Raw genomic sequence first — 72,089 nt, 5'->3', positions numbered from 1 at the left:
TGTCCTCCAGACTATACAGATTGAGTTCATGAAGTCTTTCCTGATACGTTTTATGCTTAAGACCTTCCACCATTCTTGTAGCCCGTCTTTGGACCCGTTCAATTTTGTCAATATCTTTTTGTAGGTGAGGTCTCCAGAACTGAACACAGTATAGTGATCCCCCGGTTATTGCGTCCCCGACCATTGCGAACAGGCTAATTTGCGATTTTTCAACCCGGAAGTCAAAACACCATCTGCGCATGCGTGCCCTTTTTTCTATGGGCACGCATGCGTAGATGGCGCCGGGCAGATCAGCTGCTGGGCGGCTTCCCTAGGTCTTCCCCCTCTTGGCGGGCATCAGCGAGGAGTTTCCCCACCGCCCACGCAAACTCCTCGCTGCTGCCGCTTCGCTCGGCCGCTTCCCAGCTGAGTACTCAGCTGGGAAGCGGCCCGAGCGAACGGCTTGTCCGCAGCCTGCCCACGCCGTTCGCTCCCCCTCTTGCTGGCGGGAGGGCGAGAAGCCCTCCCCAGCACCCGCTCGCCCGCCCTTCGCCGCTCGCCTGCCCTTCGCCCGGCCACCCGCCGTTCGCTCGCTGCTCGCCCAGCCACCCGGGTTCGGGGGGGTGCTGGCAAGCCGCCCATGCCGGCGGCGACGTTTTAAAACAGCCGCGCCGCTTTCCAATGAGTCCCGAAGACAAACGCGGAAGTTTGACGTTTGTCTTCGGGACTCATTGGAAAGCGGCGCGGCTGTTTTAAAACGTCGCCGCCGGCATGGGCGGCTTCCTAGCAGCCCCCCAAACCCGGGTTGGGGGTCCGGGGGGGTGCTGGCAAGCCGCCCATGCCGGCGGCGACGTTTTAAAACAGGAACCCCAATCTTCGGCTCCTCGCTAGCGCTGCGGGAGTAAAAACACCATCTGCGCATGCTCAGATGGTGTTTTTACTTCCGCAGCGCTACTTCGCGAAAACCCGCTCGTTGCGGGGGGTCCTGGAACGGAACCCCCGCAATGATCGGGGGATCACTGTACTCCAAATGTGGTCTCACCAGTGCTCTATACAGCGGGAGCATAATCTCCCTCTTCCTGCTTGTTATACCTCTAGCTATGCAGCCAAGCATTCTACTGCCCGACCACACTGCTCACCCATTTTGAGACTGTCAGAAATCACTACCCCTAAATCCTAGATCTCCACAACTGGACACAGTATAAGAAAGATAGAAACTGTTCAGAATTAATAGCAATAGCCTTTACAGTAGACTTATATACCACTTCATAGTGATCTTACAGCCCTCTCTAAGCGGCTTACAGAATCAGCATATTGCATATTGTTTCTTAAAGGCCACTTTGCTTTGCAGGACCAACTACTAGGAGGATGGATAGTTAGGAAGCAGCATAGAAACGAAACCGACACCATGTACGAGTTTCCTGCTCAGTTCCTTCTTCAGGCTGGTCATGTAGTAATTGTGAGTGTCGATTTTAACAGTCCTCTTACTTTCTTGGGGAAGGGGAGAGGAACTTAAAATGGTTTTTATTTTGCTTCTTATTGTTAAGCTTGCTTATCAAAGTAAATACACATTCACTTTATTTATTGCTTGCTTGCTTGCTTGCTTGCTTGCTTGCTTGCTTGCTTGCTTGCTTGCTTGCTTGCTTGCTTGCTTGCTTGCTTGCTTGCTTGCTTGCTTGATTGATTGATTGATTGATTGATTGATTGTTAGAATTGAAAGGGACCATGCAGGTCATCAAGTCCAACCCCCTGCCTGAGCAGGAATCCTAAAGCACCCCAGCCAAGTGACATTCCAATCTCCTCTTGAAAGTGTCTTTATGACTTTCATGTGTCATAAACAGCATTGGGTTTGTTTGTTTGTTTGTTTGTTTGTTTACTTACTTACTTACTTACTTACTTACTTACTTACTTACTTACTTACTTACTTACTTACTTACTTACTTACTTACTTACTTACTTAATTTGTATGCCGCCCCTCTCCATAGACTCAGGGCGGCTCACAACAGTAATAGAAAAAACAATGTAGAATACAAATCTAATAATTAAAACTAAAAACCCATAATTTAAAAAACATGCACACAACATACCATACATAAACACTATAGGCCTTTATCTATCTATCTGTCTGTCTGTCTGTCTGTCTGTCTGTCTGTTTGTTTGTTTGATTTTTTTTAATGCCACCCTTCTCCTTAGACTCAGGGCAGCTTACAACATGTTTGCAATAGCACTTTTTAACAGAGCCAGCCTATTGCCCCCCACAATCCGGGTCCTCATTTGACCCACCTCGGAAGGATGGAAGGCTGAGTCAACCTTGAGCCGGTGATGAGATTTGAACCGCTGACCTGCAGATCTAGCAGCAGCTTTAGTGGCCTGCAGTACTGCACTCTACCGGCTGTGCCACCTTGGCTCATATAATTGCTTCGGTTTTGGCCCGGTTCTAAGAACTGCTAGTGGCAGAATACCCAGGATGTTCTACCCACCTACCCACACATGCGCAAACCGGTAGTAAGGGGTTTTTAAACCCACTACGGATCATAAATCATTGAAAATTGGATTTAACTTTTGTAATCATTATTTCTTTTCAGATCTGGGAAAAAAATCTGGGTTTAAACCCCAGTCCTAGCAACCTGGTTTGGGAATCCCAAAATTCACATGGACTTGGAGAGAACACCAGTATTGTCCTCCTCAACCATGATGGGATTGTAAGTACCAAGTTGACTTTACCTATTAATTTACTTATTGGATTTGAATGCCACCCCTCTCCGAGGACTAGGGGCAGCTCACAACATATCAAAGCAATATACATATCTAAAATATCAAATTAATATAGCTAAACAACCTTGTTTATTACTATTAAAATTGGTTTATTACTCAGAAAGCTAGTTTGGTTTGATGGTTTTAAGGCAGGAGTCACCAAACTTGGCAACTCTAAGAAAAAAACTTGTTTATTATTATTAAAATTTGTTTCTTAATTTAAAAAGGACATTGATAAACTAGAGTAAGTTCAAAGGAGAGTTATAAGGTGTTGTGATTCAGCCTGAGGCTCCTCAGGGACCGGCTGGATCTCTGCCGGATCCATGCCCAGAGGAGGAGGACAGTGAACAGAAGGGGGAGGACCAGGCAGACGGGGAGAGGAACGTCAGGAAGAGGAGGAGGGAGAGCAGCCTGAGACCCCCGGGGGGGGGGCTCTCCCCAGCTAGTAGCCTGGATTCATTGGATGAAGACGCACAGGCTATAATAGACATGAGGCAGCGACGTGCAGCTCAAAGACGGGGCCAATTAGAAAGATATTTCCATCCCTGAATTGGCAACAGCTGGGTTTGGGTGTGGTTCTCCTCAGCAGGGTTGAAAAGGCAGGCCCGCCCTTACAGTCTTGTGGAGAGTTATCAACTGAGAGTCCTGTGACCTTGCTTCGATTCTTGGCATCTCTGATCTTGGCTTGTGGCCTAGAAGTCTGAAGACTTGGGGGAGGCGTGGGTTTTATTATCTCCAGCGTTGTTTTTGCCAGCAAGAATCCTGTTTTATTGCCTGGCCTTCGTGAAACCTCTGTGAAGCTTCATAGTGTTCCTGTCTGTAAGAACAGTTTTTGTTACCTGCGTTTGCTTTCCAGTATATAAACTGCCTTTGCTTTTTACCAGTGTGTCTGGCTACTCTTTTTGATTGGTGTTGGCGTCTGGGGGGACCCAGACAGAACGTAAGGAGGGTGAGTGATCTGGAAACCATGTCCTATGAGGATTGGTTAAAGGATCTAGGGAGGCTTAGTCTGCAAAGGAGAAGACTGAGAGGGGACTTGATAGCTGTCTCCAAATATCTGAAGGGCTGTTACAGAGCAGAGGGGTCAGCATTGTTCTCATTAGCACATGGAAGGACTAGAAACAATGGAATGAAACTGCAAGGGAGTAGATTTAGATTAGATATCAGGAAAAAATTTCTAACGGTAAGGTGATGCGCCTTCTACTTTCAGGAGATGGCAGAAGGACTTATCACGTGTCCAGAAAGAGGAGAAAGTGATGGAGAAGTGGAAGATGTTGACAAAGAAACCACGGTACGGATTCATAACCAGATACATTTAATTGAACAGCTGAATGTTGACGATGAGAATGAGATCTGTGGATTCTTATTGGGTTGATGGCAGGGGGTGGGCAGCAGGCAGGACGGGGTGGAACGCAGTTCCACCATTGGAAATGAAGATGCGTGCACAGCTCCAGCTGATCGGCGGCTGTCACTTCCTGGATTACTAGTCTCTCCTTTTTCCCCCTGCTGCTGCTGCATCTGTGTCCCCTCCCTGCACCCCCAGTATTCCTCAACCAGGTTGTAAACGTGGCTTAGCATTACTTGTGTCCTGAAATAATTGTGCAAATCCACATGACCCTCCAAGCTGGAGATCATCCGTTTCTTCCCGCAGAAGAACGAGACTTGCAGCTGTCCCGTAATGTAACCAGATGTTGGTGCCTGACTTTGATAAGCTTGAAACGAGGATGCCCAGAATTTAAAATTGGCTCCGCTTGGAGAGTTTATGCAGTAACTGTCTTTGGAACACCATCTTTCGGCTGTGGCGAGGGGGGCGTTTGCCCAGGTCTGCCTGGTGCACCAGTTGCGGCCCTATTTGGACAGGAAGTCACTGCTCACAGTCGCTCATGCCCTTACCACCTCGAGGTTCGATTACTGCAACGCTCTCTACACGGGGCTACCGTTGAAAAGTGTTGGGAAACTTCAGATCGTGCAGAATGCAGCCGCGAGAGCTATCGTGGGGCTTCCTAAATTCACCCACGTTTCTACAACACTCCGTGGCCTGCACTGGCTGCCGATCAGTTTCCGGTCACAATTCAAAGTGTTGGTAATGACCTTTAAAGCCCTACATGGCATTGGACCAGAGTACCTCCGGAACCGCCTTCTACCGCATGAATCCCAGCGGCCGATAAGGTCCCACAGAGTTGGCCTTCTCCGGGTCCCGTCGACTAAACAATGTCATCTGGCGGACCCCAGGGGAAGAGCCTTCTCTGTGGCGGCCCCGGCCATATGGAATCAACTCCCCCCCCCAGAGATCAGAACGGCCCCCACCCTCCTTGTCTTTCACAAATTACTCAAGACCCAGCTACATTGCCAGGCATGGCGCATGCGCGCCCCTTTTTCCATGGCCGCGCATGCGCAGATGGTGTTTTTACTTCCGCACCTGGGAAGACCCAGCAGCTGAGGAGCCGCCTGCCTGCCCGCTTGTCCGCCGCTTTTCTGCTTGTCTGCCGCTTGTCCGCTTGTCCGGCCGCCGCCTTTCCGCCCGCCGCTTGTCTGCCGCTTTTCCGCTTGTCCACCGCTTTTCCGCTTTTCCACCCGCCGCTTTTCCGCCCGCCCCCTTGTCCGCCGCTTTTCCGCTTGTCCGCTGCTTGTCCGCTTGTCCGCCCGCCGCTTTTCCGCCCGCCGCTTGTCCGCCGCTTTTCCGCCCGCCGCTTGTCCGCTTGTCCGGCCGCTGCTTTCCCGCCGCTTGTCCGCCCGCCGCTTGTCCGCCGCTTTTCCGCTTGTCCGCCCGCTGCTTGTCCGCCCGCCGCTTGTCCGCCGCTTTTCCGCTTGTCCGCTGCTTGTCCGCTTGTCCGGCCGCCACTTTTCCGCCCGCCCACTTGTCTGCCGCTTTTCCGCTTGTCCGCCGCTTGTCCGCTTGTCCGCCCGCCGCTTGTCCGCCGCTTTTCCGCTTGTCCGCCGCTTGTCCGCCCGCCGCTTTTCCGCCGCTTGTCCGCCCGCCGCTTGTCCGCCGCTTGTCCGCCCGCCGCTTGCCTGCCGCTTTTCCGCTTGTCCGGCCGCTGCTTTTCTTGTCCGCCCGCCGCTTGTCCGCTCGCCGCTTGTCCGCCGCTCTGGGAGTTGAAGACCCAGGGAAGGTTCCTTCGGCCGCCCAGCAGCTGATCTGCTCGGCAGCGCAGTAGCAGTGAGGAGCTGAAGATGGGGTTTCCCCGTTGCCCACGCAAAGGGGAAACCCCATCTTCGGCTCCTCGCTGCTACTGCGCTGCCGAGCAGATCAGCTGCTGGGCGGCCGAAGGAACCTTCCCTGGGTGCCGCCCGCCGCTCGAGAGCAAGAGGGGGAGAGATAGAGAAAGAGAGAGAAGGAAAGAAAGAGATGAGAGAGGGAGGAAGAGAGTGTGAGAGAGGAAGAAGCAAGATAGAGAAAGAGAGAGAGAAAGAATGAGAAAGGAAGGGAGTGACGTCATCGGGTGAAAAAATCGCGATATAGCGTTTCGCAAAGATCGAGATCGCGAAACTCGAGGGATCACTGTATATGTTTTTTTATGTCGGATCACCCTGGTATATTGAAGGAATGTCACAGCTCCTTTTTGCCTCTAGGCCCAACCCAGGACCATTTCCAGGCAGTTAATTTATTCATAGCCGACAACTACATTCTGTATGTATCAAATGTTTTTAGCTAAAAACATTTGATACATATATATATATATATATATTCTTTTAACATTAGATTTGTTTTACTAATATGTGCTTTTACTATTGTTGTGAGCCGCCCCGAGTCTTCGGAGAGGGGCGGCATACAAATCTAATAAATAATAAATAATTTCCTTCCTTCTTGACTTCAAGGACAAGATAGCTGGCGACTCCTTTGCGGCCAACTCGTGAAAAAGACTTATACGTAAGGATCCAAGCTGAGGACACCACCTTGATTACGACTACCTCGAAGTTGCCTCCATGAACCTGAAGAGTCCTTCTGGGCTTATTTTTCTGGTCTGCTATGAGCCCGCGAGAACCTTACCTTGCTAAATTTGGAGAGTAAAATGCACTGTGTTATTTAATGAAGTTGCCGGGTCCTTGGTGAACTGTTGCTTATTTTGCACAAAGCGTGCCCTTTTTGCAAAGTCATTTCTCTGGTCTTCCCCATATATATTTCCAAATAAAACCCCGACTTTGTACTGAGGTTGCAATTCTAGTTTTCTTCCATAGCTCGGGAGGTGTTTATTTTTATGGTGTGACGGTCTTGGTATATTCGGGGTTCTTCCCGTGTAGGATTTGGAAATTTCTGGCGACGTTTCGATGAGGTCCCACTCATCATCTTCAGGCTGGTGTTTCTGTCCTTGTTCTAAGGCGAACACTGCGAGACCTGAGCTGCCTTCCTTCTATAAATACTGGTGGCTGGGTGTGGTTTGATGGCTCAGCAATTGCCTGCTGTGTAGAAACTTCCTGGTGAGTCAGTGGGGTAACATCTGGGGTCGTTGATGTAGCTGAAGTGTGCTGATTAGTTAATGGTTGTTGATTAGGCGTGATATCCTGAGTAGTTGGAGCTTGCAGGCTACTTGATTGTTTTGCAATATGTGTTCTGAGTGTAGTTTCTGTTTTTATGGCTGGGTTACGTTTGAGGGCTGGTTTCCAGATGTCTGGTAGGCGGGAGGTATCATCCTTAGAACAAAGACAGAAACACCAGCCTGAAGATGATGAGTGGGACCTCATCGAAACGTCGCCAGAAATTTCAAAATCCTACACCGGAAGAAACCCGAATATACCAAGACCGTAATACCTGTACCCATGAAAATCTACGAAAACACACACACACACATATATATACATACATACACACACATAGTAAAATACATGATGAAGGTTATAGAGGAGATACTCATAGTAAAATATATCTAAGAAATAATAGAAAAGAAGATATAGTAATAGAACATATCATTGAAAGAATAGAAGAAGAGATATAAGAATAGAAGAAAGGTATAGGAGATATAGGAGAGCAATAGGACAGGGGACGGAAGGCACTCTAGTGCACTTGTACTCGCCCCTTACTGACCTCTTAGGAATCTGGATAGGTCAACCGTAGATAATCTAAGGGTAAAATGTTAGGGGTTTGGGGATGACACTATGGAGTCCGGTAATGAGTTCCACGCTTCGACAACTCGGTTACTGAAGTCATATTTTTTACAGTCAGGTTTGGAGCGGTTAATATTAAGTTTAAATCTGTTGTGTGCTCTTGTGTTGTTGTGGTTGAAGCTTTGTGTTCCAACAAAGAGGCCACCTTTCGCTCCAATGGTACATAGTCGTTACACACTACCGGCTTCCACTCTTTTTAGCCAAAATGGACATATCGGAGCATGCTAGTGATTTGTCTAGAAACAGTGTTGGTCAGGAGTAGGCAAAGATGGCTCTTCTATGACTTGTGGACTTCAACTCCCAGAATTCCTGAGCCAATCATGCTAGCTCAGGAATTCTGGGAGTTGAAGTCCACATGTGATAGAAGAGCCCACTTTGCCTACCCCTGGTGTTGGCGAACCTTTTGGGGATCGAGTGCCGAAACGCGAGTGTGCATGCGTCAAAATCTGGAAGAGCAGCTGCCCCGCGTTCATGCGAACGCGAGGTAGATGATCTTCTGGTTTCCACTACACAAATGTGCACTGGCCGGCTGGTCTTTGTGCATAGATACATGCCAGAAACTGGAAGACCAGGTGGTTGGTGAATATGCACTGTCTTCCGGTTTCTAGCGCTCTGTCTGGTTTCTAGCACTTCCGCTTCTAGTGCTCTAGCGCAGTGGTCCCCAACGTTTTTTCCACCAGGGACCAGTTTCAGCAAGACAATTTTTCTATGGCCCAGTGGGGGCGGAAAGGGGCATGGTTGGGGGCGGGATTAAGCATGGGGGTGCTGGTCCTGCCCGCCCCTCTTTCCCGCCATCGTCCTGTGGCCGGCAGAACCTGCCTCCCAAGCCCTCTTGCCCAGCGGGAGCTAAGCGCTGGAGAGAGGGGGTCAGGCTGGCCCTCCTGCCTCCCCCCAGCCAAAAACGCAAAAGCGCCCCGCGGCAGAAGCCAAAAGAGGCTTGCCAGGGCCGCCGATAGGGGGGTACTACGGGGACTGGCGTCAGGGCCCCGGCCAAATTGACAAATAGGGGGGGCCCGGATGGTTTTGCCGGCCCCCTGGCGCCCGCAGTAATTTGTGCCCAGTAAGCAGCTCCAGCTCCTCGGCGCGTGGCGAAGGTAGGAGCCCCTTGGGGTGGCGGCGTTGGGGAACGAGGCTTGGGCGGCTGGGGCGTTCCCTGTAGCTGTAGTCGCATCCCCCGCTAAACGCGTATACACACAAACACACACGCGCGCACACACACCACACACACTCAGGCGCGCGCTGCTGCTGCTGCACGGGGTTGTAAAGTGTGACGCACGCCGCGGAGCCGAGGCATGGCTTTCACTTTACTTAGGGGAGGCCCCCTTCTCGCGGCCAAAAATAGGACCACCTCTTGCTTGGCTGGTGGCGGCGGTTGCGTGGCGGGCGGTGCGGGGGCTCCGTGGGAGGAGGAGGAGTAGAAGGAGGGAAGCAGGCAAGGAGGAGGAGGAGGATCTCTCTCTCCACCCGCGCCAATGTTCCCTTGAGGGGAAGGAATTGGGCTTTGCATCTGCCAGGCGACAACCGAAGAAAGCCGGCTTGGCGTTGAGGAAAGAAAGCGAGGGAAAACATCCAAAAAGGCGGCGTGGAAGCACGCGCGTTTGTGTGTGGAGGTATATTTTAATAAAAATACACGGTTGGCGTAGGTGTGCGTGTGTGGTCTGTGATTTCATTGCACACGCTGGCGGGGAGCAAGCTGCAAAAACAAACGGACGCCGCGGATACAAACGCGCAGCTTCTTATTTTATTGATCAACCGAGCGTTATCTGCAAGCGGCCACATTCAAACAAACCCCAAGCCGGCGAAATGCAAACGTTTCTCGTCTTCTTTCCCGTCCTTAGCGCACCCCAAAACGCCCCCCGGCCCCGCACACCCTTTTCGCCAGCGTCCGGAGAACGAGAGAGAGTGAGAGCGACAGAGCAAGATAGAGAGAAAGAGAGAGAGAGAAAGAGGGGGGAGAGAAAGAGATAGCAAGAGAGAGGCAACGAGAGAGAGAAAGAAAACAAGAGAAAGAGAAAAAAGAGAGAGAAAGAGGGGGAGAGAGAAAGGGGGGAGAGAGAAAGAGAAAGAAAGAAGAGAGAGAGGAAGGAAGCAAGATAGAGAAAGAGAGAGAAAGAAAGAGTGAGAGATGAGAGAGGAAGGAAGAGAGTGAGAGAGAGGAAGAAAGCAAGATAGAGAAAGAGAAAGAAAGATGAGAGATGAGAGGAAGGGAGTGAGAGAGGAAGAAAGAGATGAGAGAGGAAGGAAGAGAGTGAGAGAGGAAGAAAGAAAGAGAAAGAAAGAGAGATGAGAGGAAGGAAGAGAGAGAGAGGAAGAAAGAGAGAAGAGTGGAAGGAAGAGAGAGAGAGAAATGATAGAATAAAGGGCAGAAAAAAGAGAAATGAGAAAATGATTGAGGCAGAGAATGACAGGAAAGAGAGAGGTGACTCTTGATTTAAAGCATATGGTAAAAGCACTTAAATAATAACAGAAATCCCCCCCAACCCTCACCTGTTTTTATTAATAGTTTTGCTGGTTGTTTTAGTTTTAATAGTAATGGATTTTGGCTTTTTTAATTATTAATTTATTTTAATAAAAAAGAAGGGATTTATTTATTTATATATTTATATATATATGCCGCCCAGTCCCAAGTTTTTCCTTATTTCCAGATTGCATTTCCTCTTGGTGAGGTTGCTTCTTGTACTACCTTCAGGTGGCATGGAGAATAAATAGATGCCATCTGCTCTGTGGCAGCCCTTTAAAGATTGGGAAACTACTATTATATTCCCCTCAGTTTTCTATTTGTTGAGCTAAACATACTCATTCTTTTAGCCCTTGTTCATAGGATTTAGCCTCTAGGCCAGGGGTGTCAAACTCAATTTCATTGAGGGCCACATCAGGGCTGTGTTTGACCTCAGAGCGCCGGGGGAGGGCTTGCCCAGGGTGTGTGGCCATGGTGGGCATGGCACGGGATTTGGGGGCAGTAGTTTTAAAATGGCGGGGGGGGGGCAGACACTTAGGCTGTATGGGGCCCCAAAATTCCTGATGGCGGCCCTGCTTGAGCCTCTCGGTCCTTCCCGCCCCTCTGTCCCATCCATCGTCCTGTGGCCGGCAGAACCTGCCTCCCGAGGCCTCTTGCCCGGCGGGAGGCGAAGCGCTGGAGGGAGGGGGTGGCGACATGAGGGCCGGCAGCTGCTGACTCCACGGACCGGTGCAACATGCCCCGCGGCCCGGTGGTTGGGGGACCCCTGCTCTAGCGCATATGCACCATCTTCTGGTTTCTAGCGCTCCCATGCCCATGAAGACCAGCTGGCCGGAACCTGGAAAAGCAATAGGTGATGGCTCACATGCCTGGAGAGATGGGTCAGTGATGGCTCTTTCTTTACTGAAAGAGTAGTAGATGCTTGGAACAAACCTCCAGCAGACATGGTTGGTAAATCCAGAGTCACTGAATTTAAACATGCCTGGGATAAACATATATCCATCCTAAGATAAAATACAGGATATAGCATAAGGGCAGACTAGATGGACCATGAGGTCTTTTTCTGCCGTCAGTCTTCTATGTTTCTATGCTGCTTCTGGCACGCGTGCCATTGGTTTGCCATAACTGCTCTAGAAGTTGCCTAACGCCAGTGCTGATTTACAATAGGAGAATGAGCGCGGGGAAATCTCCCCTTAAACTGTCCCTCTTTCAGAATGGACCCGAAGCAGGGGTTCTCAAAAACTCGGCAAGTTTTAAGACTTGTGGACTATGCTGGCTGGAGAATTCTGGGAGTTGAAGTCCACGAGCCTCTGGGGGGATGGGGGAGGACGTTTTTACCCTCCCCCCAGCTCTAGGGAAGCCTTTGGAGCCTGGGGAGGTTGAAACACAAGCCTACTGGGCCCACCAGAACTTGGAAAACAGGCCATTTCCAACCTCCAGGGGGCGCAAGAAGTTGTTTTCGCCCTACCCGGGCATTGAATTTTGAATATGGGCACTCGTGCATGGGCGATAGCATGTGCACATACTCTTTCAGCACCCAAGGAAAAAAGAAAGCTTGCCATCACTGGTATAGCGGATGGTGTGAAGCCATTATCCAAAGAATGACATCCCTTGTAAGATGCTACGGAAACACATTTCCCACAAGAGTGATTTATTATATCTGGTCAGTGAAGAGTTAAGCGTTGGAGGGTAAACGTTGACTTAATACAGGGAATATCAAGGAAGCAATCATTTTTTCTCTAGTCAAAAAGTACAAGTTAAGTAGCGGGCTTTCCGCAGTTAAGTCCAACGTAACAGGTAGTGGCCCAAGGATGACCCAACTTAAAAGAGTAGCTGTAAAATAGTAGCCACAAATAAAATTCATCCCTCGACGAACGGTTTCTCGTTGCGATGATGGGTGTAAATATAGCTTGGCTTCCCGGAGATTTTCAAGGCACAAAAAGCAAAGGGTCCTCTTTACTTGTAACCCAAAGAAAGGCCTTCATCCTTTATGATACAAAATAAATATGTTTCTTAAAAGACGCGTACCAAAAGAGTCAGTTAAGTTGGTCAGAAGAAGCACGGTTTTTTCAGAGCGCGCGTGAAAACACCGCTTTGGGCACAAAGACAATGTTTCGTTCGCATCGGCAGCAGGAAAAAGACACGTTCACTGCGGTAAGGCGACGATGACTTCAACATAACTGATGGGGAAGAAGCCGGCTTCCCCTCTTAAGATGCCTTCGTACCAGTTCTCGTCGATCTGATTGGTCAGCGTGATGACGTCTCCTTCCTTGAAGCCAAGCTCCCCTTCGTTTTCAGGTTCAAAGTCATACAGGGCTTGGCAGCAAGGTTGGTCCATGTGCGTCGAAGAACCTGGCCAGAACGAGCAATTGAGATGTTCAGGTTGCTTCCCGACAAAACGTTGTCTCAAATTAAATTTGCAATGAACATTATAGCAAGAGATATAGACTTGCATTAGACTTATGCCACTTCACAGTGCTTTAGAGCTCTCCCTAAATGGTTTACAAAGTTGGTATCTTGTCCTCAACAATCTGGGTCCTCATTTTAGCCACCTTGGAAGGATGGGAAGTTGAGTCAACCTTGAGGCTGGTGACTGCTAAATTGCAGGCAGCTGGCAATCAGCAGAAATAGCCTGCAGTACCATATATTGCCCCCACTATCCGGGTCCTCATTTTACCCACTCTATCTATCTATCTATCTATCTATCTATCTATCTATCTATCTATCTATCTATCTATCTATCTATCTATCTATCTATCTATCTATCTTATCTATCTATCTATCTATCTATCTATCTTATCTAATCTATCTATCTATCTATCTATCTTATCTAATATATATATATATATATATATATATATATATATATATATATATATATATATATATATATGTTTTTCTTAAGTCGGGGTGTGGCTAGCTGATGAGGCCTAATAAGGCCGAAATGGGACCATCCTAGTCTCCCTTAATTTTAATTTTAAAATTCCAGCTGAAAACATTTTAACATATATATATATATATATATATATATATATATATATATATATATATATATATATATATATATATATATCTTGTCTAATCTATCTATCTATCTATCTATCTATCTATCTATCTATCTTATCTAATCTATCTATCTATCTATCTATCTATCTACCTACCTACCTATCTAATCTATCTATCTATCTATCTGTCTATCTATCTATCTATCTATCTATCTCTATCTATCTATCTATCTATCTAATCTATCTATCTATCTATCTATCTATCTATCTATCTATCTATCTATCTACCTACCTATCTAATCTATCTATCTATCTATCTATCTATCTAATGTATCTATCTATCTATCTATCTATCTATCTATCTATCTATCTATCTATCTATCTATCTATCTATCTATCTATCTATCTATCTGTTTGTTTGATTTTTTTTAATGCCACCCTTCTCCTTAGACTCAGGGCAGCTTACATGTTAGCAATAGCACTTTTTAAGAGCCAGCCTGTTGCCTCCCACAATCTGGGTCCTTATTTTACTCATCTTGGAAGGATGGAAGGCTGAGCCAACCTTGAGCTGGTGATGAGATTTGAACCGCTGACCTGCAGATCTACAGTCCACTTTAGTGGCCTGCAGTACTGCACTCTACCTGCTGCGCCACCTCGGCTCAAATAAAGAGTAGACTGCACAAAGTTAATGTGGGTAGGCTTTGACTTAACAATGGAACACTTACCAACTGTTTGAGGTTACAACAGACTGAAAATTACGACCCAACCCCGAAGTTAGAACTGTAATAATAATATTAATAATAATAATAATAATAATGATGATGATGATGATGATAATAATAATAATAATAATAATTATTATTATTATTATTAGATTTGTATACCGCCCCTCTCTGAAGACTCAATTGCATTTTGGGTGCTTGGTAACTGCCTTGCATTTAAAATATCTAGTAGCCATGTGATTATGTTTTGAGATATTTTTTTTGCCATGTTCGGGCAAAAAATACTCATTGGTTAAGTTGGCTTTGGACTCATGGCAATGAGATTTGCTCACTTAGCCGTTGCTGTAAAAATGGTTGTAAAATTTAGTTTGGTCATATGGTGACTTGACTTACGATCAAAATTCTGGGGTCAAATGCAAGTTGAAAGTCCCAGGATTACCTGTAGTTAAGCCCTAGTGCCTACTACATCTTTGAATTATTTGCTTTTCCTTCTTTCTGACCAACCCTTCTGCACTCTCAGTTCACCCTGTGCTTGTCTGCTCTGCGTACCTCTACCCAAGAACGCCTCTACTCACAAGCTGTTCTAGATAAGAACCGGATGTTCAAGATTTTTTTGCCTCTTCTCAAGAACCATTTTCCACTTACAAACCTGAGCCTCCGAAACTGAAACCGGAAAAGGCAGGGAGAAGCCTCCACCGGTCCTCTCTAGGAATCTCCTGGGAGGAAACAGGGCCGGAAAAGGCAGGGGAAAGGCTCCATGGGGCCTCTCTAGGAATCTCCTGGGAGGAAACAGGGCCGGAAAAGGCAGGGGAAAGGCTCCATGGGTCCTCTCTAGGAATCTCCTGGGAGGAAACAGGGCCGGAAAAGGCAGGGAGAAGCCTCCGTGGGGCCTCTCTAGGAATCTCCTGGGAGGAAACAGGGCTGGAAAAGGCAGGGAGAAGCCTCCGTGGGGCCTCTCTAGGAATCTCCTGGGAGGAAACAGGGCTGGAAAAGGCGGGGAGAAGCCTCCGTGGGGCCTCTCTAGGAATCTCCTGGGAGGAAACAGGGCCGGAAAAGGCGGGGAGAAGCCTCCGTGGGGCCTCTCTAGGAATCTCCTGGGAGGAAACAGGGCTGGAAAAGGCGGGGAGAAGCCTCCGTGAGGCCTCTCTAGGAATCTCCTGGGAGGAAACAGGGCCAGAAAAGACGGGGAGAAGCCTCCATGGGGCCTCTCTAGGAATCTCCTGGGAGGAAAACAGGGCCTCCACCCTCCCTGTGGTTTCCCCAATCGCACGCATGATTTGCTTTTACATTGATTCCTGTGGGAAAAAATGGCTTCTTCTTACAAACGTTTCTACTTAAGAGCCTGTGTCATGGAACGAACTAAGTAGAGGCACCACTGTATTTATAATTCTCCAGATATTTGCACTGGGTTAATTATTTCATCACCCCCTTCAAAAATGGGGCTCCCTTGAAGATAATTGCTTGCTGAAATTGTGCATGAAAGATGAGAAGTGAAAGGCCTTCCTGGAAAACCAAAGTCCAGCGGCCTTTTGAAACTTTGGGACAACCATGACCCGGATGATTGAGAAGCTCCACCAATCCCAGTCGTTACACACCTGATGATTTCATTGATGGGCTGAAGGCAATTCCATTGTGTGGTTGACCGTTGCTTATTTCCAGATGGGTCCGTCTGATTGGTTTGGGCTTAAATTCACGTTTAGGGCGACTTGAAGCTGCGTTTATCCTGAAAGTAGGATGGAAATGAAACGAGTTGAAGTCCAAATATCTTCAAGTTGCCAAGGTTGGGGAACACTGTTCCAGAGGACCAGCCCTATGGCAGCACTTCTTCGAACTTCTAAAGAGCTTCCTCAGATTGAAATGTAACCAACCCCTGATGATGCTTACCGATTTTGTAGCTTGCTCTGCAGATCCTCCAAAATTTCCGCAGACTGTTTATGGTAATCCAGTGCAGCTTCTACTAAGACTAACAGCTGGCTCACTTGCTCTATCTATAAAAAGAGAATCCAAAAAGAAGAGAATTTTTGTGATGTATTTTTCCAAGCAAGCTGGAGGAAACGGGGACTCCAAAGGAAGAATAGGACTTACGTCAAGATTCCCCCATCAGATGCATACCGTAAAACCTGAATTTGGAGTTTTGATTGGCAGGTCGCCTCCTGGAGGCAGAGGACCCCCATTCTAAGCGCTCAGTGACTGATTCACATTTGTGACCATTTGCAGCATTCCTGTGGTCAATGCCACCACGAATTCCCACTTTTCTTTTTATTTACTGGCGTCAGCAAAAATGAAGAGTCAAGATTGTTGAGAGCAATATGGTGACTCTGTAAACCACTTAGAAAAGCCTGTAAAGCACTGTGAAGCAATATATAAGTCTTAAATGCTATTGATATTACTGTATAAGACGCTTTGGACTATAAGACGCACCTCCCTTTTTTGGGGTGGGGGGAGGAAAACAAGAAAAAAAATTCTGCCTCTGCCTGCCAGCAATTTGCCCCCTCGCAGCAAACAGAAAACAGCTTGTTTCAGTTCCAGCACATCCTGATTAGCACAAGCAGCTAATTGTTGGTTGGATCAACCTCCCAACGGACAGCTGTTTCGGGCTGCAAGGAATGTCATAGCCAGTTATCAGAGTTTGTTGCAGAAAAATCAATTTCCAGAAGCACACACAGATGACTGATTCAGCTGGATTTATTAACTTCTTTATAAAGATAGATAGATGGATGGATAGATAGATAGATAGATAGATAGATAGATAGATAGATAGATAGATAAGATAGATAGATAGATAAGATAGATAGATAGATAAGATAGATAGATAGATAAGATAGATAGAGATAGATAGATAGATATATAGATAGTAGATAGTAGATAGTAGATAGATAGATAGATAGATAGATAGATAGATAGATAGATAGATAGATAGATAGATAGATAGATAGATATACACACACACAAGTAGATTATTTCTTCACATAAACACAAGCAGGAGAGTTAGTTTCATTTCAGAAGAGCAGACAAGCACAGAGTGAGCTGGGTTTGCAGAGCGAACCTGGAGCCACGCCCAGCCTTAAGTTTTCAATTTTGATTCCCTGCACAGACTCAGGAGTGTTTCGCTCTCATTGGCTGACTTAGTTGCTATGCCTATTCATTGGCTGACCTTGTTAACACGGCTTTTCCAGTTCATGAATATTCTAACACCAATTGCCGCCTCTAAGCGGCCCATTTTTGGCAGGTGCGTGTGTGCATTTTATACTCTAAAAAATACGGTACTTCCATTTTGCAGCAAAAAAGTGCCCATTGGGTGTGCAATGGATTCACTTAACTACTGCTATGTTCACTTAGTGGTCATTGCAAAAAATATTGTAAAATCCTTTAAACATAACTCACTTAATAACAAGGTGATAAGACAACTCCGGAACCGCCTGCTACCGCACGAATCCCAGCAACTGATAAGGTCCCAAAGAGTTGGCCTTCTCCGGGTCCCGTCGACTAAACAATGTCGTTTGACGGGCCCCAGGGGAAGAGCCTTCTCTGTGGCGGCCTCGGCCCTCTGGAACCAACTCCCCCCGGAGATTAGAATTGCCCCCACTCTCCCTGTCTTTCGTAAACTACTCAAGACTCACTTATGCCGCCAGGGTCTTTAGTTGTTTTATTAATTGGATTGTTACATGCTGTTTTTATCATTGTTGTTAGCCGCCCCGAGTCTACGGAGAGGGGCAGCATACAAATCCAATAAAATAATAATAATAATAATAATAATAATAATAATAATAATAATAAATAATAATAAAAATAATAACTGTCCTTCTGAGTTCAAGTAATAGTTATAAACCAAAAATTACCTGCACAAAGTTTCAAATTTTTAAAGTGACTATTATCACTAGAGGGCAGTAATTCACAAAGCAATATTAAGTTAAGTAAAACTGGGCACAATTTCACCTCTTCAAAAGCTCAAAGCTACTTAAAACCCACCTCTGCCGTCAGGCATGGGGGAATTGAGATGCTCTTTCCCCCTAGGCCTTTACAATTCTATGCATGGTGTGTATGTATGTATGTCTGGTTTTTATATTAATGGATTTTTAATTGTTTTTAGTATTAGATTACTATTGTACACTGTTTTATTGTTGCTGTTAGCCGCTCCGAGTCTCCGGAGAGGGGCGGCATACAAATCCAATCAATCAATCAATCAATCATCAATCAATCAATCAATCAATAAATATAAATAAATATAAATAAATATAAATAAATATAAATAAATATAAATAAATATAAATAAATATAAATAAATATAAATAAATATAAATATAAATAAATATAAATAAATATAAATAAATATAAATATAAATAAATATAAATATAAATAAATAAATAAATAAATAAATAAATATGCAGAATGAGTTAGCAATAGCATTTAGATTTATACAGTGATCCCCCGATCATTGCGAGGGTTCCGTTCCAGGACCCCTAGCAATGATCGGGGTTTCGCGAAGTAGCGCTGCGGAAGTAAAAACACCATCTGCGCATGCGCAGATGGTGTTTTTACTTCCGCAGCGCTAGCGAGGAGCCGAAGATTGGGGTTCCTGGGAAGGGGACTTAGCTGGGAAGCGGCGAGCGAACGGCGTGGGCGGGCGAAGGGCGGGCGAGCGGCAGTGAGGAGTTTGCGTGGGCGGTCGGGAAACTCCTCGCTGATGCCCGCCGCTCGCCCTCCCGCCAGCAAGAGGGGGAAGACCCAGGGAAGCCGCCCAGCAGCTGATCTGCCCGGCGCCATCTATGCATGCGTGCCCATAGAAAAAAAGGGCGCGCATGCGCAGATGGTGTTTTGACTTCCGGGTTGAAAAATCGCGATTTAGCCCGTTCGCAATGATCGGGATCGTGATACCCGGGGGTTCACTGTATACCTCTTCACCGTGCTTTACAGCCCTCTCCAAGCAGTTTACAGACTCAGCCTATTTCCCCCAACAATCTGGGTCTTCACTTTACCCACCTTGGAGTGGGTAAATTGTGTCAACCATGGCTGAGTCAACCATGAGCCAGTCAGGATCAAACTATTGGCAGTAGGCAGAGTTAGCTTGCAATTGCAACATAGCACTTAGCCTTATATACCACTTCACCGTGCTCTATATATAGCAATAACACTTAGACATATACCGCTCTACAGCCCTCTCAAAGCGGTTTACAGAATCAGCTGATTGCCCCTAACAATCTGGGTCCTCATTTTACCGACCTCAGAAGGATCAAAGCCCAATATTAAATATTTATTTTTATTTTATTTATTTATTTTGTCCAGTACACAATGAGAGTTTTAGTGGGTATATATCAATATACACATAGTAAAATACATGATGAAGGTTATAGAGGAGATACTCATAGTAAAATATATCTAAGAAATAATAGAAAAGAAGGTATAGTAATAGAACATATCAGTGAAAGAGTAGAAGAAGAGATGTAGGAATAGAAGAAAGGTATAGGAGATATAGGAGAGCACTAGGACAGGGGACGGAAGGCACTCTAGTGCACTTGTACTCGCCCCTTACTGACCTCTTAGGAATCTGGATAGGTCAACCGTAGATAATCTAAGGGTAAAGTGTTGGGGGTTTGGGGATGACACTACGGAGTCCGGTAATGAGTATCACGCTTCGACAACTCGGTTACTGAAGTCATATTTTTTACAGTCAAGTTTGGAGCGGTTAATATTAAGTTTAAATCTGTTGTGTGCTCTTGTGTTGTTGTGGTTGAAGCTGAAGTAGTTGCCGATAGGCAGGACGTTGCAGCATATGATCTTGTGGGCAATACTTAGAGCTTGTTTAAGGCGTCTTAGTTCTAAACTTTCTAGGCCCAGGATTGAAAGTCTAGTCTCGTAGGGTATTCCATTTCGAGTGGAGGAGTGATTAAGTTATTAAGTTAATAATAATCTAAAAAATTAATAATCTAAATTAATAATCTAAAAAACCTATTTAAAAACCATACACTCACACTTCAGAATTGGTACTGGTACATGGTGGACCACATCCACTTCGAAATTATGGAAATAAGATTAAATAACTTTGATGAAAATAAATTGGAGAAGCTGATGGCACAATGGAATAAGGTGAAAATTATATCTTAAGTAGAATTTATGACGACAATGTGAAAAATAAATTACAATCACTTTTTGTATGTAAAGAAATGTAAACCGGAGCCAAGGAAGAAATTGAAACTTATTGAAAATAATTTAACCCCCTAAATCAGTGATTTTCAACCTTTTTTGAGCCATGGCACATTTTTTACATTTACAAAATCCTGGGGCGCATTGAGTTGGGGAAGGGGGGCGGCTAAAAAAAGTTTGGACATTTTTTTTCCTCTCTCTTCCTCCCTTCTGCTCTTTTTCTCTCTCCCTCCCTCTTTCTCTCTCTTCTTTTTTCTCTCTCTCTCCATCCCTTTCTCTCTTCCTTCCTTCCTCTCTTTTTTGCTCTCTTTCTCCCTCCCTCCCTATCTCCCTCTATGTCTTTCTCTCTCCCACCTTTCCCTCCTCTCTTTCTCTCTCTTGCTTTCTTTCTCTCTCTTGTTCTCTTTCTCTCTCTCTTTCTTTCTTTCTTTCTCTCTCTCTCTCTTGCTTTCCTTCTCTCTCTTTCTTCCTTTCTTTCTCTCGTTTTCTTTCTCTCTTTCTTTCTCTCTCTCTCTTTCTTTCTTTCTCTCTCTTTCTTTCTCTCGCTCTTGTTTTCTTTCTCTCTCTGAGCTTCGCGGCACACCTGACCATGTCTCACGGCACACTAGTGTGCCACGGCACACTGGTTGAAAAACACTGCCCTAAATGGTGGTGGGGTTTATTGGTGTTGGGCAGTTTTTCTTTAAGTAATTTTTATTTTTGTTTGTTGTAATAAAAATTTAATTAAAATATATTTAAAAAAAACAAAAAAAACCCCACTTCCACTCACACTCATTCATACTCCAAATCAACTTCCGGAGCAAAATGTTAAAGCTCAATAGCCCCAGGCCCAGCTAATGCAAAACAGAGACGATAAAGACACCGAGGTAAGAATTTCTTGCGATCTGGAAGAAAGCAGAACTTAAAAAAACTATTTTAGGGATGACAGTAGGTTTGTTTTCCATTTCCTACTTTTTAAAATAGCAAGGAGAGGCATCACCGAGCTACAGGGGAGACAGATAACAGGTCTCGAGGGGTGCAGACTGCCAGCTACTCCACTTAAAAAAACCTTTTCTCAACCACTTCTAGGAAGAGAAGCCCAAATTGCAGGAAGAGGGAATTATACAACCGTTCATAAATTTCATCTCCTCGTCTTAATTCAGAAAAGAAGTAGGCAGCGCTCAGAATTCTGACAACCTGTTCATCTTCCCAATTGCTAGTTACACCACGTCGTAGAGGCCACAAACACCCACGCAGAGACTATATGTCTCGAACCCAAGCTGTAAAGGAGGGCTTACGTCATTTTCCAACAAGTTGAACATGCTCCGTTCCGCCAGCTCTTTGGACTCTTCAAACTTCTCGATGGCTTGCTTCACTTCCTCGTCGGGAATCTTCCCGAGACGCTTCCGTTTGTAATCGTAATCCAGGCGCCGGCCTTCTAATTTTTTCAGATGGTGCTATTTTATTTTATTTAAAAAGGAAAGAAGAGAACAGTGTGCTTAGAGAAAGAAGAAGAAGCCCTTGTATATATAGTGGGATTATGATCCCACTATATAGAATGCTGGTGAGACCACATTTGGAATACTGTGTTCAGTTCTGGAGACCTCACCTACAAAAAGATATTGACAAAATTGAACGGGTCCAAAGACCGGCTACAAGAATGGTGGAAGGTCTTAAGCATAAAACGTATCAGGAAAGACTTCATGAACTCCATCTGTATAGTCTGGAGGACAGAAGGAAAAGGGGGGACATGATCGAAACATTTAAATATATTAAAGGGTTAAATAAGGTCCAGGAGGGAAGTGTTTTTAATAGGAAAGTGAACACAAGAACAAGGGGACACAATCTGAAGTTAGTTGGGGGAAAGATCAAAAGCAACATGAGAAAATATTATTTTACTGAAAGAGTAGTAGATCCTTGGAACAAACTTCCAGCAGACGTGGTTGGTAAATCCACAGTAACTGAATTTAAACATGCCTGGGATAAACATATATCCATCCTAAGATAAAATACAGAAAATAGTATAAGGGCAGACTAGATGGACCATGAGGTCTTTTTCTGCCGTCAGACTTCTATGTTTCTATGTTTCTATGTTGTATATAGGGGCAGAATTAATTTAATAATAATAATTTATTAGATTTGTATGCCGCTCCTCTCCGGAGACTCGGGGCCGCTCACAACAACAATAAAAACAATATAGGTACAAATCTAATAGTTAAAACTATGACTAAAATCCATTATCTTAAAAAACAATTGATATCACACAATCAAACAATCGATATTAACAATCATAACCACACATAACTTTTAATGGTCAAAAAGGGGGGGGGCATATTCTGGCCCAAAGCCCTACATGGCATTGGGCCAGAATACATCCGGAACCGCCTTCTACCGCACGAAACCCAGTGGCCAATAAGGTCCCACAGAGTTGGCCTTCTCCGGGTCCCGTCGACCAAACAATGTCATTTGGTGGGCTCCAGGGGAAGAGCCTTCTCTGTGGCGGCCCCGGCCCTTTGGAATCAACTCCCCCCAGAGATTAGAACGGCCCCCACCCTCCTTGTCTTTCGCAAATTACTCAAGATCCACCTGTCACCAGGCATGGGGAAGTTAGGATATTACTTCCCCTAGGCCATTACAAGTTATGTATGGTACGTTTGTGTGTAGGTTTGGTTTTTATAATAAGGGTTTTTAGTTGTTTTATTAAATTGGATTGTTACATGTTGTTTTTTATCACTGCTGTTAGCCGCTCCGAGTCTGCGGAGAGGGGCGGCATACAAATCCAATACATAATAATAATGTGCTAGTTGCCCCATGCCTGGCAACATAGCTAGGTCTTAAGGTTCTTGCAGAAAGCGAGGAGGGTGGGGGCAGTTCGAATCTCTGGAGGGAGCTGATTCCAAAGGGCCGGGGCCACCACAGAGAAGGCTCTTCCCCTAGGCCCTGCCAGATGGCATTGTCTAGTCGACAGGACCTGGAGAAGGCCAACTCTGTGGGAAATATGGTTTTTAGAAATATGTTTTTTAGTCGTGGAGACTGGCTAAAATAATAGTTCTCAACTTGGGGTCAAGACTCCTTTGGGGGTTGAACGACCATGGGAAAGGACAAATTTCCCCTGGTGTTAGAAAATAAAGCTTCTATCCCGGCACCTTGGAACATATTTTTACAGTCCGACCATTCAGGCGTTGACATGAAAAAGAGAGCAAAAGAGAGAGAGATTTGAGAAATGCTAACAGTGCTCACAGTCACTCATGCCGTCATCACCTCGAGGCTCGACTACTGTAACGCTCTCTACATGGGGCTACCTTTGAAGAGTGTTCGGAAACTCCAGATCGTGCAGAATGAAGCTGCGAGAGCTATCATGGGCTTTCCTAAATATGCCCATGTTACTCCAACACTCCGCAGTCTGCACTGGTTGCCGATCAATTTCCGGTCACAATTCAAAGTGTTGGTCTTGACCTATAAAGCCCTTCATGGCATCGGACCAGAATATCTCCGGGACCGCCTTCTGCTGCACGAATCCCAGCGACCATTTAGGTCCCACAGAGTTGGCCTTCTCCGGGTCCCGTCGACTAAACAATGTCGTTTGGCGGGACCCAGGGGAAGAGCCTTCTCTGTGGCGGCCCCGACCCTATGGAACCAACTCCCCCTGGATATCAGAGTTGCCCCCACCCTCCTTGCCTTTCGTAAGCTCCTTAAAACCCACCTCTGTCATCAGGCATGGGGGAATTGAAATATTCCCTTCCCCCTAGGCTTATAAAATGTATGTATGGTATGACTGTATGTATGACTGATCTCTTAAATTGGGGTTGTTAGATTTTTTTAATATTAGATTTGTTTACGTTGTCTTTTTACTGTTGTTAGCCGCCCCGAGTCTACGGGGAGGGGCGGCATACAAATCTAATAAATACAAATACAAATATGATTCTCAAGGCTGCAAATATTCGAGGCAGATATGAACTCACGCCAATCTCTTTTAAATCCTTTTCCTGCAGTAGCTGCAGAGGGTCAATAAAATTCTGCTTGATGGTGATATCCAGGGAGTCTTTCACCTCTGCCATCTGCTTCATACTTTCTCCCACATCGATCAGCCCAGCACCTTGTAAAGAAGAAACAACACTCCTGTGTATCTCATGGGGAGGAATTGAGGGTTTTTTATATATCTAAAAGAAAAAATGATTCAGCAACCTCCTAACTGAAATTTAAAAGGCTTGTTTTCAGATGGTTTTTTTTTTTGAAACGTGTAAAAGCTTCTGCCTTTCTTATTTTCCAGACCATTTCTCTGGCCACATATAGAAGAGGCAATTCACAACTAAAGAGGAGATGAAGGGGAGAGAGAGAGAGAGAGAGAGAGAGAGACAGACAGAAAGACAGAGGGTGAGAAAGAGAGACCGACAGGCAGATGGGAAAGAGACACAGAGACAGAGTGGGTAAGAGAGAGAGAAAGAAACAGTGAGAGTCAGAGAAACAGAGACCGAAAGAAAGACAGAGAGAGAAACAGAGAGATACAGAAAGAGAAAAAGAGAGGCAGAAAGAGAGAGAGACAGAGAGACACAGAGAGAGGCAGAAAGAAAGAGACAGAAAGAAAGAGAAAGGCAGAAAGAGAGAGAAAGAGAGAGAGACAGAAAGAAAGAGAGCGGCAGAAAGAGAGAGAGAGGCAGAGAGACACAGAGAGAAATAGAGAGGCAGAAAGAAAGAGAGAGAAAGAGAGAGAGGCAGAAAGAAAGAGAGAGGCAGAAAGAAAGAAAGAAAGAAAGAGAAAGAGAGAGACACAAAGAGAGAGAGGCAGAAAGAGAGAGACAGAGAAAGACACACAGAGAAAGAGACAGAAAGAAAGAGAAAGGCAGAAAGAAAAAGAGAGAGAGAGACAGAAAGAAAGAGAAAGGCAGAAAGAGAGACAGAAAGAAAGAGAAAGAGAGAGACAGAAAGAGAGGCAGAAAGAGAGAGACAGAGAAAGACACAGAGAGAAAGAGAGAGACAGAAAGAAAGAAAGAAAGAAAGAAAGAAAGAGAAAGTCAGAAATAAAGAGAGAGAGAGAAAGAGAGAGAGAGACAGAAAGAAAGAGAAAGGCAGAAAGAAAGAGAAAGAGAGAGAAACAAAAAGAAAGAGAGAGGCAGAAAGAGAGAGACAGAGAGAGGCAGAAAGAAAGAGAGAAAGAAAGAGAGAGAGACAGAAAGAAAGAGGCAGAAAGAGAGACACACACAGAGAGAGAAACAGAAAGAGAGAGAAAGACAGAGATAGAGACAGGAAAGAAACATAGAGACAGAGACAGAGAGTTGGGGGCGAAGTTTATCATTCTTAAGCAAAGCCCTGCACAGTTTGGTGCTTTTACAGGAGTGGAAGATTACATCTCCCATCATCCCCATTTCAGCACAGCCACAGCACATCTCAGGTAACACACCTGAGTATTATTTACAGTCCTTGAACATGGTACATCCATTTTAAGGACCAGCATACAAAGATAGAGGCAATAGGATAGGATAGGATAGGATAGGATAGAATTCTTTATTCGCCAAGTGTGATTGGACACACAAGGAATTTGTCTTTGGTGCAGATGCTCTCAGTGTACATAAAAAGAAAAGATACATTTGTCGAGAATCATGAGATACAACACTTAAGGATGGTCATAGGGATGTAGTGTGCATGTACTGCGTCACATTCCTGCCTCCACACTCTTTGCATCTTGTTCTCGCCGTCATGTCTTCTGCTCAGGGCAGGGATGCTCCCAAGTTCCTTAAAAACCCAGACGTGTTGCAAGGAGCTACATAAACAATGCTGCGTGGCTGCAGAAGCTCACCAAAGGTGGAGTCCTCTCTGAGTTCCCGCCCGTAACGCAGCATACAGTCCCCGAGTAACCCTTCGGTCTGTGGGTATCCTGTGGCCTTCACTTGCCCTCGGATCTTGGAGACGGTGTTCAGCATGCCTAGCTTAGCTCTGTAGGCTTTTAAAAGAGAGAGGTCAAGATTGGGAAGCTTAAGACGGTGATGGCGAACTTTTTTGTCCTCTGATACCAAAAGCATGCACGCGTGTGGAACAGCAGGCAGGCCCATGTCCACACCCTTATTACAATACGTTCTCCACCCCTCTGCGCATGTGTGCAACCCCCCCCTCCTTCCCCTGTGCCCCTTGTTCTTACCTGGGTTAGGCTGGAGATATTCCGTAGCTTTGGATAAAAGCTCTGCCACTGCCTTGCTAGTGACGTCAATTTTCTGTAAAAGGACAACGAAATAATAATAATAATAATAATAATAATAATAATAACAACAACAACAACAACAACAACAACAACAACAACACTCCTGTAAAAGCACAAAACTGTGCAGGGCTTTGCTTAAGAATGATAAACTTCTCTCTCTCTCCCCCACCTCTCTGTCTCTGTCTCTATGTCTCTTTCCTGTCTCTATCTCTGTCTTTCTCTCTCTCTCTGTTTCTCTCTCTGTGTGTCTCTCTCTTTCTGGCTCTCTTTCTGTCTCTTTCTGTCTCTCTTTCTTTCTCTTTCTTTCTGCCTTTCTCTTTCTCTCTGTGTCTCTCTGTCTCTCTCTTTATGCCTTTCTTTCTTTCTTTCTGTCTCTCTCTTTCTCTGTGTGTCTCTGCCTCTCTCTCTTTCTGCCTCTTTCTTTCTTTCTGTCTCTCTCTCTTTCTCTCTCTTTCTTTCTGCCTCTCTCTTTCTCTCTCTTTCTTTCTGCCTCTCTCTTTCTCTGTGTGTCTCTGTCTCTCTCTTTCTGCCTCTCTTTCTTTCTGTCTCTCTTTCTCTTTCTTTCTGCCTCTCTCTTTTTCTGTGTCTCTCTCTTTCTGCCTCTCTCTTTCTTTCTGTTTCTCTCTTTCTCAAATCTAATTAATGATGATAATAATAATAATAATAATAATTATTATTATTTAGATTTGTATGCCGCCCCTCTACGAAGACTCTTTATATCTTTAGAGGGGGGCTCATGCAAATTGTTTTCAATTTAAGCCACCTTTTATTCAACGGCTCCAATTTTGGTTCCATAGACGTTGACCTAACTATGGGCCTCTTTTAGAAAAAGGATGGAAAAGCCTCTCGCGTTATAATTAGAAACGGCTACCTTGCAATTAGCAGCCGGCATTACAGGCTTGTTTTACCTTTTCCATCTCTTGAAAGTCTTCATCAAGTTTTGTCCCTTCTGCCCCGCTGATCTTCTCGCTGAAAAGCTGCAGGAGGAAAAGAACAATGATAAACTATGGTATAAAGCACCAGACCAAAAGTCTATGGCTATTCCCAGTACTCCAGGTCATGGTTGTCCCAAAGGGGCTTTTTACAAGAAAAACATCTTCAAAGAAAAACCCAGTTGCCCCTTGAAAAAGTACCTTCGGGATAACCTAATCAAACTTATATACAGTGATACCTTGTCTTACAAACTTATTTGGTTCCAGGACGAGGTTCTTAAGGTGAAAAGTTTGTAAGACGAAACAATGTTTCCCATAGGAATCAATGGAAAAGCGATTAATGCGTGCAAGCTCAAAATTCACCCCTTTTGCCAGCAAAAGCGCCCGTTTTTGCGCGGCTGGGATTCCCCTGAGGCTCCCCTCCATGGGAAACCCTACCTCCAGACTTCTGTGATTTTGCGATGCTGCGGGGGAATCCCAGCAGGGGAATCCCAGCATCGCAAAAACGAGCGTTTCGCTGGCAACGGAAGTCCGGAGGTCGGGTTTCCCAGTGAAGGGAGTATCAGTGAAATCGCAGCATTGCAAAAACACCAAAGTCCTCGAAACCCCACCTCCAGATCTCTGTGTTTTTGTGATGTTGTGATTACACTGAGGCTCCCCTCGCTGGGAAACCCCACCTCCGGACTTCCGTTGCCAGCGAAGCGCCCATTTTTGCACTGCTGGGATTCCTCTGCAGCATCACAAAAACACGGAAGTCTGGAGGTGGGCTTTCCCATGGAGTGGAGTGCAAAAACGGGTGCTTCGCTGGCAACGGAAGTCCGGAGGCGGGGCATCCCAGCGGTGGTGGTGGGTTTGTAAGGTGAAAATAGTTTGTAAGAAGAAGCAAAAAAATCTTAAACCCCGGGTTTGTATCTCGAAAAGTTTGTATGACGAGGCGTTTGTAAGATGAGGTATCACTGTACCTGCTACGCAGGGCTTTACAGCCCTGTCTAAGTGATTTACAGAGTCAGCCTCTTGGGTCCTCATTATAGAAACATAGAAACATAGAAGACTGACGGCAGAAAAAGACCTCATGATCCATCTAGTCTGCCCTTATACTATTTTCTGCATTTTATCTTAGGATGGATATATGTTTATCCCAGGCATGTTTAAATTCGGTGGCTGTGGGTTTACCAACCACGTCTGCTGGAAGTTTGTTCCAAGCATCTACTACTCTTTCAGTAAAATAATATTTTCTCCAATTCTATAGAAGCATTTGTGACGGCTATCTGCAATTTGGTAAACAGAATTCTTAGGACTGTGTTTCCTCAATGCCATCTCTCACTCAGAGGTTTATGGGGACTATTAATCTTGTTATGTTAAGTCAGGTCAACAATTACAAGCCCCAGGGAGCAGTTTACTTCAAAGTTACCAGGTAACTGTCTTCTGTAAGCACATTCTCAAGGATACAATAATAGCCTGGTTTTAAAATGACATAATACTTGTTGATGACAACCAGAAAGCTAACCTGGAGCTTTTGGCCTTTGGAGACGTTTACTGACATGCCCTTTGTCCAAATTAATGGACCAGGCCAGTCATTTGGTCGGCATTCCATTCTGTTCTCTATCTAATTATTGCGGAAGTATTCTCTAATTTTCGGAAATAGCCAGTTAGGGGGTTGTGGTTCAGAAAACCGGAAGACCACAGAGCAGGCACGAACTCCACTAAATGACTTTTGAGCCAGCCACTTTTTCTTAGCCCTAGAAAGGAGGCAGGAATGGCAAACCGCTTACAAAATCTTGCCCAAAAGCTACAGGAAGCAGTGTGGATTCAAATTATCCCAGCGGCCAGTTAGGCCTCACAGAGTCGGCCTTCTCCGGGTCCCATCAGCCAGACGATGTCGACAGGCGGGGCCTAGGGGAAGAGCCTTCTCTGTGGTGGCCCCGGCTCTCTGGAACGAACTCCCTCCGGAGATATGTATCGCCCCTTCCCTCCGTGGTATTGGCAACTCAATATTAATTCCAGGTTTGAGGGATGGGTGTTGAAGAATGAATAACTGCATGACTGCATGAATGAATTAATAAATTAATTAATTAATAAACTCCTTAAAACCCACCTTTGCCGTCAGGCATGGGGGAACTGAAACACCTCCCCCGGGCATGTACAATTTATGCATGGTATGTTTGTGTGTGTGCTTGTTAGTAAATGGGGTTCTTTTTAAACTTTTAAAAATATTTTAAATTTATTTGGATTTGTTACGATTTGTTATACAGTATTTTGCTGTGAGCCGCCCCGAGTCCGCGGAGAGGGGCGGCATACAAATCTAAATAATAAATAAATTAATTAATAAATTAATGTATTTAATGAATTAATGAATGAATTAATGTATATAATGATTAATGAATTAATGAATGAATTAATGCATTTAATGAATTAAATGAATGAATTGAATGAATTAATTAATTCATTCATGAATTAATTAATTAATTTGCTGCCCATTCCGGAGGGACTAATAAAACAATACCATTAATCTGGCACATCTGGAGTTCAGTCCCACTGGTGCAGGTGTTATGTTCAGAATAGTTGGGTCGATGTAGGTAAACTCATGGTTTAAAAAGGCTCCCTGACTGCTCCCATTAATATAGCTCACACAGCACTCAGATCGTGCTGGAGCAGGGTTAGTAAGAAGCAAAATTTAACCACGAGGACAGTAGGACGCAACATTTTTGATAAGACGGAGTTGACAAAGGGCCCTTTGTGTCAGCAGGGACTCGAGCACGATCCTCTGGCTTGTTTCCCACCAGGCAGTGACATCGCTCCCCCACTGCAGTGTGTATCTATCACAAACCTTGTCTGCCCATTTCTAGTTTTAAAAAAAAATCCATTGTCACGTTTAGCCTAAGACCTACCTTCCCAGTCTAAAAAAATCTGATTACAGTTGGGGGGAAAAAAACCAATCCCCATATGGAAACTCCCATCTACAAGGGGTAAAAAAGGTTGAATCTGCTAACACGGCGCATTCAATGCACATCAGTTCTACCATGATGCAGTGGTGAAATCCTTTTTTTTCCCCTACCAGTAACAGGGGAAGGATACTGCAAAATCCCCATTCCCTCCCCACTCCTGGGGGAAAGGTTGGTTAGTTGGTTGGTCGGTTATCCATCCCTCCATCCATCCCTCCATCCATCCATCCATCCCTCCATCCCTCCCTCCATCCATCACTCCCTCCATCCATCCCTCCTTCCCTCCCTCCCTCCCTCCATCCATCCATCCCTCCATTCATCACTCCATCCATCCATCCCTCCATCCATCCATCCATCCCTCCATCCATCCCTCCATCCATCCCTCCATCCATCCATCCCTCCATCCATCCATCCATCCCTCCATCCATCCATCCCTCCATCCCTCCATCCATCCATCCCGCCATCCATCCCTCCATCCATCCATCCTTCCATCCATCCCTCCCTCCCTCCCTCCATCCATCCCTCCATCCATCCATCCATCCCTCCATTCATCACTCCCTTGGGCGTCCTCCTCGATCCACAGCTCACATTAGAGAAACACCTTTCAGCTGTGGCGAGGGGGGGGGGGGCGTTTGCCCAGGTTCACCTGGTGCACCAGTTGCGGCCCTATTTGGACCGGGAGTCATTGCTCACAGTCACTCATGCCCTCATCACCTCGAGGCTCGACTACTGTAATGCTCTCTACATGGGGCTACCTTTGAAAAGTGTTCGGAAACTTCAGATCGTGCAGAATGCAGCTGCGAGAGCAATTATGGGCTTCTCTAAGTATGCCCATATCACTCCAACACTCCGCAGTCTGCATTGGTTGCCGATCAGTTTCCGGTCACAATTCAAAGTGTTGGTTATGACCTATAAAGCCCTTCATGGCACCAGACCAGAATATCTCCGGGACCGCCTTCTGCCGCACGAATCCCAGCGACCGGTTCGGTCCCACAGAGTCGGCCTTCTTCGGGTCCCGTCAACTAAACAATGTCATCTGGCGGGACTCAGGGGAAGAGTCTTCTCTGTGGCGGCTCCGACCCTCTGGAACCAGCTCCTGCCTGAGATTAGGATTGCCCCCACCCTCCTTGCCTTTCGCAAACTCCTTAAAACCCACCTCTGCCGTCAGGCATGGGGGAACTGAAACATCTCCCCCTTGCCCATGTTGTTTTGGTGTTAGATTGATTGTGTGCGTGTTTTAATATTTTGGGGTTGTTTTTATGAATTTTTAGCTTAAAATTGCAATTGGATTGGTGGGTATTGGATTTGTTATTATGTATTGTTTTTATCTTGTTGTGAGCCGCCCCAAGTTTTCGGAGGGGGCGGCATATAAATCCAATAAATCTAATCTAATCTCCCTCCCTCCCTCCATCCATCCATCCAACCTGTCCCTCCCTCCATCCATCCCTCCTTCCATCCATCCCTCCAGCCATCCCTCCATTCATCCCTCCCTCCCTCCATCCCTCCATCCATCCCATCCATTTATTTGATTTCTATGTTGCCCTTCTTCTGAGACTAATGGCAGCTTACAACATGTTAGAAATCTAAATAAGAAAAAAAAATATTTTTTAAAATAATGAAGATTTTATTAAATATATACACATCAAAACAAGGCATTACATAATACATCATTTTGTTACATAGTTATTTAAATTTACTATTGATATAAGATGTCTTAAAAGATACAAAACAACAAAAACACCAACGTAAACAAAACATATAACATTTCTCCCCTTCCTCGAACTGTTGCCTAAACAGTTCTTTTTCTTATACATTTCTACAGCCTATAAGAAAATACTTTTTATGTAAAGATTGGGCTGGTAGGAAGTCTCCTTTCCCCTCGGGGTGCAAAACTCACCTCCCATGACAAAGCTGCTTGTGCCTTTAAGATGCTCTCCCTGCCAATCCAATGACACCGTGGCACACAATAATGTTTCAAAAGTGTAGGCTCAATACAAAGACATAAAAAGATCATTTTCACCAGCGTCGACCAGTCCAGGGACTCGGTGTTCCACATAAATTGTATTTTGCTGCTCCTTAATTTAATTTCAAGACTCAACTCTCTTGCAGGGACAAAATGTTCCAGATTGTTTTGCACAAAACCCAAGTGAAACAGGTGATATATATACTATAAAGGGGCCACTACACAATCAAGCCTAGAGAAGCCAGGAAATACGACTTTAGTAACCGAGTAGTTGATGCATGGAGCTCACTACCAGACTCTGTAGTATCATCACCTAACCCCCAAAACCTTAGACCAGTGTTTCCCAACCTTGACAACTTGAAGATATCTGGACTTCAACTGGCTGGGAATTCTAGGAGTTGAAGTCCAGATATTTTCAAGTTGCCAAGGTTGGGAAACACTGCCTTAGACCAGTGTCTCCCAACCTTTTTTGAGCCGCGGCACATTATTCACATTTACAAAATCCTGGGGAATATTGAGCAGGCGGGGGGGGGGGGGGGAGGAAGCGGCTAAAAAAAGTTTGGACAAAAAATATATATCTCTTCCTCCCTTTCGCTCTATTTCTCTCTCTCTCCCCCTTTCTCTCCCTTCCTTCCTCTTTCTTTCCCTCTCTCTCTCCATCCCTCTTAGTTTCTCCCTTCCTCTTTTTTGCTCTTTCTCTCTCCCTCCTTCTATATCTTTCCCTCACCCTCCTTCCCTCTTTCTCTCTCTCTTGCTTTCTCTCTCGCTCTCTCTTGCTGTCTTTCTCTCTCTCTTTCTCGTACACCACACCGCAGCAGCAGCATTGGGCAGTAGCTGTGGGGCGGCGGCAGGGGGGGTCAGCTGTGAGGCGGAGGCACCGATGGCAGCGGCTGGACGTGTTGCTAGACACCGTACATGCTGGTGTTGCGCTGGGCATGGGCGTGGGGCTGGAGCCTCCATCCCGGCCCAGCCAGCAGACAAGTGCCAGCCACGCAATGCCAGCATGTACGGCGCACAGCAACACGTCCAGCCGCCGTCGGTGCCTCTGTCCTGGAGTTCTGGCTCGCAGACGACCACCCTGCCGCCGCCCCATGGCTACTGCCCGGTGCTGCTGCTGCCACCGCCCTCCCTCTGCCACCGCCCTCCCTCCGGGCCCCAAAGCTCACCTGCTGCTGCCGCCAGGGAAGCTCCAGCCGGGCAGGGCGCTGTAGCTGCCGGAAAACTTGGAAGGCGCAAAGAAGGAAGCTCAGCTTCCGGTCTCACAACTTTTTGCTTTTCGCACTCTCAGCAAAAAGTTGCGAGACCAGAAGCTGAGCTTCCTTCTTCGCGGCACACCTGACCATGTCTCGCGGCACATGGGAAACACTGCCTTAGCCTATCCACTGTTGACCTCATCCTCAACCTCACTGTTGACAAAACAAACCAACAAATAAAAGATTGGAGGGTGGGCTTCTTTTGGGTGGGCAAACACTGGGGTAGTTCAGCAGGGAGGTTACGTAGGGAGACCCATTCGGACCTGGGAAGGGCGAGTACTGCCTAATTCGGTTGTGTATTCTTTCCTTTCCAAATCAGCTCCCAGGAAGCGGTGGTACAACAGCTGCTGACGTTTGTGCACAGGTTGCTTGGAGCTGGTCCAGAAAGGAAAAATAATAGCCGAATTATGGCAGCATGTTAAATATTACTACTATTAATCACCATCTTCTAGCAACAAATTAGCTTGCACATATTTTACCCAAACCCAGGCCTTTTATTCCTGCAATGTGTCAGAGGCTACATGCTATCTACACGCACCACTAATCTATGATTCAGCAGTGTAACAAATCCAGGGCAACCCACAGAGAACATTTTATACCCTTCGGATGCATTCTAGAGTTATTGTCTATGGCTACGCTTGCGTTGTGGTTAGTCAAACTTTGCGAAGAATGTCTCTTTTGTTCATGCAATCAAAAAGGAAGCCTCAGAGCTCCCTTATTCAGATGAACAATTTACTGGTGGAATAAGCAATAACTTTTCTTTTTTAAAAAATCGGAGCCAGCAAATTAAAATATATATAAATATATTATCAAAACATCTGGGACAGTCAAAGAGGAAAAAGAAAATGCAGCTGCGAGAGCAATCATGGGCTTTTCCAAATATGCCCATGTTACACCAACACTCCGCAGTCTGCATTGGTTGCCGATCAGTTTCCGGTCACAATTCAAAGTGTTGGGTATGAGCTATACAGCCCTTCCTGGCACCGGACCAGATTATCTCCGGGACCGCCTTCTGCTGCACGAATCCCAGCGACCATTAGGTCCCACAGAGTGGGTCTTCTCCGGGTCCCGTCAACTAAACAATGCCGCTTGGCGGGACCCAGGGGAAGAGCCTTCTCTGTGGCGGCCCCGGCCCTCTGGAACCAACTCCCCCCAGAGATTAGAATTGCCCCCACCCTCCTTGCCTTTCGCAAGCTACTTAAAACCCACCTCTGCCGCCAGGCATGGGGGAACTGAGATACCCTTTCCCCCTAGGTCTTTACAATTTTATGCATGGTATATCTGTATGTATGTTTGGTTTTTTATTATAATGGGTTTTTAATTGTTTTTAGTATTGGATTATTATTATTATATGCTGTCTTATTATTGCTGTTAGCCGCCCCGAGTCTCCGGAGAGGGGCAGCATACAAATCCAATCAATCAATCAATCAATCAATCAATCAATAAAAGGGCAGCCCGGATTTCATTTGAAAGGTTGAATGGGCAGTTTTCGCTACAGCTTCCAACATCATTGGTAAAATAAGTTGGATTAACTTGGAGTTATATTGTGTTGTTTAAATGTTCCCTTTATTTTTTTTGAGCAGTGTACTTAGAAGACATTTCAAAGTCAAACCTGAAAAAAAGGCAATGGGGAAGGAAAAAAATTACCTTCTCTACTCTTGCCAAGAAGATAATATGGGCACAGCCATAATGTTTAGAGGTCTCTGGGTACCAGATTGCAAAATCCTCAGGTTAAAAGTTTATCCTCTAATTGCTGGCTGGACCCCTACCTCCCCCTTGTCACTAAAGGGTACCTGCCTGCTTTCTGTTGGTTGGCAAGACAGAAAAACTCAAGAATAAAAGGGCACAAAAGCTTCCTATAAATAGATCATTCTAGAAAAGCTAATGAGTCCATCTTGAAAGAATTCCAACAAATCGTGCCTCTGTTGGAGAACTCTTTTATGTGATTAAAAGCTGAGCGATCCTTCTGTTCTTCTCTGTAGCGTTTCCTGGTCCACTCTGGAGGACAGTGTTTGATTCCTTGCACAAGATAGGTGGAGGAAAATATTGTATTTTAAGAGGCTTTTATTTCGTTTTTATTCCTTGTTAGGAAGGAAGGAAGGAAGGAAGGAGAAAAGGAAGTAAGGAAGGAGAAGGGAAGGAAGGAAGGAGAAGGGAAGGAAGAAGGAAGGAAGGAGAAGGGAAGGAAGGAAGAGAAGGAAGGAAGGAAGGAGAAAAGGAAGGAAGGAAGGAGAAAAGGAAGGAAGGAAGGAGAAAAGGAAGGAAGGAAGGAAGGAGAAGGGAAGGAAGGAAGGAAGGAGAAGGGAAGGAAGGGAAAGAAGGAAGGAGAAAAGGAAGGAAGGAGAAGGGAAGGAAGGAAGGGAAGGAGAAAAGGAAGGAAGGAAGGAGAAGAGAAGGAAGGAAGGAGGAAGGAAGGAAGGAGAAAAGGAAGGAAGGAGAAGGGAAGGAAGGAAAGAAGGAAGAAAGGAAGGAAGGAGGGAAGGAAGGAAGGAAGGAAGGAGAAGGGAAGGAAGGAAGGAGAAGGGAAGGAAGGGAAAGAAGGAAGGAAGGAAGGAAGGAGAAGGGAAGGAAGGAAGGAAGGGAAGGAAGGAGAAAAGGAAGGAAGAAAAGAGAAGGGAAGGAAGGAAGGAGGAAGGAAGGAAGAAGGAAGGAAGGAAGGAAGGAGAAGGGAAGTGAAGGAAGGAAGGAGAAAAGGAAGGAAGGAGAAGGGAAGGAAGGAAAGAAGGAAGAAAGGAAGGAGGGAAGGAAGAAAGGAAAGAAAGAAAAATGGCCATAAGTCACTTTGGGGGGGTCCGTTGTAACTTCGAACAGTCACTAAATGAACTGCTGTCAATCAAGGACTACCTGCATTAGAGCTAGCCAAAGTTTTAGATTCAATTTTGAAGAGAGGTTTTTGGAACATGGGGAATGTAAGCCTAACACATCTGCTTCCAAGGTCCCGTGATTCGGGAAAGAAGTGGCTGTTTCAATGAGTGGCAGATATTTCATTTATTGATGGATTGATTAACGTGATACGCTGTCCATCTCACTGCCACAGGGAGATGCCACTCTCGTTCTCCATCATATCCCAAGCACCAAATTTGAAGCCCCTGAAAGATCTAGAAATGATTAAGGCTAATGTCTGTAATCAGAACGTATCCAATTATTTTTTTTCCCCCAAGGAACATTTACGATGAACAAATAGTTACTGTAATAACCGAGTTGGGGGAAAAACTCAGAAAAGCAATGAAAAGACTCAGAAAAGCAATGCAAGAAAGACAAGGAAGCATATTGTCTCTATGTCCACGTAATGTATACAAATGCAAGACTTGAATGCCAGATTAGACAATAGGGCAGTTGGAATGAAAATTGGAAGTTGAACCCCTAACAATTTGAGATACGCAGATGATGGCATTTTGTCGTCTGGAAATAAAGATGACTTAGAAAAGTCCAGGATGAAAGAACATAAGAACCTAAGAAGAGCCATGCTGAATCAGGCCAAAGCCCATTGAGTCCAGCATTCTGTGTCACACAGTGGCCCACCCATTGTCCATGGGGATCTTGAGCAGAAAGAGAAGGCAAGACCCTCCCTTTCCCTTGACCCCCAAGAAATGGTACCTAAGGGAACCCTGCCTGCCTCAACCAACATAGAGGCGGCACTTGGACATCCGTTTCTTTTCTCTATCACACAATACTAGGACAAGGGGCATTCCCTAAAGCTCATAGGGAAGAAAGTGAGGACAAATCAAGGGAAATATTTCTTCACCCAGAGGGTTGTTGGTTTATGGAATTCCCTTCCAGAAGAGGTCATGACAGCTGTCAGCCTGCATAGCTTCAAGGCAGGATTAGACAGATTCATGGATGCCAAGTGTATCGGTGGTTATTGAAATGGATGTCCAAGTGCCGCCTCTATGTTGGTTGAGGCAGGCAGGGTTCCCTTGAGTATCATTTGTTGGGGGTCAAGGGAAAGGGAGGGTCTTGCCTTCTCTTTCTACTCAAGATCTCCAAAGACAATTGGTGGGCCACTGTGTGACACAGAATGCTGGACTCAATGGACTTTGGACTGATCCAACATGGCTCTTCTTATGTTCTTATGTTAACTATGTTATGTTATGTTATTATTATTATTTATTAGATTTATATGCCGCCCCTCTCCATAGACTCGTTATGTTATGTTATGTTATGTTATTCATTCATTCATTCATTCATTCATTCATTCATTCATTCATTCATTCATTCATTCATTCATTGGATTTGTATGCCGCCCCTCTCCAGAGACTCGGCTAACAGCAACAATAAAGCAGTGTACAATAGTAATCTGATGCTAGAAACAATTAAAAACCCATTAATATAAAAAACCAAACATACACACATACATACCATGCATAGAATTGTAAAGGCCTAGAGGGAAGAAGGTCTCAATTCCCCCATGCCTGACGGCAGAGGTGGGTTTTAAGCAGCTTACGAAAGGCAAGGAGGGTGGGGGCAATTCTAATCTTTGGGGGGAGTTGGTTCCAGAGGGCCGGGGCCGCCACAGAGAAGGCTCTTCCCCTGGGTCCCGCCAAGCGACATTCTTATGTTCTTATGTTAACTATGTTATGTTATGTTATATTATGTTATGTTGTGTTATGTTAAGCTAACTGTCATTCTGCTGCCACTCGTCACTCAGCCAGAGAACTCCATCACCGTCAAAGCAACCAGGATGAGCACTTCAAGCTAGAGAAGGGAAGTGAATTCCCAGAGAGACTTGCTGGAAAAATAAACACACTGGAGAGGAATTGGCTGCTCTCCCCAGGCAACAGGACCACCCCAAAGGCTCCTTGGGAATTCCTTTGGCCTCTAAGCCAGTGTTTTTCAACCAGTGTGCTGTGGCACACTAGTGTGCCGCGAGACATGGTCAGGTGTGCCACGAAGCTCAGCAAGAGAGAGAAAGAGAGAGAAAGAAAGCAACAGAGAGAGAGAGAGAAAGCAACAGAGAGAAAAAGAGAGAAAGAAAGCAAGAGAGAAAGAGAGAGAAAGCAAGAGAGAGAGAAAGAGAGGCAGGGAAGGAGGGAGAGATAGAAAGAGAGCAAAAGAGAGAGGAAGAAAGAGGGATGGACAGAGAGGGAAAGGAAGGAAGAGAGAGGAAGAGGGAGAGAAATAGAGCGAAAGGGAGGAAGAGAGAGAGATAATTTTTTTGTCCAAACTTTTTTTAGCCCCCCCACTCCCCCCCCTCAATGTGCCCCATGATTTTGTATATGTAAAAAATGTGCCACAGCTCAAAAAAGGTTGAAAATCACTGCTCTATGCATCCCTTCACAAGAATATCCAGCTACCTTGCACAATGGGCAGAGAAATCTCTTTGCAGCACTGAGCAAGTAAGGCTACAAACTCAACTTAGTTATGGAGAGAATTCCCGGAGAATGGAAAAACGTTATCCCAGGGGTCCCTCCCAAGAGGAATGGATAGCATAAGTTGATACATGAAGGTAGACTTAAATTTGTTTATTTGTTAGATGTATACTGCTCAAAAAAAAAGGGAACACTCAAAGAACACATCCTAGATCTGAATGAAATAAAATATTCTCATTGAATACTTTGTTCTGTACAAAGTTGAATTTGCACAACAGCTGGTGGAATTGATGGTCAATCAGTGTTTCTTCCTAAGTGGACAGTTTGAGTTCACAGAAGTTTGATTGACTTGGAGTTATATGGTGTTGTTTAAGCGTTCCCTTTAATTTTTTTGAGCAGTGTATTTGCCATCCTTCTCTAAATAATCCACTCAATAGGAAAAGTTGGCAGGGAAAATCCAGTGCATTATCAACCTTTGTTCGGATAAGTCTACAGTCTCCCCCTCTTCGTGCCCCCTCCTCCATGGATTGCTTTCACACAACCAGCTAAGCCACTGCTAGTATAATCATGGTTTGTAGAGCAAAAACCTGCTGGAGATACATCCCATGTGGCGGATGGGTTTACACTGCCTGCATGGTAAACTCTAGGTTTAAACACGCTGTGTGCAAACCCAGTTATAGGAAGTCTGTGCCCTCATTCTCAGGACTGCCATGCGAATTGGAGTGTTTAACCCCATTAGATTTAATAAAAGGGAATATTTGTAGCTCACAATTGACATAAGGGGTCTCTCTGAGCTTGCCTTGCAGTGCTAGTACCACCTAGTTTTCTTGCAGTGATGATCTTATCTAGTTTGGGTAAATGTCTTTGGAGATTTTCAGTTATCCAGATCATAGTTGCCCCAGAGGTGTTTTTTTCAGGTGGCAACTGGGTGTCCTTATTTTTCTTTGAAGACCTTTCGCTTCTCTTATACATAAATGTACATAATATTGGTTGTTTCCCTGTTGCTTATTTGACCCCTATGAGAATCATTAAGTGTTGCACCCCATGATTCTTGAAAAATGTATACTGTATTTTTCTTTTATGTAGGCTGAGAACATAGGCACCAAGACAAATTCCTTGTGTGTCCAATCACACTTGGCCAATCAAGAATTATATTCTGTTCTGTTCTGACCTATCCTATCCTATTTATCTTCTATTCTATTCATATTCTATTCATCTTCTATTCTATTCAATTCATATTCTATTCATCTTCTATTCTATTCATCTTCTATAATATTCATATTTTATGTATTCTATGAATATTCTATTATATTCATCCTCTATTCTATTCTATTCTGTCCTATTCTATTCCTCTTCCTACTCTACTCTATTATTTCTATTTCTATTATTATTATTCCTATTCCATTCATCCTTCATTCATATTCTATTCTATCCTGTCCTATTCTATTCCTCTTCCTACTCTACTCTATTATTCCTATTTCTATTATTATTATTCCTATTCCTATTCTATTCATCCTCTATGCTATTCATCTTCTATTCCAGTGTTTCCCAACCTTGGCAATTTAAGGATATTTGGACTTCAACTCCCAGAATTCCCCAGCCAGCGAATGCTGACTGGGGAATTCTGGGAGTTGAAGTCCAGATATCTTCAAGTTGCCCAGGTTGGGAAACACTGTTCTATTCTATAAAAGCCAGAAAGCCCGGGGGTTGCAGCTTCTTTGGGGACTAAAGCTTGGGATAAATGAAAACGCCTGCAAGAAAACAAGCAAGTTCGGAAAGCAAAAAGGATCACACACACACACACACACCAATTAGCTCTCCTCCGCGCCCGCTCTTACCTGACTAGCTTTATGGAACTGCTTCTTCAAGCCGGCCACCGACATGGTCCCACCGCGGGACGCAGCAACAGCCCAGGCGGCGCAAGTCCCGAGTCTCCGGGCAGGGCCGCCAACGGAGCCGGCGAAAACGGAATCCCCTCGGTCGGCGTCGCTCGGCAGCACTCGAGCGGCGCCAGCTGGCTGCAAAACCTCACCTTCCGAACCCCGCTCCGAACCTGGTCATCCCATTGGCCCGCCGCGGCCGTTTATGTAAATATCAAGGAGAGCATCTCACCTTCCTATTGGCCCATCGGCCCAAGCGAGGCAAAACAACAACAAAAATGGAAGCGCTACGGGAACGCCCACGTTCTGTTGTCGCTTGGAGACCGCGCGCGCGGGGGGGGGGGGCGGAGGAAGCGAGGAGTTTGCCGGTCGGAAAGGAGAGTCGGGGGACTCGTGAAACGTGTGAATGGATGTACGGCTTACCTTCGCGTGCAAAACCCTCCCGGGAATGTGCGCTGGTAGCAAGCAGTAAAATAGAACAGAATAGAATTCTTTATTGGCCAAGTGTGATTGCACACACAAGGAATTTGTCTTTGGTGCAGATGCTCTCAGTGTACATAAAAGAACATAAAGACATTTGTCAAGAATCATGAGGTACAACACTTAATGATTGTCATAAGGGGTCAAGTAAGCAACGAGGAAACAATCAATATTAATAAAAATCTTAAGGATACAAGCAACAAGTTACAGTCCTAAGTGGGAAGAAATGGGTGATAGGAATGGTGAGAAAAAACTAATAGTAATAGTAATGCAGACTTAGTTTGACAGTGTTGAGGGAACTATTGTTTAGCAGAGTGATGGCGTTCAGGAAAAAACTGTTCTTGTATCTAGTTGTCTTGGTGAGCAATGCTCTGTAGCAATGTTTTGAAGGTAGGAATTGAAACAGTTTGTGTTAATAATAATAATAATAATAATAATAATAATAATAATAATAATAATAATAATAATATAATGTTATATTAATAAAAATCTTAAGGATACAAGCAACATGTTACAGTCATAAGTGGGAGGAAATGAGTGATAGGAATGATGGGGAAAATATATATTTAAGATAAATTAAATAAATAAAATAATAAATTTTATGGAGAAAGAGGGAGATTGTGGGATCTAACAATGGTTAGGAAAGGCTTAGCAAAACAGCTAGGCCACTAATGTATGATCCACCTGCATTCACAAACTGTACATGCATGAGAAAAATCTTATCTACAAATAAATCATCATTGCTTCTTTCTCCTTAAGCTGGGATTCACAGCAAGGGAATGGAAGCTGTAAGAGCAATGGTACCATGAAGAAATAAAATCAGGTTATTTTTAATGGTTCGATATGATTGAGCAGCAAGAGCTGTGTGTAGCTAATACTGTCTAACTTGATTTTATGTAAAATCAATTAAAGTCTTTACGAAAAGCCCATTTATAATAAAGAGGCAATTCAAAAACACCAAAGTATAAATTCCAGAAAGGTAAATAAACCAGGTAATTCAATCCGTTAATAACCTACCCAAATTTTCTTAAAAGATGTGTGTGCGCATGAATACACATGCATGTATATATTTATTTTATTTATTTATTTATTTATTCGATTTTTATGCCGCCCTTCTCCTTAGACTCAGGGCATATTACAACATGTTAGCAATAGCACTTTTTAACAGAGCCAGCCTATTGCCCCCACAATCCGGGTCCTCATTTTACCCACCTCGGAAGGATGGAAGGCTGAGTCAACCTTGAGCTGGTGATGAGATTTGAACCGCTGACCTACAGATCTACAGTCTGCTTCAGTGGTCTGCAGTACTGCATTTTACCTGCTGCGCCATCTCGCACAAATCCCAGCGACCAGTAAGGTCCCACAGAGTGGGTCTTCTCTGGGTCCCGTCAACTAAACAATGTCGCTTGGCGGGACCCAGGGGAAGAGCCTTCTCCGTGGCAGCCCCGGCTCTCTGGAACCAACTCCCCCCAGAGATTAGAATTGCCCCCCACCCTCCTTGCCTTTCGTAAGCTTCTTAAAACCCACCTCTGCCGCCAGGCATGGGGGAACTGAGATACTCTTTCCCCCTAGGCATTTACAATTTTATGCATGGTATGTCTGTATGTATGTTTGGTTTTATAATAAGGGTTTTTAACTGTTTTAATATTGGATTGTTATATGCTGTTTTTATTACTGTTGTTAGCCGCCCCAAGTCTACAGAGGGGGGCGGCATACAAATCCAATAAATAAATGAATAAATGAATGAATGAATGAATGAATAAATAAATAAATAAATGATAGATAGATAGATAATAAGTAAATAAATAAATAAATAAAGGATAGATAGTAAATAAATAAATGATGGATAGATAATAAATAATAGATAATAGATAATAGATAATAGATAATAGATAATTAATAAATAATAAATAAATAAATGATATATTGTAATAAATAAATAAATGATGGATAATAAATAAATGATGGATAGATAATAAATAAATAAATAAATAAATAAATAAACAAACAAACAAACAAACAAACACACTTGAGAATCACCATTGAACTCAGCTGGTTCAATGCTCGTGCCAAAGTGTGACGTACGAAGTGACACCTGATCTGTTTTGCATATAAGTCGCAGTTTATTTAGCTATTGTTTATTGAACGAGGCAGAATTCCCACTGGGCATTTATACCTGTTAATAAATTCTGTGTACTTTAGTTGGTTTTCATGATGGCATAGGAATGCATCGTAGCCATGCGTTGTCTCTGGCTCAGAAAAAGACTGAATATCTCTTGGTTACATTCGATTGTGCATACAAACATCTGGATTTATAATCTTGTTGCTGAACTCTCTCTGGAGACTTTCAGTCATCCAAGTCCTGATTGTCCCAAAGGTGCTTTTTCAAGAGGCAGCTGGTCTTTCGGGTTTTTCTTTGAAGATATTTCAGATGCCTTCTTCAGCTTCTTGGATGCCTTCAATGTCTGAAAAAAAAAAACTCTTGAAAAAGCACCTTTGGAATTGTTGCTTGAATAATTAGGATTTTTTTTCCTTTTAATCCTTCCATTTGTTCTGTCTGGGTGCCCCCAGACTTCAACACCAACTGGAAAAAACAGCCAGACACACTGGTAAACACAAAGGCACTTTATAGTTTGAAAAATAAACACAGAGAAAAACCTGTTCTTCCCAACAGACAGGCTATGAGACTTCACAGCAGAGTCCTGACGGCCAGACAATACAGCAGACTTCTTGCTGGCACACCCACCACTGTAGAGAATAAGACCCACACCTTTTCCCCCCAAGGTTTCAGTATTCAAAGTCACAAACCAGAATTCCAAGACACCAAAGATCACAGCCAGGTCCCAGGACTCCCAAAGATAATACTCCACAAGCCAGGAAGGGTGGGTCTGCCTTTTCAGCCTTTCCAGAGAGCACCACACCCAAACCCAGCTGTTGCCTCTTTAGTGCTGAAAGTACCTGGCTAATTGTCCCCTTCGTTGTGTTGCTCTTCTCTGCCGGAGATCGATGATTGCTTGTGCATTTTCATCTAAGGAATCCAGGCTGCTTGCTGGGGAGAGCTCCCCCTCGGGGGACTCTGGCTGTCCTCCCTCTCCCTCAGCCTGAGATTCCTCCTCCCCGTCTGCCTGAACCTCCTGTTCCTCATCCTCCCCCTCTGAGCAGGAAGCCGGCAGAGGATCAGCCGTTCCCTGAGGGGCCTCAGACGGAATCACAACACCATTGAATTAGTTTTAATCTACGGTGCTCATCTCCATTTCAGGCAGCCCCCATTAAATTACTTACAAACCTTAAGGCAGTAAATAAAAAGCAGTAAGCCACAGTAGCTATGACTCAGTAGTAAAAAGCATCCACTGGATGGTGTGTAAATTCGTGAAACAGCTGAAAAAACAAACTGCCATTTTTGCCAGCAGAGTTTTAACAAGAGAGGGAAATAAATCTCTCCATCACAATTTCTGCAGCCAACTCTTATGTATGCCTCTAGGTCAGGAGAAGGCTACCGTAAATTAAATAAACATGTTCTTGAAGTATACATAAGTTTTCAACTGCAAAAGCCCGCTTGTAACCATCAAGTAAATGCTCCCACTATGTGCATTTGGTTCCAGAAATCTACACTGCAGTTTTCTTTGCAGGAAAGTGATGCTGATAGAAATAAAATAGGATTTTTTTATTGGCCAAGTGTGATTGGACACACAAGGAGTTTGTGGCTTTAGGTTTTTTAGTTGAAAATACAGCATCAGTCTGCTAAGGCAGTGTTTCCCAACCTTGGAAACTTGAAGATATCTGGACTTCAACTACCAGAATTCCCCATCCAGCATTCGCTGAAAAGGAAGAGGAAAAAAGACGCCATGCTAGGAGAAGTCTCTATGGCAGGGAAAGTGGACTTCCTGTTGGATCCGGAATTGAAGAGGGGGCTTCTGCTTGGGACTTTTGTAACTCTTTGAGTGCCAACCCCTGGTCTAGAGTCTAGAGCCATGATGGCGGACCTATGGCACGGTGCCACAGGTGGCACGGGAAGCCATGATCTGCTGCCATCTAGTGTTATCTGACATACTGCAGCCCAATGATTGATTGATTTATTTATTTATTTATTTATTTATTTATTTATATACTTTAAATAAATTTAATACAGTTTATTATTTATCTACCAGAGTAAATCAAACAAAAACATAATTTTTGTGCAAAAACTTAAAAAAAACCAACAGTTTGAAATCTCAAGTTTGAAGCTCTATTAAAATTCACATTTATCAGTAAATTGCTTTTTGCCAACTCCATCAATCTACTCATTTCAGGGTTTTGAAGAAAAGGCAGTGTATATATTTGCAATCATCTTTGTCCATGTTTGTCAGTCTTCAAGTCTCTTGCTTGACTAAGAAGGCCCGAGACATTACTTGCTTTCAGAGAAATTTGGAAGGGACTTTCAAGAATGGCATAAATCCGGCATCTGGGAACCATCGGATAAATCTGTTGATGAGGCAATAGGAAAGGTATGATGACTCATAGATGTTAAATATGGAGCTGAGCCACAAAAACGTTTGGTTAACAGAGGTCCTTAAAAAGAATTTTGAAAGAAGCAAAGCAAATATCGAGGCAGAATGGGATTATCAGAGCTAACTTTCTTTAAATGTGCCCGTAATTAATCTTTGGTATTTTATGCACAAATCCACCCTGCTTCTGAAATAGAAATTGAGGGGGGAACTTGGAAAATCTGAAAGGAAAGGTAATGGATTATATTTCAATATACCAGAGAATAGATTTAGGGCAATGAATTTACACACCACCAATTCGAGTCAAAAGAATGAGTAACTGGTATTTGGCTACTTGCTTTTGACATGAATATTGTTATCATGACATTTAATGGACATAGACTTTGACCAAAAAATATAGTCATAAAAAGGGAGCCATTGACAGACCTTGTATTGTTCCTCAAATGTAAATTCCTTAATTTTCATGAAATCACATTCTGCAGCCTAATTTTAGCTAAATTATGCCTCGTGGCCTAATCATTTTGGAATTATGTATTTTTCTACGTTTGTATCCTGGCTTTCCTTTAAGAAGCTGAAGACACTAAGGTTACTTCATGCTTACTTACTTACTTACTTACTTACTTACTTACTTACTTACTTACTTACTTACTTAATTACTTATTTTTAGTTTGTTTTTTTGTTTGACTTGTATGCTGCCCAATCCTGAAGGACTCAAGGTGGCTTACAACAACAACAACAACAACAATAATAATTTAGATTTGTATGCCGTCCCTTTCCGCAGACTCGGATAATATAAATAAAATACAAATAGATACAAAACAATAGAAGAAGTCAAACCTAATATCTAAAACTATAAAACCCCGTATTAAAAAAGAACCCATTAATTAATTAATGTTAGACACCTTGAGTTACTTATCAAAATAAAGGCAGGAAAAAAAAGGGGGAATAAACAAAGGAGAATAGCTTGTAATCCATTCTTTATAGCATAATGTGGGAGTCAGATTATGTCTTAGTGTGATATGTGCCCTTGGCTATATCAAATACACCATGGTCCTAAATCAGTTTTCTAGATAAGACATATTCAGAATTTTAGAAAATGAACAGGACTGTTTTCTAAGGAAATATACATTGGACTGTAAGCTTCATCCTTTCTTTACTCTATTTTATTCTTTTCTTTTCATTGTGATTCTGGTTGTGGACTCTAGGTGGCAGTGATTTTCTATAATTATTACTTTAGAGGCAGATTCTCAACTTTTCGGACCCTCAAGGGGATATGGAATAAAATATGAATTTTGTGGCACACCAAAAATTATTAGAGTAGAGTAGAATAGAAATAAGAAATAATAGAAATAGAAATAATAGAGTAGATAGGAATAGGAACAGAACAGAATAGAATAGAATTTTTTATTGTCCAGATGTGATTAGGCACATGGTTGAAAACCACTGCTGTAAAGGCAAATACAGTAAATACTTTAAAATTACTATAAAAACCAGCCAGATGAAGGAGATTCTCTTTTACAATAGCAGACAACTGCTGCTCACTGAATTTTTGCCTTTTAATAAAAAGTATTAGTCAGAAAAGGTTTTATATTAGATTCTTGATTTCGTGCCCCAATAGACCAGCATGGTTTCCTTCCTACAGTGTCTACAAGAAGCATAAAAGTCACTGCGGTTAAAATAATAATAATAATTCCAGTTTCAGAAGTGTAGGGTTGAGAATTAAGAAGAATATTGTTGCATACTCATTAACTAATACCGTCATTCTCTCTTTGTTGTTTTTAAAGAACAGGACACACCTTAAAAGTTGCCCAAGGGAGCACCAGTTGCAACCTTGAGCCATCTTTAAGCAGTTGTATGTTGTGCGTTATCTTGGTCATTGATCAAAATAAACATGATCATCCTGGAAACAACCGTACGGCTGGGTTCACACATTGCAACTAAATTTTAAGCCTTGATATGTGGATGTAGCCCAGGGATGGTGAACCGTTTTTGGTTCACACCCCGGAGGCTTCAGGGAAGCTTCCTGAAATTTCCCTGAAACCTCCCATTTTTTCCGAACTTCCGATTTGCCCGTTGGGACATTTTTTGCACTCTGTGATTTCCCTGAAGCTTTCAGAGGATGAAACGGCCTTTCCCAAGGCCAAAAATCAGCTGGCCAGTGTGTGCATGCTCTGGAGCCAACACAGGGTAACACCTCATGTGCCTTCCAATGTGGCTCTGTGTGCCACCTGTGGCACACCTGCCATAGGTTCACCATCACTGATCACCCAGGGATAGGTAAAGTTGGCTCTTCTATGACTCATGGACTTCAACTCCCAGAATTGATTGATTGATTGATTCATTCATTCATTCATTCATTCATTCATTCATTCATTTATTGGATTTGTATGCCGCCCCTCTCCGGAGACTCGGGGCAGCTAACAGCAATAATAAGACAGCATATAATAATAATCCAATACTAAAAACAATTAAAAACCCATTATAATAAAAACCAAACATACAAACATACATACCATGCATAAAAGTGTAAAGGCCTAGGGGGAAAGGGTATCTCAATTCCCCCATGCCTGGGGGCAGAGGTGGGTTTTAAGTAGCTTACGAAAGTCAAGGAGGGTGGGGGCAATTCTAATCTCTGGGGGAAGTTGGTTCCAGAGGGCCGGGGCCGCCACAGAGAAGGCTCTACCCCTGGGTCCCGCCAAGCGGCATTGTTTAGTTGACGGGACCCAGAGAAGACCCACTCTGTGGGACCTAACTGGTTGCTGGGATTCATGCAGCAGAAGGCAGTCCCTGAGGTAATCTGGTCCGGTGCCATGAAGGGCTTTATAGGTCATAACCAACACTTTGAATTGTGACTAGAAACTGATCGGCAACCAATGCAGACTGCGGAGTGTTGGTGTAACATGGGCATGTTTGGAAAAGCCCATGATCGCTTTCAATAATTGCTCTGGCATGGTTTAAAGAGGCATTTTTGCAAGATAACTTAAGTTTAAGGTGTCTTTGTGTTTTACATAACCTGGATTTAAGATTTGCTATTTAGTCTTGCTGTCGTCATCATTCATTGTTCAAATGATTTTAGAGACAATACAATACCAAACAAAGAGTGCACTCTAGAAAGAGAGTGCAGAGAAGAGCAACAGAGTTGATTAGGGCAGTGTTTCCCAACCTTGGCAACTTGAAGATATTTGGACTTCAATTCCCAGAATTCCCCAGCCAGCGAATGAGGGCTGGGGAATTCTGGGAGTTGAAGTCCAGATATCTTCAAGTTGCCAAGGTTGGGAAACACTGGATTAGGGGACTGGAGGCTAAAACATATAAAGAACGGTTGCAGTAACTGGGCATGGCTAGTTTAATGAAAAGAAGGACCAGCGGAGACATGATAGCAGTGTTTCTATCTCAAGGGCAACCACAAAGAAAATGGAGTCAAACTATTCTCCAAAGCACCTGAGGGTAGAACAAGAAGCAACAGGTGGAATAATCAAGCAGAGAACCAAGTTAAAAGTAAGGAAAAATTTCCTGACAGTTAATTCATTAATTAATCAGTGGAACAGCTTGTTTTCAGAAGTTGTGAATGTTCCAATGCTGGAAGTTTTAAAGAAGATGTTGGATAACCCTCTGTCTGAAGTGGAGTAAGGTTTCCTGCCTAAGCAGGGGGTTGGACTAGAAGACCTCCAACTCCAAGGTCCCTTCCAACTCTGTTGTTGTTGTTACATTTAAAAAATCATAAGCCACCATTGGCTACAATTTTATAACATGATAAACCCATAAACCATGGTTTACAAACAGCAGTGGTTGAATTAAAGTCATTCAATGCCCTAAGCTACGAAGTAGCTAATCACATAATTGTTGAGCATCAGTGTATGAACCTAAAATAAATTGAGCTGAATACCAATTGTATACATTTGCGATATTGATTAAAACACAGAATGTAGGGCAATACACGAAGGCTGACCTAGTATAGAAATGAGCCAGCTCAAGTTAAATTTAGATTGAGTGATGCTTTAGGAGCATATTTATAGAGATTAGGAACACTGCTGAACAGCCAGAAATGCAGATTTCACTCCTTCATTGAAGTGGAGTTGAACATTTCTTGAAAAGTGACTCAGATCCATAAATCAAATACCAGCTCACTTTGATGGCAACAAAAGTCAGCCAATAAACTGAGGCTTGTTCTGAGCCCATTATGAAGATGAGGTGAGCGTTTTGTGATAGTTTGACTGCTTCTTGCAAGTGTCCTGAAAAAATACACACCAATTGGTCCTTTCAAGATACAGTGGTACCTCTATTTAAGAACTCAATTTGTTCCGTGACCAGGTTCTTAAGTATCAATATCAATATCAACTTTATTTGATTAGTCAATCGACCATATCAAAGCGAGAAAAAGGACCACATCGGTCGTCATAAAACTGTGACTGGTTAAAATACAATAAAATTGGCTAAAATAGAGGGAATTTGAATAAATAATAAGTTAAAATGCAGTATAATAGGCTAAAATTGAGTAGTAAAGCATGAGAATATAACTCGTGCAAAGGATTATATTAAACAAATCTAAGATACTGATATAAAATATTCTTAAGTGAGTTCATCTCCTTTGCATGCCACCCCAATATGTTCTATAAAACGTATTCTCATCTGAACAGCCCTGACTATAAACTTAGCGGTTCTAGAAACTACATACAGTAGTCCCTCGCTATACCGCGCTTCACCTACTGCGGCTTCACTTCATCGCGGGTTTTCAAGAAATATTAATGAGAAAAATCATTCGCGGATCTTTGCTGGTTCGCGGGTTTCTGAGGAAGTCGATCGGCAGATTTAAACAGCCCACGGAACTCGATTGGCAGGTTTTTCAAAAAATATATATCTAAAATTGTAAATACTGTATTTAAATACTGTATCTAAAATAAATACTGTGTGGGAAGGGTTTATAAACACTTAAAACAATGAAAACTTACCAAACAATTACAATATAAATACTTAAATAAGTACTATCAGTCGATAAATTCCCCATCGCGGATTTCACCTATCGCGGCCGGGTCTGGAACGTAACACCAGCGATAGGTGAGGTCTTACTGTATATATTTGTACCCTGAAGAAAATATGATAATTGTTTATTACAGTCCCAGTGTATGATTTTAGGTTCTTAAGTAGAAAGGTTTGTAAGTAGAAGCAATTTTTCCCATAGGAATCAATGTAAAAGCAAATAATGTGTGCAAACCCATTAGGAAAGAAATAAAAGCTTGGATTTGGGTGAGAGGAGGAGGAGGAGGACAGTCGCTGCCCAGAGCGAAGGGAGCATTTCTTTTCTCTGGGCGCTGGCAGAGGTTTATTCCCTCTCCAAGCGCCCAGACTGCCAAAGCTTCCATAAGTGCCACCAAAAGGCTCCTCTGGCAGCCCTGAAAAGCCCGAGATGGATGGAATTAAAGGGCAGGAAACTGGCCGGACCTTTGTGCCGCTCTCAAATTTCCTGGGAAATTTTTCCGGGCTCAGGTTCTTAAGTAGAAAATGATTCTTGAGAAGAGGCAAAAAAATCTTGAACACCCAGTTCTTATCTAGAAAAATTCTTAAGTAGAAGCGCTCTTAAGTAGAGGTATCATTGTATTTTCCTTTTAATTTTCTCTTCTTTCTTCTGTGGGAAGAAATTTCCTGAGTTCGTTCACAACTGGGAAAAACCACGGACCCTGAAAAGAAATAAATTCCAAAGAAACTGGGAGAAAAGTGGGATTCTTTAATGAAGGAAGACAAGAAGCAGAAGTGACTCAACTCTTGGCACTGTTTTCTGAGGTTTCTGGTGCTATGAAGTTTCTGACACTGTCTTCCTAGGTCGGTGTTTCCCAACCTTGGCAATTTTAAGGTATCTGGACTTCAACTCCCAGAATTCCCCAGCCAGCGAATGCTGGCTGGGGAATTCTGGGAGTTGAAGTCCAGATATCTTCAAATTGCCAAGGTTGGGAAACACTGTCCTTAGGGTATGGTTCCCACACTTCCAAGAAACTTGGGAGGTTTTCTCCCAAAATGTGGTTTTCAGTGTGCGTAAGGAGCTTCAACCATTGGTTGAAAGGACATTCGGAATCATGGAGTTGTTTTGGGGACACAATGAAAAACACAACATAGAAATTTGGGGCATATTATACCTCCAGCATGCCAAATGATCTATAACTAACTGTTTACATTACACATGACAAATGAAGTATGTATGTATGTATGTATGTATGTATGTATGTATGTATGTATGTATTTATTTATTTATTTATTTACTTGCTTATTTATTTACTTGCTTATTTATTTACTTGCTTATTTATTTATTTATTTATTTATGTATTTATTTACTTGCTTATTTATGTATGTATGTATGTATGTATGTATGTATGTATGTATGTATGTATTTATTTATTTATTTATTTATTTGATTTTTATGCTGCCCTTCTCCTTAGACTCAGGGCGGCTTACAACATGTTAGCAATAGTACTTTTTAACAGAGCCGGCCTATTGCCCCCACAATCTGGGTCCTCATTTCACCCACCTCGGAAAGATGGAAGGCTGAGTCAACCTTGAGCCAGTGATGAGATTTGAACTACTGACCTACAGATCTACAGTCAGCTTCAGTGGCCTGCAGTACAGCACTCTACCTGCTGCGCCACCCCGGCCCATAAGGATTAAATAAGTATCTGGAAAGACTTCAATATGTGGTATATTTTCAAAGATCAGCCGTCCAACTAATATTTATTCATGCCACACTATCTACCAGGAAAGATTTGCCAATGAATTCCATAGAACTAAAGAGAAATTTCTTTATCGTGAGAACAATTACCCTCTGGAACCAACTCTCCCCAGATATCAGAGTTGCCCCCACCCTCCTTGCCTTTCGTAAGCTCCTTAAAACCCACCTCTGTCATCAGGCATGGGGGAACTGAGATATTCCCTTCCCCCAAGGCTTATAAAATTTATGCATGGTATGTCTATGTATGATTGGTTTCTTAAATTGGGGTTTTTTACATTACTTTTAATATTAGATTTGTTTACGTTGTCTTTTTACTGTTGTTAGCCACCCCGAGTCTATGGAGAGGGGCGGCATACAAATCTAATAAATTAATTAATTAATTAATTAATTAATTAATTAATTAATTAATCAGTGTAACAACTTGCCTCCAGAAGATGTAAATACTCCATCACTGGAAGTTTTTAAAGAAGAGTTTGAACAACCATTTATCTGAAATGGTATAGGGCAATGATGGCGAACCTATGGCATGGGTGCCACAGATGGCACGCAGAGCCATATCTGCTGGCACGTGAGTTGTTGCCCTAGCTCAGCTCCAATGTGCATGCGTGGGCCGGCCACCTTATTTTTGGCTTGCACAGAGGCTTTGGGAGGGCGATTTTGTGATCCTGCCATATAGAGCGCTGGTGAGACCACATTTGGAATACTGTGTCCAGTTCTGGAGACCTCACCTACAAAAAGATATTGACAAAATTGAACGGGTCCAAAGACGGGCTACAAAAAATGTGGAAGGTCTTAAGCATAAAACTTATCAGGAAAGACTTCATGGACTCAATCTGTATAGTCTGGAGGACAGAAGGAAAAGGGGGGACATGATCGAAACATTTAAATATGTTAAAGGGTTAAATAAGGTTCAGGAGGGAAGTGTTTTTAATAGGAAAGTGAATACAAGAACAAGAACAATCTGAGGTTAGCTGGGGGGAATATCAGAAGCAATGTGAGAAAATTATTTTACTGAAAGAGTAGTAGATCCTTGGAACAAACTTCCAGCAGACGTGGTTGGTAAATCCACAGGAACTGAATTTAAACATGCCTGGGATAAACATAGATCCATCCTAAGAAAAAATACAGGAAATAGTATAAGGGCAGACTAGATGGATCAAGAGGTCTTTTTATTTTATTTATTTTTTTATTCATTTGTCCAATACACAAATACATAGGGAAAAAATAGACATGTAGTAATATATATAAGGGTAAAGTGAACTTGGAGAGGATATCTGAAAGAAAGAAAATATATATGATAAGTGAGAGAAAGGAAAGACAATTGGACAGGGGACGAACGGCACACCAGTGCACTTATGTACGCCCCTTACTGGCCTCTTAGGAACCTGGAGAGGTCAATCGTGGAGAGTCTAAGGGAGAAATGTTGGGGGTTAAGGGTTGACACAATTGAGTCCGGCAATGAGTTCCACGCTTCGATAACTCGATTGTTGAAATCATATTTTTTACGGTCAAGTTTGGAGCGGTTTGTATTAAGTTTGAATCTGTTGCGTGCTCTTGTGTTGTTGCGGTTGAAGCTGAAGCTGCCGTCAGTCTTCTATGTTTCTAAGACTGGCTGTGCCGGTCAAGGACGATGGGAATCGACATCCCATCCTTTTGACATGGTTGACCCAAACCTTCTCCTCCACCTGTAACCTGATTTAATGCGAGGCGACTCGTGATTTAGCTCCCTTTATGGGCTGGAGAAAAGGCAAGCTCACTTCTGATATTCTCGACGTAGCCAGTTTGATCTCGCAGATGCTCGACCGGCTCCCCACGGCTAAGCCGATGCCTGGCTCAGCACCCCGAGAATAATCCGATCCTATCACTTTTATAAACGCCACACTGGGAACACTCGGCTTGACAGTTACGGAAGACTGCCAGTAATCTGCGCTTACGTTCAGCCTGATGCTCCTGCTTCACGCTCTCTTCACATGCTCACCAGAGCCCTGTGCTTGGCATTTGCCCCCGGCCTGGAGTGTCAGAGTCTATCAGGTTTTCCTGAAACCATTCAGCATCAGGATGACATGTGAAAACTAGCCAGTTTAACTACAACAATTTACACTTCACAGGCTTCCGCGATACGAAGACTTGGAGTTGCAGGGCTCAGGGAGGAGGGGGGAGAAGGCGAAGATATATCCAAAGCAGACAATCAGGCTTAATCCCAAACAGCACGTCTGATCTGAAAGAGTGAAATTGTGGAGGTCACAGATACCTCACAGCATGCCAGGATCAGATTTGGAGTGGTCTGGGGGGGGGGGGGGTGTCATTTCTTATCTGCCACCATTAAAGGAGCAAATTTTACTGGTTCTTCCTCAAAAAATCTTCATTCATGCCCAATTCTGTATAAAACGCAGGTGTTCTCTTCCGCAAAAGACAAGGAAACAGTGGTACCTCTACCTATAAACGCCTCTACTTATGAACATTTCTAGATAAGAACCGGGTGTTCAAGATTTTTACGCCTCTTCTCAAGAACCATTTTCTACTTACAAACTCGAGCCTCTGAAACTGTAACTGGAAAAGGCAGAGAGAAGCCTCCGTGGGGCCTCTCTGGGAATCTCCTGGGAGGAAACAGGGTCAGAAAAGGCAAGGAGAAGCCTCCGTGGGGCCTCTCTAGGAATCTCCTGGGAGGTAATAGGTCAGAAAAGGCAGGGAGAAGTCTCCGTGGGGCCTCTCCAGGAATCTCCTGGGAGGTAATAGGTCAGAAAAGGCATGGAGAAGTCTCCGTGGGGCCTCTCTAGGAATCTCCTGGGAGGAAACAGGGCCAGAAAAGGTGAGGAGAAGCCTCCGTGGGGCCTCTCTAGGAATCTCCTGGGAGGAAACAGGGCCAGAAAAGGCGAGGAGAAGCCTCCGTGGGGCCTCTCTAGGAATCTCCTGGGAGGTAATAGGTCAGAAAGGGCAGGGAGAAGTCTCCATGGGGCCTCTCTAGGAATCTCCTGGGAGGAAAACTGGTCACGGAACGAATTAAGTTCGTAAGTAGAGGTACTACTGTACCTTGCATTTATATTTATGCCGAGACTTCATAGTAGGGGTTCCTGAGCAGGATGAAATTGTACATTGCACTGATGTCAAATATTTTAACATTTTTCAATGTTCAACATATGTCTTCAAACTGAAACAATAAGAAAAACAGGGTGGAAACAGGGAAGAGTAGAACAAACGAGATCGTCCCAAAGATGCTTTTTGCAAAAACAACTGGATTTTCTTGGTGCTTTTTTAAAAATTCCAGTTCAGAACTGAAGAAGCTTCTTGGATGAGAAGCAAAATGTTTTCATAGGGGGGGAAAAAAAAAAAAAGTCAAGTTTCCTTTTGGAAAAAGCACCTTTGGGACAACCATGACTTGGATGATTGAGAATCTCCAGAGACAACAAATGGGAGAAAGATAAAAAAAATCAGAGATGGCAATCATGTGAGTTAAAATAGCAGCAAAATGCAGGTAGTTAAAGGTCAGCTTAAAACCCTTTGTTTAGCATAGCAGTCCCCAAACTATGGCCCGCTGAGGCCATTTATCCGGCCCGCGGGTGAGTGACAAGAGCACATCTAATTTTCCATGAATAAAATGCCGTATTTTGTTAGTAACTAATATCAATCATCAAAAAAGTTGCAAAAGTTTTGTTTCTAATTTTGTCATCCAGTTACATTCATTTTCTTTTAATTAAATTCCCTCCTCAAAAAAGCAGACAATCAGGCTTAATCCCAAACAGCACGTCTGATCTGAAAGAGTGAAATTGTGGAGGTCACAGATACCTCACAGCATGCCAGGATCAGATTTGGAGTGGTCTGGGGGGGGGGGGTGTCATTTCTTATCTGCCACCATTAAAGGAGCAAATTTTACTGGTTCTTCCTCAAAAAATCTTCATTCATGCCCAATTCTGTATAAAACGCAGGTGTTCTCTTCCGCAAAAGACAAGGAAACAGTGGTACCTCTACCTATAAACGCCTCTACTTATGAACATTTCTAGATAAGAACCGGGTGTTCAAGATTTTTACGCCTCTTCTCAAGAACCATTTTCTACTTACAAACTCGAGCCTCTGAAACTGTAACTGGAAAAGGCAGAGAGAAGCCTCCGTGGGGCCTCTCTGGGAATCTCCTGGGAGGAAACAGGGTCAGAAAAGGCAAGGAGAAGCCTCCGTGGGGCCTCTCTAGGAATCTCCTGGGAGGTAATAGGTCAGAAAAGGCAGGGAGAAGTCTCCGTGGGGCCTCTCCAGGAATCTCCTGGGAGGTAATAGGTCAGAAAAGGCATGGAGAAGTCTCCGTGGGGCCTCTCTAGGAATCTCCTGGGAGGAAACAGGGCCAGAAAAGGTGAGGAGAAGCCTCCGTGGGGCCTCTCTAGGAATCTCCTGGGAGGAAACAGGGCCAGAAAAGGCGAGGAGAAGCCTCCGTGGGGCCTCTCTAGGAATCTCCTGGGAGGTAATAGGTCAGAAAGGGCAGGGAGAAGTCTCCATGGGGCCTCTCTAGGAATCTCCTGGGAGGAAAACTGGTCACGGAACGAATTAAGTTCGTAAGTAGAGGTACTACTGTACCTTGCATTTATATTTATGCCGAGACTTCATAGTAGGGGTTCCTGAGCAGGATGAAATTGTACATTGCACTGATGTCAAATATTTTAACATTTTTCAATGTTCAACATATGTCTTCAAACTGAAACAATAAGAAAAACAGGGTGGAAACAGGGAAGAGTAGAACAAACGAGATCGTCCCAAAGATGCTTTTTGCAAAAACAACTGGATTTTCTTGGTGCTTTTTTAAAAATTCCAGTTCAGAACTGAAGAAGCTTCTTGGATGAGAAGCAAAATGTTTTCATAGGGGGGGAAAAAAAAAAAAAGTCAAGTTTCCTTTTGGAAAAAGCACCTTTGGGACAACCATGACTTGGATGATTGAGAATCTCCAGAGACAACAAATGGGAGAAAGATAAAAAAAATCAGAGATGGCAATCATGTGAGTTAAAATAGCAGCAAAATGCAGGTAGTTAAAGGTCAGCTTAAAACCCTTTGTTTAGCATAGCAGTCCCCAAACTATGGCCCGCTGAGGCCATTTATCCGGCCCGCGGGTGAGTGACAAGAGCACATCTAATTTTCCATGAATAAAATGCCGTATTTTGTTAGTAACTAATATCAATCATCAAAAAAGTTGCAAAAGTTTTGTTTCTAATTTTGTCATCCAGTTACATTCATTTTCTTTTAATTAAATTCCCTCCTCAAAAAAGTACAACACCAATTATATTTCTAACTTATTAACCATTTTGCCAAAGTGCTTCCTTCTTTCTTTATACATTTTTCTATAAGCCAAGAAAACCTTGTATAGCCAATCAGATGTTAACAAAAGAGAATTAAAAACAAAACATAAACATATATGAATTTCAGACTTCTTCCCCCCCCCCCCAATAATACGTTCCCATTTTATTTTTTACTTTAAAATAAGGTATGTGCAGTGTGCATAGGGATTTGTTCATAGGTTTTTTTTATAGTCCAGCCCTCCAACAGTCCGAGGGACAGTGAACTGGCCCCCTGTGTAAAAAGTTTGGGGACTCCTGGTTTAGCAACTGAAGCTACAGTAGAAACTGAAAGAAGTAACTTATGATCAAGTTCTCACATTTACAATGGCATTCCCAGAGTCACAAGATCACCATTCGAGAGTTTGGCAACCAGCATTTCTTTATGATGGTTACAACATTTCAGTGTCACATACTTGCCATTTACAACTTTCTCCCCATTGGCTTCTAACAAGCCATGTTCATTATTATTATTATTATTATTATTATTATTATTATTATTATTATTATTATTATTATTATTATTATTACAGTATTATTATTTATTAGATTTGTATGCCGCCCCTCTCCGTAAACTCGGGGCGGCTCACAACACAATAAAACAGTTCATGACAAATCTAATCATTTAAAATTTAAAATATTTTAAAAAAAACATTATTAAGTAGACATGCATAGAAACATACCATACATAAATTGTATAGGTCCAGGGGAGATATCTCAGTTCCCCCATGCCTGATGACAAAGGTGGGTTTTGAGGAGTTTACGAAAGGCAAGGAGGGTAGGGGCAGTTCCAATCTCTGGGGGGAGCTGGTTCCAGAGAGTCGGAGCCGCCACAGAGAAGACTCTTCCCCTGGGTCCCGCCAGATGACATTGTTTAGTTGACGGGACCCGAAGAAGGCCGACTCTGTGGGACCGAACCGGTCGCTGGGATTCGTGCGGCAGAAGGCGGTCCTGGAGATATTCTGGTCTGGTGCCATGAAGGGCTTTATAGGTCATAACCAACACTTTGAATTGTGACCGGAAACTGATCGGCAACCAATGCAGACTGCGGAGTGTTGGTGTAACATGGGCATACTTAGAGAAGCCCATAATTGCTCTCGCAGCTGCATTCTGCACGATCTGAAGTTTCCGAACACTTTTCAAAGGTAGCCCCATGTAGAGAGCGTTACAGTTGAATTGTGACTGGAAATTGATCGGCAACCAATGCAGACTGCGGAGAGTTGGTGTAACATGGGCATGCCTTGGGAAGCCCATGGCTGCTCTTGCAGCTGCATCATGTGGCTAATGATCTTCTAATTTAGACATTCTGTAAAAATTGAAATAGGACCTTACGCATAGAGAAACTGAAATCTGGATGTGATACCAACCCATGTAATAAGTTGGAGCCAGCCGCGCATATGTTGGGGTGCGCAGAAATGTGTGAGCATCTCAATTTCTGCTACCGGAACCCCGATCCCAGCCATACTGGCTGCAAACCCATTACTGATGATGGATCATCCTAGTCACCCAAGTTTGTTAAAACAATTGTGATTTGGGCCAAAAAGATTCTGAGTATTATGAAATATGGTCACACAATGGCACAGAAATAGAAATAAAAAGATCACAAAAAATACATAAAGATTAGTAAAATAAAGAATATAAATATGTAAATATGAATGATATTTATGATTGTATGAAATAATACGAATATTACTGTAGTTAATTAATATGTATATTATTATACGATTTAGTGAAATATCCGATGTAGCAATGCAGAAATACTGAATATTTGTTGATATTATAATTTCTTTTGTTATTGTTGTTTTTGTTTGTTTTTTATTATTTATTTTTTTCGTTGTTATTTGTCTGTTTCAAAATATATTTGAAAACCAATATTTTTTTTCAACCTCCCCCCCTAATTGTGATTTAGCACCAAGAATAAATCCAGTTATGTCCAGTAGCTCCAATTAAAACAACGGCCTATTTCACACGTAATGTTAGACCATTAACTGTCCTTTACGGAGCTAATTAATCACCTTAAGCTGAAACCAAAACATAATCTACATTCCAATTGAGCATGAACTCAACTAGTGCCTGGGAGAATATATATACTGTATATGGATGTTTTTAAGAAGTTAGCCGGGAGGTTTCCGTAATAATTAAATTATGTGTATGAAGCGATATATACAAATCTACATTCCAATTGAGCATGTAGTTGAGTTCATGCTCAATTGGAATGTAGATTTGTATATTTATTTATTTATTTATTTATTAGATTTGTATGCCGCCCCCTCCGCAGACTCGGGGCGGCTAACAACAGTAACAAAAACAGCTTATAACAATCCAATATTAAAACAGTTAAAAACCCTTATTATAAAACCAAACATACATACAGACATACCATGCATAAAATTGTAAAGGTCTAGGGGGAAAGAGTATCTCAGTTCCCCCATGCCTGGCAACAGAGGTGGGTTTTAAGAAGCTTACAAAAGGCAAGGAGAGTGGGGGCAATTCTAATCTCTGGGGGGAGTTGGTTCCAGAGGGCCGGGGCCACCACAGAGAAGGCTCTTCCCCTGGGTCCTGCCAAGTGACATTGTTTAGTTGACGGGAACCGGAGAAGACCCACTCTGTGGGACCTAACTGGTCGCTGGGATTCGTGCAGCAGAAGGCGGTCCCTGAGATAATCTGGTCCGGTGCCATGAAGGGCTTTATAGGTCATAACCAACACTTTGAATTGTGACCAGAAACTGATTGGCAACCAATGCAGACCGCGGAGTGTTGGTGTAACATGGGCATATTTGGGAAAGCCCATGATTGCTCTCGCAGCTGCATTCTGCACGACCTGAAGTCGCTTTATACACATAATTTAATTATTACCGAAACTTCCAGGCTGACTTCTTAAAAACATCCACGAGGGCCCAGCCTGAGTGTCTTAAACCCATTCATTCCACCTGACCTGCAGGAACGCACAGCTGCTGAGCGTTCGTCTTCCTCTGGCTCTTGATAGCGAGCCACACTTCGCATCCTCATCATTTTGATTAAAGCCTTGCGTTGGTTCGAATGTCATGTACAGTACATCAGAGGGGATCAGTAACCAGTCAGAAAGTCAGATGACAAAGAAAACAATCAGAACATGCCCAGTTAAGCAGTGTTCCAGAACGAGACGAGGCTCATGTAATGAGATATAATTTTGGGCGAAATATCCATGAGGCCGCTTGAGCCACGCGGATTACGGTACATCTTAAAAGGTTTTTAGAATTAATTAAAGCTTGGCAGATCCATTTCTAATCACAAGAGAAACTGTTCCTCTTAGGCCAGGGTCCTAATTAAAGTACAAACTGGGGGATCTCGGGTAATCGACCAATATAACTTACAGATTTGAAGTTTGAAAAAGGTAAGTGTACTTCAGAGCTTTTGGCACCACGGTTTGTTCAACGGTGCCTTAATAATCCCAAGATTAGGAAACCATGTTCCAATTTCCCTTAATCACTGTCTCCATGAAAGGATATGCATTTTCAACGTCTATAGTTAAACAATGCCAGTACAGTGGTACCTCATGATACGAACGCCCCGCCATACGAACAACCCAAGATACGAACCCAGGGTTCAGAAATATTTTGCCTCTTCTTACGAACGTTTTCCGTCTTACAAACCCCCCGCCGCCGAGAAGCCCCGCCGCCCGGCTGTCGCTTTTTGAAACAGCCGGGGGGCTTCTCAGCGTCTTCCTGAACCCGAACGCCAAACCCGAACTTCCGGGTTCGGCGTTTGGGAGGTCGCCGAGAAGTCCCCCGGCTGTTTCAAAAGGTGACAGCCGGGCGGCGGGGCTTCTCGGCGGCCACCCAAACTCGAACTTTTGCCGAACTTCCGGGTTCGGCATTGGGAGAATGCTGAGAAGCACCCGGCTGTTTCAAAAGGTGACAGCCGGGCGGCGGCGGTTTTTTGCGGATTTTTTCCCCCTGCACGTATTAATTCATTTTACATTGTTTCCTATGGGAAACAATGTTTCGTCTTACGAACTTTTTGCCTTACGAACCTCCCCCGGGAACCAATTAGGTTCGTAAGACAAGGTATTACTGTATTTGGATTATACATGAAAAACACACTGTTTCAGCAATTATAATAATGTCAGCAATTATGGAATTATATCCTTGTTATTGATCAGATTTCTTTCAATGATTATAGCTTTAGAACCTTGGTGTTTTGTTTTTGTTTTAGGGGAAGCAATTTTAGTTGCTGTCAAAGCCACAAAGGAGAACATATTTTAAAAGCAAGGATCTTCCAGAATTGGTGAACTACCGTATTTTTCACTACAAGACGCAACAGTGTATAAGACGCACCAAGATTGCAAAGAGTTAAGTAAGAAACAACTATAATGTCTAGAAGCTTCATTTTGACTTTTACCTTCAAACAGTCTATGGATTTTCCAAAGAAGATCATTATTCATTTAAATTATACCTTTGCCTTTTGTACCCCAAATTCCCAGCCAAGGTTGGAAAAAGATTAGAATAGAATAGAATAGAATAGAATAGAATAGAATAGAATTCTTTATTGGCCAAGTGGGATTGGACACACAAGGAATTTGTCTTTGGTGCAGATGCTCTCAGTGTACATAAAAGAAAAGATACATTTGTCAAGAATAGGATAGAGTAGGGTAGGGTAGGGTAGAGTAGAGTAGAGGTTTGTCAAGAATCATGAGCTACAACACTTAATGATTGTCATGGGGCCAAATAAGCAATGAGGAAACAATATTAATAAAAATCTTAAGGATACAAGCAACAAGTTACAGTCGTAAGTGGGAGGAAATGGGTGATAGGAATGATGAGGAAAAAACTACTAGTAGCAGTGCAGACTTAGTAAATAGTTTGACAGTGCTAAGGAAATTATTTGTTTAGCAGAGTGGTGGCGTTTGGGGAAAAAATGTTCTTGTGTCAAGTTGTCTTGGTGTGCAGTGCTCTGTAGTGATGTTTTGAGGGTAGGAGTTGAAACAGGATGAGGGTTTGTTTTGGTTTTAAAATGGCAGGACTTCTATCCTTGTATCTCGAGTTTGCTCAAAGTCACTGTTTCTGCTACTTACTCTTTTTTTAAAAACTAAGGTTCAGACAGAACTACTCAAGCATTGTTAGTAATGCCCCCGTTCTGTATCTAGGGCTGTGATGCTGCTCTCAGAGTTGATGTGATCCGAAAGAGATCCTTTGCTCAAGGAAATTCAACTTCCCTTGCCCGGAAGTCACTTCCACTTGCATTTTATCAAGGCAGATATTAGTCTACCTGATGGGAAATATGTGGCCCATATGTTTCAGTTTTTGAAGGATATGCCAAGGAGGTTGCAAAGGGGTGATAAATCTATGTAGAATTAAGGACAAATAGGTTCCAGCTGTTGGAATTTAAAAAACCACCGTCAATAACATGCAGCAGCAACAATAGCAACGAAGTCTTTTTCATTGGGAGGGTTTTAGCCGTTTAATCTTGTTCTGCAGTATTTGCAGAGCTAAAGGGCAAATGTTCTAGCAACAGACTTGGTTAAATTCTGCCCAGGATGCTACTTCACGATGACCTTAGAAACTTTCCACAATCTAGGCTTGTACATTGCAGGAAGACATGGTTTATTTTAATTCTTCATGTTTTATTAAATAAGCCCACCTAGACTCAAATATGTTAAACCTTTTGAGTTTTGAATTCACAAAATGACCATACACACCATACTCATTGAGAAAATTCCATCCAAATACAGTGGTACCTCGACTTACAAACTCAATTTGTTCCGTGACCAGGTTCTTAAGTAGAAAAGTTTATAAGAAGAAGCAATTTTTCCCATAGGAATCAATGTAAAAGCAAATAATGTGTGCGATTGGGGAAACCACAGGGAGGGTGGAGGCCCTGTTTCCTCCCATGAGATTCCTAGAGAGGCCCCACGGAGGCTTCTCCCTGCCTTTTCCAGTTACAGTTTCGGAAGCTCGAGTTTGTAAGTGGAAAATGGTTCTTGAGAAGAGGCGAAAAAATCTTGAACACCCGGTTCTTATCTAGAAATGTTCATAAGTAGAGGCGTTCTTAGGTAGAGGTACCACTGTATTGGCTTCATCACAAAATACCAGATTTTCAGAAGGTCTCTGCTATGCCAATGAGAACTTTGCTGAGTCCAAGATATTACTGCCAACAAATATGGTGTTAAACACTGGTAGTTTGCTAACAACTTGCAACAACCTGCAAGTGTAATGACTTCCTCTTTAATTATGTTTGTTGAAACCAGGTCAGAACATGGAAAGTGTTAGGACCCAAGTAAGCAGCCCACAGGTCCTGTATTTTCCAATTCTGTCCTAAGTCATGATGTACATAATTGCATGTTTACATACAGATAAATCAATGGTAAAATTGGGTTCGGCGACTTTTGGCTCCAGATAAAGTAAAGGTCAAAGGTCCTCAAACCTGGCAACTTTAAGACTTGTGGACTTCAACTCCCAGAATTCTCCAGCCAGCTGAGTCATTCATTTGGTTAGTGTCAGTCAAAGGAGTATTAATCTGATTCCGGGCAATCAATAAATTTAGTATGAGATGGGGAAAGCAGGTTTTAATTACTGGGTGGGAAAGTTTCAGCAGCAAGTCAAAGGGAATGTAAATTAATTAATTTATTCTCTTCCAAGTGAAACCAGGAAGCATTTACTGTATAGTTGTAGAAGGGAGCAGGTATAGCTATGAAAGGTTGAGAAAACATGATTGATGACTTTTATGTTAGCGTAGGGGAAGTCAGGAAGGAAAAAGTTGGGAAAAATGGCCTTTGTGGGTGAGTTCACTCATAAATGAAGCCTGATATGCATTGGTTTGATTAACGGTCATTGATTTTATTCAATAAAATAAGCTACAGCTAGGAAAGACTGATAGAGAAGCTCAAGTATTTGGCCATCAAATGAGAAACATAGAAACATATAAGACTGACGGCAGAAAAAGACCTCATGGTCCATCTAGTCTGCCCTTATACTATTTCCTGTATTTTATCTTACAATGGATATATGTTTATCCCAGGCATGTTTAAATTCAGTTACTGTGGATTTACCAACCACGTCTGCTGGAAGTTTGTTCCAAGGATCTACTACTCTTTCAGTAAAATAATATTTTCTGATGTTGCCTTTGATCTTTCCCCCAACTAACTTCAGATTGTGTCCCCTTGTCCTTGTGTTCACTTTCCTATTAAAAACACTTCCCTCCTGAACCTTATTTAACCCTTTAACATATTGAAATGTTTCGATCATGTCCCCCCTTTTCCTTCTGTCCTCCAGACTATAGAGAGAGGATTTGTTGTAACGGACCCTGGGAAAGATGGAAGGCAAACAGAGAAGGGAACACCAGAGGAGGAGATGGCTATATGGTGTTATCAACACAATGAATATGAATTTATTTTATTTATTTATTTATTTATTTATTTATTCGATTTGTATGCAGGCCCTCTCCGTAGACTCGGGGCGGCTAACAACAACAATAAAAAACAGCATGTAAATCCAATACTAAAACAACTAAAAAACCCTTATTGTAAAACTAATCATACATACAAGCAAACAAACATACCATGCATAAATTGTAGAAGCCTAGGGGGAAAGAGTATCTCAGTTTCCCCCATGCCTGACGGCAGGGGTGGGTTTTAAGGAGCTTACGAAAGGCGAGGAGGGTGGGGGCAATTCTAATCTCCGGGGGGAGTTGGTTCCAGAGGGCCGGGGCCACCACAGAGAAGGCTCTTCCCCTGGGCCCTACCAAACGACATTGTTTAGTTGACGGGACCCGGAGAAGGCCCACTCTGTGGGACCTAACTGGTCGCTGGGATTTGTGCAGCAGAAGGCGGTCCCTGAGATAATCTGGTCCAGTGCCATTTGAGCAAACTCTGGGAGAAAATGGAGGACAGAGGACCCTGGTGTGCTGTGGTCTATGGAATTGCAAAGAGTTGGACTCAACTTATTGAGTGAACCATAACAACAACATAGAACCATGACCAGTGGTGGGCTACAAGCCGGAACGCTCACCGTCATGGCTCGTAAGTTCTTGTGGACATGTACTGCACCTGTGGAGAAAGCACAATCGCGCACGGAACTGCAGGTGCACCTGTGTTTAGGTGAGATTTTTTTGCTTCCGCGCATGCTGAAACACGTGCGCACCTGCGGCTCCATGCGTGATTTTTCTTCCCCCACAGGTCAAAATCGCGCTGGTCCCGCAAGAACTTACGAGCCACGGTGGCAAGCACAATTTAGCGTTCCGGCTCGTAGCCCACCGCTGACCGTGAAGTTGAACCTATGTTGGACGTGCATAATATGTAGCTTACTCCTGACCTTTTAGGGCTTGTAAATTGTGGTTTATGTATATCGGTTCTATATAATAATAATAATAATAATAATAATAATAATAATAATAATAATAATAATAATAATTTATTAGATTTGTATGCCGCCCCTCTCCGAAGACTCGGTTCACTCTAGATGCACCATGCTGTTGGGGTTCCACTTACATATCACACGAAGCTGTGGTTTGTTGGTTAAGCTATACTCACCTCGGTTCACCCTTTACGCTGCACAATGTGTTATGGTGTGCAATGCCTGGTTCATATGAGACACATTTTGGTTTGGTTTGCTATAAAATTTAATTTAATTTAATCGACTTCTATGCTGACCTCTTCCGTAGGACTCAGGGTGGCTTACAACAATAAAAACAATGCAGTAGTACAATAAGGAAAAGAAGTCAAATATAACAATAATTATAAAACCCCAATTATAAACCCAACTAAAATAGCCCCATATTAAAAACCATGAATCCAATCTAACAACAAGTCTATCGACAATTCCATCGTGATAACATTGAGAGCAAAAAGATGGGAGATTATTATCCCGCTATATAGAATGCTGGTGAGACCACATTTGGAATACTGTGTTCAGTTCTGGAGACCTCACCTACAAAAAGATATTGACAAAATTGAACGGGTCCAAAGACGGGCTACAAGAATGGTGGAAGGTCTTAAGCATAAAACGTATCAGGAAAGACTTCATGAACTCAATCTGTATAGTCTGGAGGACAGAAGGAAAAGGGGGGACATGATCGAAACATTTAAATATATTAAAGGGTTAAATAAGGTCCAGGAGGGAAGTGTTTTTAAAAGGAAAGTGAACACAAGAACAAGGGGACACAATCTGAAGTTAGTTGGGGGAAAGATCAAAAGCAACATGAGAAAATATTATTTTACTGAAAGAGTAGTAGATCCTTGGAACAAACTTCCAGCAGACGTTGTAGATAAATCCACAATAACTGAATTTAAACATGCCTGGGATAAACATATATCCATCCTAAGATAAAATACAGAAAATAGTATAAGGGCAGACTAGATGGACCAGGAGGTCTTTTTCTGCCGTCAGACTTCTATGTTTCTATGTTTCTAACTCAGAAAGAAACCGTTATTATTATTGTTGTTGTTGTTGTTATTATTATTATTATTATTATTATTAATTAGATTTGTATGCCGCCTCTCTCCAAAGACTCAGAGCGGCTCACAATACACAATACAAACCCAAAACAGAACAGTTAAAACCCTTAATTTAAAAACAATCATACAACCCAATATAAATCCCTCTTGCCCAGAAACAACCAATGTATCAGAGACAAGATGCTTTTAATATTTTTTTTTAATGCAGAGGGAGAGACTGAAAATCACTTTGCCTTATATAATGCCAGTATCATGCCTCATCTAGAAACGGGGCAGGGAAATGCTCGGGTACATCAAAGGCTCAATGCGTTTGTCAACAAATCCCTCTGAGCTATTTTACATATCGTGTAGCGAGATAGCTCTCCGGTATAATAAAGTTCTATCATAAAAAGTTGCACAAACAACCAGGCTGGAGCAATCGTATAAAAAGAACAAGGCTGGACTGGACTTGTCCCAGAAGAGAAGGACAAGAATGAGCAGATGTACAAGGATCAGACAGTGGCTGGACTGGAGGAAAGAGAATCCAGTCCTATTTTTTTTTCACAAGGTGGACAACATATACAGCAAGCAATGGAAACTGCAGTTTAATGTTTCCAAATGTAAAATAATGCACTTGGGGAGAAGGAATCCTCAATCTGAGTACAGTATTGCATTGGCAGTTCTGTTTTAGCAAAAACTTCAGAAGAGAAGGATTTAGGGGTAGTGATTTCTGACAGTCTCAAAATGGGTGAGCAGTGTGGTTGGGCAGTAGGAAAGGCAAGTAGGATGCTTGGCTGCATAGCTAGAGGTATAACAAGCAGGAAGAGGGAGATTGTGACCCCCTTATATAGAGCGCTGGTGAGACCCCATTTGGAGTACTGTGTTCAGTTCTGGAGACCTCACCTACAAAAAGATATTGACGAAATTGAACGGGTCCAAAGATGGGCTACAAGAATGGTGGAAGGTCTTAAGCATAAAACCTATCAGGAAAGACTTCATGAACTCAATCTGTATAGTCTGGAGGACAGAAGGAAAAGGGGGGACATGATCGAAACATTTAAATATGTTAAAGGGTTAAATAAGGTTCAGGATGGAAGTGTTTTTAATAGGAAAGTGAACACAAGAACAAGGGGACACAATCTGAAGTTAGTTGGGGGAAAGATCAAAGGCAACATGAGAAAATATTATTTTACTGAAAGAATAGTAGATCCTTGGAACAAACTTCCAGCAGACGTGGTTGGTAAATCCACAGTAACTGAATTTAAACATGCTTGGGATAAACATAGATCCATTGTAAGATAAAATACAGAAAATAGTATAAGGGCAGACTAGATGGATCATGAGGTCTTTTTCTGCCGTCAGTCTTCTATGTTTCTATGTTTCTAAGTTTATGTTTATTGGATTAATATGCCGCCCCTCTCCAAGGTCTCGGGGCGACTTACAACATATAAAAAAGACAATATATATCAAAATCCAAATAATTAAAATTCAGTTACAGCTAAAAAAACTAAAGAACCAATTAAAATACATACATAACCATTCAATCAACAAACACACTATGCATTCATCAGCCAGGGGGGAGAATCTAATAACCCCAAGCCTGGTGGCATAGATGAGTCTTAAGACTCTTGCGGAAGGCGAGGAGGGTGGGGGCAGTACAAATATCCGGGGGGAGCTGATTCCAGAGGGCCGGTGCCCCCACAGAGAAGGTCCCGCCAAATGACATTGTCTAGTTGATGAGACCTGGAGAAGGCCGACTTTGTGGGACCTGAACGGTCGCTAGGACTCATGTGGCAGGAGGTGGTCCAATAAGTAGTCTGGTCCCATGCCATGTAAGGCTTTATAGGTCATAACCAACACTTTGAATAAACCAAAGTTGGGTTTGTATCACTAATGCCTAGGTCTATATGGAGAAATTTCAAGGGTGAAAAGAAAAGGGACCTGGATTAGATTGTGCCTGCGTTACAGGATTGCTAAAGATATTTCTCACCTTCACAATAAAATGAGGATTTGGGGTGAGGGGAAGAGAAAGGAGTTGTCTGGTCCAACGTTTTTCTAGTTTCTTGGTGTGTTAATCTTTCTTACAAAGGCATCTGCATTTCTGGGGATTTCTGGAAACAAAAAAGCACAATTGCACATCTTTAATGCTTTTAAGTGTTTATTTATAGATAAGCGCTTGGGAAGAAGGGATCATTTCTTGTGCTTTAAGACAGGGGTCTCCAACCTTGGCAACTCTACGACTTGTGGACTTCAACTCCCAGCATGCGCTGGCTGAGGAATTCTGGGAGTTGAAGTCCACAAATCATAAAGTTGCCAAGGTTGGAGACCGCCTGCTTGAAGACAAAGGTGATAAGCAGACGGGAGCGAGTCTTCGGAGAGGGACGGCATACAAGTATAATAATAATGATAATGATAATGATAATGATAATGATGATAAAATGATAATAATGATAATAATAATAATAAAGTTGGCGGAACAAAGCATTGCATAGCCAGTTCTTGGAGAAGATTGAAGGCAAAGTGGATAAAGAAAAGACCTGGTCATGGCTTACAAGTGGAACACTCAAAAAGGAGACAGAAGGACTAATACTGGCGGCACAAGAACAGGCCATTAGAACAAATGCTGTCAAAGCCAGAATTGAAAAATCAACAGATGATCCAAAGTGCAGACTCTGTAAAGAAACAGATGAAATCATCGATCACATACTCAGCTGCTGCAAAAAGATCGCACAGACTGACTACAAGCATAGACATGATGCTGTGGCACAGATGATCCACTGGAACTTGTGCCGGAACTACCATTTACCAGTGGCAAAGAAATGGTGGGATCATAAGCCTGAAAAAGTGGTCGAAAATGAGCAAGCAAAACTACTGTGGGACTTCCGACTTCAGACTGACCGAATTCTGAAGCATAACACACCAGACATCCAGATTGTGGAGAAAAAGAAAGTATGGATCATCGACATCGCAATCCCAGGAGACAGCAGAATTGAGGAGAAGCAGCTAGAGAAATTAGTAAAATATGAAGATCTAAAAATCGAGCTGCAACGACTCTGGCATAAGCCAGTGAAAGTGGTCCCAGTGGTACTTGGCACGCTGGGCGCAGTGCCAAAGGATCTCAGCGGACATTTGAAAACCATCGGAATTGACAAAATCCCCATCTGTCAATTGCAAAAGGCCGCTTTACTGGGATCGGCAAACATAATTCGCCGCTACATCACGCAGTCCTAGGTGCTTGGGAAGCACCCGACTGGTGATGAAGTACGAAATCCAGCATAGTGATCTCGTTTGCTGTGTTGTACTGACATAATAATAATAATAATAATAATAATAATAATAATAATAATAATAATAATAATAATTACAGTTTGGAGAGAGGATGAAAAATGTCTATTACTCCTAACAACTTTACTAGTTTCAGTCTTCTTGGGAAAAGCAATAGGACATCTTTGCCCAAAACATCAGCCCAGTTGACTGCATTAGTTGTGAATGCATTGCAGGTGTTACACAAACCCAGGCCACTCTGCTAATTTAATCAAAGAATGACTCATGTTAAGAAGGGATGGTGTGCTGTGTTAGGAGTCATTTCTTGCTTTCTCCACCAATTCTAGAAGAAAGAAAGAGATAAGACAAATATTTGCTCGCTTTTCCCATTCCTCCCACCCTATTAAAAACACTATTTCAGATCTCAAGAGAGAGAAGCAAAAATTCAAAGGATTTTTTTTAAAAAAGCATTTATTAAATATATAGATTAAAATCCAAATAGAAAGGAATGTAATACATAATATAACAATCATGTGCATTATAAATTATATTAAGACAGGAAAAAAGAAGGGAAATGAGATAGAGGGGTAAATGAAGTAAATTCGAGAAAAGGGGGTATAGAAGAGGGGGGTGGAAGAAAGGGGATAAAAAGAATGTGCCAGCTATTTAGCTGACACTTTGATAATATACCACATCTGATTTGAATGTGTGGTTGGTGTGTGTTTCCCCTTTTGATTTGTTCGTGGTGAAATATTAATTGGATTTAGCATGTATAGCTAGTGCTATTTGGCATGCTTATTTTTGTCTATATAGTCGATATTTTGAGGTTTGGGTTTTTAAAAAAACTCAAAATACTGTGTGTATATATATGTGTGTGTGCGTATATATATATACAGTATTTTGAGTTTTTAAAAATATCCAAACCTCAAAATATCGACTATATAGACAAAAATAAGCATGCCAAATAGCACTAGCTATACATGCTAAATCCAATTAATACGTCACCACGAACAAATAAAAAGGGGAAACATATAGCTGAAGGGATTGGATACTGTAGCCTAGAGGATAATTCTTTGCCTTACAAGGCAACGGTTGCAGGTTCCAAGTCCCAGTGGGTATGGCTAGCTGATGAGGCCAAAATAAGGTCAAAATAGACCTATCTTAGTCTCCCTTAATTTTCAAATTCAGCAAAAAAACATGTGACATATATATATATGTCACATATTTCTGCTGAATATTTAAAATTATTAACATACAGAACATAGTTTTTTGGCTATGAATAAATTAACTGCCTTGAAATGGCCCTGGGTTGGGCCTAGAGGCAAAAAGGAGATGTGACGTTCCTTCAATATACCAGGGTGATCCAACAGAAATATATATATATTTATATAAATATAATATTTATAATATATATATTGAGTCGATACAAAAATATGTAACCCTTCCCTGGTGCAGAGCTGAAGGGATTGGATACTGTAGCCTAGAGGATAATTCTCTGCCTTACAAGGCAAAGGTTGCAGGTTCAAGTCCCAGTGGGTATGGCTAGCTGATGAGGCCAAAACAAGGCCGAAATAGATCTATCCTAGTCTCCCTTAATTTTCAAATTCAGCAAAAAAAAAACATGTGACACATACAGATAGAATTGTCGACTATCAATAAAATTAACTGCCTTGGAAATGGCCCTGGGTTGGGCCGAGAGGGAAATAAGGAGCTGTGATGTTCCTTCAATACACCAGGGTGATTCGACACAAAAATATGTAACCCTTCCCTGGTGCAGAGCTGAAGGGATTGGATACTGTAGCCTAGAGGATAAT

The 72,089-nt window shown here is 43.0% G+C and overlaps 2 protein-coding genes across 5 annotated transcripts in view; one reads left to right on the top strand and one right to left on the bottom strand.

Annotated features, from left to right (window-relative positions):
* Positions 1-6,885, top strand: part of LOC139173607 (lamin-B3-like) — a 23,339-nt gene extending 16,454 nt beyond the window's left edge. For 2 of the 4 annotated variants that reach the window (XM_070763599.1, XM_070763597.1), the window contains 4 exons: positions 1,331-1,438; positions 2,565-2,681; positions 3,944-4,024; positions 6,553-6,885. In XM_070763599.1, coding sequence (XP_070619700.1) covers positions 1,331-1,438; positions 2,565-2,681; positions 3,944-4,024; positions 6,553-6,591 — 345 coding nt within the window. In that variant the 3' untranslated portion in view covers positions 6,592-6,885. Of the gene's footprint in view, positions 1-1,330; positions 1,439-2,564; positions 2,682-3,943; positions 4,043-6,552 lie in introns of all 4 variants that reach the window. The other 2 variants (XM_070763600.1, XM_070763598.1) reach the window with 1 other exon arrangement.
* A 5,043-nt stretch (positions 6,886-11,928) lies between these two features.
* Positions 11,929-40,851, bottom strand: SH3GL3 (SH3 domain containing GRB2 like 3, endophilin A3). Its single transcript, XM_070762375.1, has 9 exons — positions 40,573-40,851; positions 27,244-27,312; positions 26,276-26,348; positions 25,937-26,080; positions 24,105-24,238; positions 21,441-21,599; positions 15,906-16,009; positions 15,617-15,744; positions 11,929-12,646 (listed from the first exon to the last, which is right to left on the bottom strand). Exons 1-9 carry the CDS (start codon positions 40,615-40,617, stop codon positions 12,441-12,443), a joined length of 1,062 nt encoding a protein of 353 aa, XP_070618476.1. The 5' UTR covers positions 40,618-40,851; the 3' UTR covers positions 11,929-12,440.
* Positions 40,852-72,089: the final 31,238 nt, after the last annotated feature.

This window comes from Erythrolamprus reginae, chromosome 10 (genome assembly GCF_031021105.1).
Source record: "Erythrolamprus reginae isolate rEryReg1 chromosome 10, rEryReg1.hap1, whole genome shotgun sequence".
Classification (NCBI taxonomy): domain Eukaryota; kingdom Metazoa; phylum Chordata; class Lepidosauria; order Squamata; family Dipsadidae; genus Erythrolamprus; species Erythrolamprus reginae.
The sequence above is the reverse complement of the archived record's forward strand: the minus strand, read 5'-3'. Positions and strand labels throughout refer to the sequence as shown.

Excerpts from the sequence above, each read along its gene's own strand:
- SH3GL3 (XM_070762375.1), bottom strand. The coding sequence starts at position 40,617 with ATGTCGGTGGCCGGCTTGAAGAAGCAGTTCCATAAAGCTAGTCAG. Across the intron at positions 27,313-40,572 it reads AGTTCCATAAAGCTAGTCAG|CTTTTCAGCGAGAAGATCAG; the intron begins GTAAGAGCGGGC and ends TTCCTCCTGCAG. Across the intron at positions 15,745-15,905 it reads CAGAGCAAGCTACAAAATCG|GATAAACGCAGCTTCAAGTC; the intron begins GTAAGCATCATC and ends TCCTACTTTCAG.